This window comes from Sminthopsis crassicaudata, chromosome 2 (assembly GCF_048593235.1).
Source record: "Sminthopsis crassicaudata isolate SCR6 chromosome 2, ASM4859323v1, whole genome shotgun sequence".
Classification (NCBI taxonomy): domain Eukaryota; kingdom Metazoa; phylum Chordata; class Mammalia; order Dasyuromorphia; family Dasyuridae; genus Sminthopsis; species Sminthopsis crassicaudata.
The window spans coordinates 195,725,595-195,797,683 of NC_133618.1; the positions used below are offsets into that span (position 1 = coordinate 195,725,595).

General features: G+C 33.9%; 1 pseudogene; it reads right to left on the reverse strand.

The window, feature by feature from the left end:
• Positions 1-29,665: 29,665 nt before the first annotated feature.
• Positions 29,666-41,611, reverse strand: LOC141552703 (SUMO-conjugating enzyme UBC9-A pseudogene; annotated as a pseudogene).
• Between the last annotated feature and the right edge of the window lie 30,478 nt (positions 41,612-72,089).

Below are 72,089 nucleotides of genomic sequence, written 5' to 3' on the forward strand. Positions count from 1 at the left end.
CCTCACCATTAATTTTACCTCGATGACCTCCTAGAACCCAGAGATGAAGTAACTAATCCCCAGTGAGCTGGCTGGCTAAGGACCAACTTCCGTGGGGCTTCAGGGGAAGATCCCTGTAGCAGAGACATGCTTAAATTAGACGTCATTCAATTTGTATAATTTTTATAACTATATTTAGGGCTATTTCTAATCTGCTTTGCTAGAAAAGTGGAAGAGAAGGGGAGAGAGATCATGGCAGTTTCTTGGAGGAAAAGCCCAGCTTCCTCCTAATTAAGCTGGTAGGTGGTAGTATTTTGAGGCAGCATAAAAGGGCAGATATCATACTGGATTTGGAGTCAGAAGAACCAAGTATCCCTTCCATCTCTGTGACTTGCTATCTGTGTAATTATGGACAAATCACAATCTTTCTAAGATCATGTTAAAGAGAATTATGATCCACATTGAGGAGTTTCTGCACTAATAAAATTCCAGATTCTTGACATATTAATGTGTGGTAGGATTTTAAGGTACAAAAAAATATAATACCTTCCCCATCTGATCACTAGCATTCCAAAACCAGAATTTCATTACTATGACTTAGTGATCTTGTCAAAACACAAATAAAATATTGTTACCCTTAAGTTATTAAAGCTTATCAGTAATTTGCCCCTCCATGCAAATGATATCAGATATTTTCCTGAGAACAAATTTTAATAGGTTCAATGAAAAGGGAATACCAGAGTATTGAATGACTGATGGACATGCAAGGGAATTTTACCAAGTTGGAAGGGGGAGGGTATAAAAAATACAGATTTGATGAATTTCTTTTGTTCTAAAACAGCTCTGATTGGGGCAGCCAGATGGTACAGTGGAAAGAATGCTATCAAGAGGCAGGAAGATTCACTTTCTTGAGTTCAAATCTGGCCTCGGACACTCGTTAGCTGTGACTGACTGTTGGTAAGTTATTTAAGCCTGTTTGCTTCAGTTTTTTCATCTGTAACATGAACTAGGGAAAGAAATGGCAAACTGCTCCAGTATCTTTACCAAGAAAACTTCAAAGAGTCACAAAGAGTTGACCATATCTGAACAACAATAAAAGCCCCAGTTGCACAACTATTTTATCATAAATAACTTATATATCTAAAAAACTTTAAAAATTTGACTAGCTTTCAACATATATGTGTTCAGCAAAAATTATTTAAGGACCTAATGCTTGTAAAGGATTGTAGTTGGTACTAAGGAAGATTCAAATATAAACAAGATAAAGTCTTTGCCCTCCAGGAATTTACAATGTAAGAGAAGAAATAAGGCATGTACCCAAATAATTCTAATACAAAATAAAAAATAGAATTCATTTTAAGAAATTCCATAACAGGTCTATTAAAAGGACTATGAAATTTTAAAAGGGATTAAATTATTTCTGATACTCAGGGAAGAATGCATAGAGGACATGGCATTTCAGCTAAGTATTGAAAGTAGAGCAGAATTAGATAGGATGAGTTTGGAGAGGGCATTCACAGCATCTTGAACAATGTAAACAAAGGCCCAGGATCTGAATTTTATATGTAGTGGGCCATTTTGCCTAGTATGTCAGATGAAATATAGGAAAGAATTGGTAAAAGATAAAATTAAAAAAGGTAAGGTGAGACTATATTATAGAAGACCTTGTATGCCAGACTGAGATTAAGCTTTCTTTGATAGCCAACATATAATCTCTGAAGATGTTTAAGCAAATAACTTCATTAGGAATATTAATTTAATATTCATGCAAAAGATGAATCATACTACCTTATATGTCCAATTTGTCAAAGATTGATAAAAGTGATAGAATTCAATGTTTGCTCACTTATTAAGAAGTACATTTACTATTAAGTTTGCTGGACCCGTTAACTGGTACAATCTATAAATAATATCATAAAATAAGAACTACAGAAATGCTTGACCTACTGTTCCAATGACAAGAACTATATCCTGAAAATTTTATTAAGAACAAAAAAGATATAGTAGAAAATATTCATATTTTGCTATGATCACATAATTCATTTGAGGAATAATTGAACAAATTATGATATGTGAATGAAATGGAACATTATTGCTCCATAAGAAATTCCAAACATGAAGAACAAGAAAAAATATGGAAAGACCTATATGAAGTGATACAGAGGGAGACAAAATTAAAACAATATTACCAATAACTGTAACTATGTAAAGGACAATAGAACAACTGCCTGCTTCATGGGAAAATAAATATGTCCATAAAAAAGACTCAGCAAAAGATATGGAAACAAATAAAATATTATTTTGGTTATTATTCTGTTGAAGTTAATATGCATAATTTAACTAATTTTAAATATTTTGGATCTCATGGTTTTATGTAAGCTTCTTGAGGTCAGGGACCATTTCATTTTTTCTCTGTATCCCAGCAATTGTATAATGCATAGAACAACATAAGTATTTTTAAATGTTTATTGATTGATTTTTATCCTGCACTTATTTGAATGCTATGTAAATGGTTACTAAGTAAAGAATAAAAAATTGAAAATAAAAAACAAAACAATAACTTGGAAGAAGTAATACTAAAGGCAAGAAGATTGGTTAGAATAACATTTTAATAATCCAAACTGGTCACATCTATAAATCAAATCAATGAGCACTTACTCAAGCACTGTGCTTGGAACACATAGAAAAACAAAAATCAATCTTCCTCATCAAGGAACTTACAATTTAATGTAAATAAATAAGTAGATAAATGAGAGAGAGAGAGAGAGAGAGAGAGAGAGAGAGAGAGAGAGAGAGAGAGAGAGAGAGAAAGAGAGAGACAGACAGAGAGACAGACAGAGAGAGACAGAGAGAGAGAGAGAGAGAGAGAGAGAGAGAGAGAGAGAGAGAGAGAGAGAGAGAGAGAGAGAGAGAGAGAGAGAATAGATGAAGAATAGATGAAGAATAGATGAAGGTGGGTAATCAGAAAGAGGATAAATTAGCATCTGGCAGACCAGGAAAGAAGTTGGAATTTGACCTCTCCTGAGGGAAGACAGGGAAACTAAGAAGCAAAGAGAAAGCAGTTTTTCAGGCATGGAGGCAGCCAGTTCAAAAGCAAGAAGCCAGGTAATGCAGTTTGGTTTTGAAGAATTCAAAAAAGGCCAATCTAGCTGGATAATAAAGTATTTGGGGAAAAGTAAAATGTAAGAAAGCTAGAAAAAATAGGAAGGGACTAGGTAAAGAGCTTTAAGAATGAAAGGACAATTGAAAGAAATGTTCTCTGGTAGCACTGGCAGTATAGGGGACAGAGTCAAGGGAAAAAAACCTGAAATACTTAGTGTTGGAGATGGTATGAGAAGACAGACAGAAGTATGATGATGACAAAAGTATAATTCTTCCCCACCAGTTTGGAAAGTAAATTGGAATCTGTAAGAAGACAGGTGCTTAGTAGATGTTTACTGACTCGCCAACTATGACTGCGTTATATTCTGCTGCAGAGGTTTCATTGAGTGCACAACTATTTGTGAACAAAAAATCACACACCATCTCTCTCTCCATTTTAGTCTTGGCTTATAGCCTTTTCAAGTTAAATTATTTACCATCAATGTGGTATCTGATCTTGATGCTGTTTTCAATCTGTTTGAAAGATTTTGATAACACTGCTGAAAACATCGTGCTAAAAAGCATAGAAGCAATCCTACAGCCTTGCTTCACTCCATTGGTGACTGAGAAAGCATGAGAGTATCATCCATTATCAAAACTTGGATAAGCATGCCATTATGAAACCAATATACATTACTGATGAACTTCTCTGGACAAACAAATTTGACATAATTTTCCATAATCCCTCATAATTAACAATATCAAGGGTCTTGATTCAGACTGACAAATGTTCTATACAGACCTCCATTCTGTTCCTGGAATTTCTCCTAGAATTGTCAGAAAGCAAATATCATATCAACCATTCTTTAGTCCTTTCTGAAGCCATACCAGCTCTCAAAGTAGATCTTTCAGAAGAATCATCTTATTAAGAAAGACTGGCAAGAATTTTACTACTAATAACTAAAATAGAATTATCTCCTCCACCCCATGACTGTAACAAGAAAATCAATTTCCTATACCTTTATAAAGATGGACAGTGAAGGCATCTTTGACTTCCTGGGAGATAACCTGCTCTTGCCATATAGCCTGGAAAATTTCGGTTGGCTTTTTCATGAGCAGTGGACCTCCAGCTTCATAAATCTCAGCTAGAATATAGTCAGCACCAGGGGCTTTGTCACACAAGAGGAACCTAATGACTTTCAAAAGCTCTTCTTCAGTTGGAAATTCAGCTAAAGAGGCATTAACTTCAATATGAAGTATATGGTCAGTGACTTTAGCATTGATTGATGATGGTCTGTTGTGAATGAAAATTATGGAAGTTTTCAGCCTACCTCTCCAGAATCATGTCCTTATCACTAATCAGTATGACTCCATCAGCACTGAGTAGCTGAGATACATCACAGGTCTTTAGTCAATTCTTTGCTAAACAATTAACCTCAAGAAAATATAAATTCTCCATGAGCTAGCACCATACCATCCATATGTAGCACCATCAATTACAACAAATGGAGAATTTTTGCATACTGTGGATGAATTCATTTGGCAGTATGCTTTCTGGACATGTACACATGAATGAGGTTGGCACATTCATTACCAGAGCCAGCTAAATGTTTGGGAGGCTCCAAATGAAAGTTTGGGGGAAAAGTATTAGGCTTCCTGCCAAAGTGAAAGTCTCTAAAAGACTCTGTAGAACCTGTACTGACCTCATTGCTGTATGCTTGTGAAGCATACCGGGGTCATTCCAGAAAACTGAATCACTTTAATTTGAATAGTCTTTTGGAATCAGTTGATTCCAACATAGTGGTCCTCTGAAAACAATCATGAACCAACCAAACAATATTTTTTGCTTCTTCGCTTATTGAATTCCAGACCATCTTTCAAAACTTAATTGAAATTCTGCCTTTTTCATTAAGCTTTCTATTATCCCCCTGGGGATAGTGAATTTAAATTTCTTTTATTTTATTTTTATTAAAGCTTTTTATTTTTAAAACATATGCATAATTTTCAACATTCACCCTTGCAAAATCTTTTGTTTCAAATTTTTCCCTCCCTTCTTTCTACACCTTTCCCTAAATGACAAATAATCTAATCTATGTTAAAAATGTGTAATTGTTCTATACATAATTCCACAATTATCATGCTGCACAAGAAAAATCAGATCAAAAAGGAAAAAAATGAGAAAAAACAAAAATGCAAGCAAATAACAATAAAAAGAGCTATGTTGTGATCCTCATTCAGTCCCTGTAGTCCTCTCTTTGTGGTCAGATGGCTTTCTTCATCACAAGACCATTGGAATTGGCCTCAATCATCTCATTATTGAAAAGATCCATGTCCATTAGAATTGATCATGGCCATGAAGGCAACTGAAGCAAGCAATGTGGACCATTTAGAGTTTGGTTACATATTAAGGACACTGAGGTCATCTAGTAAATCCTGGGCTATCTCCAGTCATCTTTGACTTTTGTCCTGCCATGGGACATTAGTGACTGAAGATGACTGAAAGAGAGAATGAGTTTGATGACTTTGTACAACTCTGCCTCACTTAAATTCCATTCACACATAAGCCAAAACATTGCTCAAAAGTGATGTCTTCAAAAATGAAGGACCAACAACAGCAATAACTCATCTAAGCCTTAATTTCTCCCTCTGTGAAAGTATGGACTTGTAATAGATGACATCTAAAGTCCTTCTCTTTCTAAGTTTATTAATCTCTCGTATTGTTATTATTGCTTAAATCACATACTATTGCTTTCCCATTTAAGCAACCACAGAGACTTTATTCTTTTTATCTTGAATACCACAATTAGCCCAATTTTGTTTCTTCTTTCTACAAACTTTTCCCCTTTCCTGTCAGAGTCCTGCTCTGATATATTTATCTTCCATAAGTATTTTTCTTTTCCTATTAAATTAAAATATTTCCAAGGGATACCTGTTAACTATTAGACTCTAGACTTGTTATTTTTCCTTCTCTTTATTTGTTCAATGTTTACTAGTTTGGTGTTGCATAGTCAATGGAAGGCAGGTTTGGCTTATATTGCCACTTCAGAATTAAAGAGGATAGTTGCTTAACCATGGTAAAAGCCCCAGGCTTTCGTCTCCGCGCTGCCATTAATTAGTTTTGTGATATTAAGCTAGTCAAATCATCAGAGCCTAGCTGAAATCAGTAGAAATCAAAGAATTAAGCTACCTGGCAGCCATCACATTAATCAACAAAGGGAATCTAGGTCTAGTCCAGTTAGTATTCACTATGAGCCATTATTTTGAGTCACCTAATATAATTTCCAAAATTATGCTCTTCTTTATTAATATAAAATAATGTTCGTAAATCAATTAATATAACATAGTTTATCTGAAATCAAATTTGAGGATGATAAAAGGAGCTGATAGACTCCAAGCCATTTCTGACATTATCAAGTGAAAAGTCACCAAAGCAAGGAGATTCCCAAGGGGAAACTATAAATAAGTGGAACCAGTCAATATTAGGGAGAATTATTTTTTGTTTTTGTTTTTGTTTTTGTTTTTTTAATTTTATAATTATAAAATTTATATATGTATGAGTAATTTTTTATAACTTTATCCCTTGTAATCATTTTTCCAAATTTATCCCCTTCCTCCCTCTACTCCCTCCCCTAGATGACAGGCAATCCCATACATTTTACATGTGTTACAGTATACAATATATCTGTGTAAATCCAATTTTCTTGTTGCACATTAAGTATTGGATTCCGAAGGTATAAGTAACCTGGGTAGATAGACAGTAGTGCTAACATTTATATTCACTTCCCAGTGTTCCTTCTCTGGGTGTAGTTGTTTCTGTCCATCATTGATCAACTGGAAGTGAGTTGGATCTTCTTTATGTTGAAGATATCCACTTCCATCAGAATACATCTTCATACAGCATTGAAGTGTATAGCGATCTTCTGGTTCTATTCATTTCACTCAGCATCAGTTGATGTAAGTCTCTCCAGGCCTCTCTGTATTCCTCCTGCTGGTCATTTCTTACAGAGCAATAATATTCCGTAACCTTCATATACCATAATTTACCCAACTATTCTCCAACTGATGGACATCCATTCATCTTCCAGTTTCTAGCCACTACAAAAGGGGCTGCCACAAACATTTTGGCACATACAGGTCCCTTTCCCCTCTTTAGTATTTCTTTGGGATATAAGCCCAATAGCAGCATGCTGGATCAAAGGGTATGCACATTTTGATAACTTTTTGGGCATAGTTCCAAATTGCTCTCCAGAATGGTTGGATCCTTTCACAACTCCACCAACAATGTATTAGTGTAATATTAGGGAGAATTAAATAGGGATTTTACAGGTTGGACATTGAGGAGACAAATTGTCTAATAATAATGTGGAATTATTTGTATGTTTCTTTTAATAAGTTCACATGGAAGCTGTACCAATCTCAACACATTAAAGGAATCATAGCATAACAACCCAAGATACTGATATCAAAGCTTCAGGTCCTCACAACTCAAATGAGTTTATTAGATTCTTTTATCTCTAAATACTATTATCTATTATTTAAGTGCTCATCAAAAAGCAATATGTAGGATTATATAAACTTTCATGAGAATCCCTACTATATTATTGCAAGAACAGTGAATAAATCTCTAGGAAATATGTAACCAATCCTGCATGACACTACACAGAGGGGAAAATCAAAATCACCCTAAGAGTGGTATAGAACATGAGAAGGGGTCAACTTATAAGTTATAAAACTAAGAGAAATTGAACTAGGAATACAATTACAACTATTACTACTGTGATGACCATGACAACAACTATGACTACTACTAATATCACTGTCACCAACACTATTATTAATAATAATAATGGTTAATTGAAAAGGAGTTTGTCTGTGAATGTTCTGGACCTAATCATAGAAGATAAAAAGTTGATAAAGTATTGAATTAATTGTAAAATGTGGCCCCACCCAGCATTGATAAAGTCCCTTGAATAAATTAGAAAAAGAATGATACTTTTGACCAAGCAATGACCAGTCATTCCTGAGTGGTGTTTAAAGGCAGTCAATGAAGCTGAGTGTTTAAATCTATCCAAGCTCATAGTAGTTATGAGTATGTTATTCTTTATTTGTTTTAGTCATATTTGACTCTTTGTGACCCCATTTTGAGTTTTCTTTGCAAATATATGGAGCAGTTGTCATTTCCTTCTCCAAATCATTTTACAGATGAGAAATCAAGTCAAATAGAGTTAAGTAACTAACCCAAGGTCACACAGTTAACAAGTACCCAAGGACAAATTTGACTCAGAAAGATGAATCTTCCTAATTCCAGGCTTGACACTATGTACTTTATCAACTAGGCATCTTACTGAGTGTGACTCTTGAGCAAATAGGGCAGGAAGTTACCAATGGTAACTTTCTCTCCTTCCCCATCAACTACCATGGTATCTAATAGTGGAACTATTCAACTAAGAGGAAAAAATTCATATAGAAATTAGAGAGTCAATTCAAGAAATTTTCAAGAATACCAGGGAAGAAATGTACATCCTCTACACAGACACAGACACAGAGAGGTAGCCTTCATATTTTTTTCAAGAATTGAGACTTGAGGCAGGAAAGAAAAACAGCAGTAGACATAGGAATATAGTGCAGACTCTGAGAACCTGGCAAAGCAGCTTACCCAGCAAAGAGCCTGTGTCCTAGGAAGAGCTACATGAAAGGTCCATGATTAAAATTATTACATATAGGCTTTCCAGCTTCTGAGGTATAAATTGCTTTTTTTATATGTATTTCCTACTCGTGTACCTTATTACCATTGTACTTTAAATGGGGGATTATTCTTCTCTTGAATGGGAATATACACAAAACACTGGGAGAATGTTGTGTTAATAATACACTTTCTATGTTATCTTATAAATGCTATTACTTTAAGTTATTTAAGTCCACTTGCTGACTGTTAAAAAAAAAAAAGCACCAATGGGAGTTTATTAATTATATTTTTAAGAGTGTAGAACCACAAAGTACCTTGAGAAGATGGGAGTAACAAAAGTCTTCTGAGGATCCAATCTGCAAGTTCAATAGATAGATAAATAACCTTGAGTACAAGGATGTTATAGTAACATTGATCTAGTGTTTTAAGGCTTACAAAGCACTTTATGATACATCATCTCATTTGGTTCTCACAGAAGCTCTTTGAGGTGGCCTTCTTATTTCAAATAGAGAGTCCTTCCCACAATACCACACAAGTTTATTCTCAATTTTACTCATCTTTCAAAACCCAATTTAAACTCAATCTCCTCCATGAAGTTTGAACTATTCTAAAGACCCAATGATTTCCCTAAAATTCTATGACACTGTTATAAAGAGACTATAGTCAGTAGAAAATGAGAACTAGGTAAAGACCTAGAACTGAATCCAGAATCTGTTGTTTTTCACCTGTTATAACTTTGAGCAACTTCTTTTTTTCTGAGTTTCCCTTTTGTCATCTGTCAAATGTCAGGGAGCTGGGCTTGGGCAGGGAAGAGAAGATTTTAGACTAGAGATTAAGATTCCTTCTAATTCAGAAAGGGCATCATTCTCAGTCTTAAATTTCCAAGTTTATTTCACCTTTAACCTCATAATTTGTTGAAAAATTATTAAAACAAAAAATAATTTTAGATCATTTTAAAATTACAAGCCATTAAGCATTTTGAAATCAAGACAACCTATGTCTGATAACTTTTTATGAATAATGGTTAATTTACTGTACAATTTTAATAAAACAATTTATTTTTTTCCTTAGACAAGTTCTCACTATTTTACCCATACTAAATCATAAGGTACTCATAAGCCAGTCCCACTCTGATCAGCATGTGAATTTAGACCCATTTTTCCAACATGAATAACCTGTCAGAGAGGCTAAACTAGGTTCTCCACTATGACATATATTTGCTGTGTGATCCTGGGAAAATTACTTCAATACTCAGAGAATTCCCTAAGAAGTTAAGTTGCAACCTATCAACACTGATAGAATTTCCTCACTATGTCAATGAAATGGATTAAATGAATAGATGGAAAGAAAGATAGAGATATTGAGAGTGGAGAGGAAGTGATGACCACATATTTAAACAATCAACTGTAGACCTGATTAAGGCACAGAGCCAACATGTCAGATTAGAGGCAGCAACACAGCTTAAATCTCTTAACATTCCCTTTGAAATAACTTTAACATAACCCCTTAAATCAAATTATGAAGAGGCAGAGCCAACAAAAGATCAAGGTGAGACATTATTCCTGGCCAAGAAAACTTGGGAAGTCCATAAGGGAGATCTGTGGTAGATGTTTGTCCAAAGGAATTTTAATAGTTGCTGCAAGCAGTAGTAGCTTCTGGAGCTCTCAACCCAGAGACAGTAAAAGGATTGGACAGGAAGTTTGAAAGAAATTACAAGAGAAGCCTATAGGAGGATGATTCTAGGAAGATGGAAGAATAGATCAGTAAATTTCAAGCTCTTGATTTGTACCTTGGGGCTAACATACACTGGTAAAAAATCAAGATGACTTGGAGTAGCACAGATGTCCTCCTGGTACCAAGAGGATCCAAAGAGAGACCCTAGCTGAGGATTAACCATTGTGAAGCGTAAATAACTCAAGGCTAGCTCCACAGAAACATCCAGTGGGGAGCCCTGGAGCTGGCTGGGTTTGTCTAGAAACTCAGCAGAAACTACAGGAACTTTCACCTCCTAGACTGCTGCATGCCTAGTTGGGGATCTGAGTTTGGGAAGACTGAGGGAACCTTGATTGATTAGGAACACCTGATTCAGTTGGCTGCAGAGATGCTGCCTTGGATAAGAAGGAACCAGCATACTTCCAGCCAAGATGGCAGAAAGGACATACACACATCTATCTAAGCTCCATCTTGCTCTCAGAATACTTTATTTCATGACAAGTCCTCAGAACTAGTGCTTGACTGAAAAAAAACACAAATAATTACCAACAGAAGATATCCTTGAAATTCACCAGAAAAGGTCTATTTTGGCTCCGGGTGGGGATGGTTAGATCAGGCACAGACTAAAGGCAGGCAGGCATCTAGAGCAAGGCAGGCAGCTCACACTGAGCAAACCTGAGGGAGGTGGGGTGTGATCTCAGCCGTTTCTTTGGGGAGATCTTTATCACAGTGTGACTACTTTGTCCTGGCAGCAAGCCAGTAGATCAGCAAAGAAGCTATAAACACAGGAGGTAAAGACTATAACCACAAAAGGCTAGGGTCTTTTAGGACCTGACCACACCTACCTGGAGTGACTCAGCAAGCTCTCAGAATCTCAGGGAGTGGAGGATGTTTGTACAGGAAGCTTGGTAATACCATCTAGCCCCTCCCCCACAAAAAAGCAGGCTGCATTTGTTTTATTTTGTTTTTTTGTAACACTGAGGAGACTAAAAAGACTTTCCAGATGAATCCCCAAAGAGGGATATGATCCGGTTCCCACCACACAAGACTCTCATAGAAGAAATTAAAAAGTCTCTGCTAGAAGAAAAATGGGCAAAGGAAAGGGAAGTTTGGCAAGAGGGTCTAGATAAGTCATCCCACTCATTTAAAGATAGAGTGGATGAAGAAAACAAATCCTTGAAAAACAGAATTAGTGAATTGTAAAAGAAAATAGCTCTCTAAAAAATAAAATTGGCAAAATGGGAAAAAATTCCATAGAACAAAACAACTCACTTAAAAACTCAATTTGACAATTAGAAAAAGAAATTTTAAAATGAGTGAAAAAATAATTCATTAAAAATCAGAATTGAACAAATGGAATTGAATTACTCCAGGAAACACCAAGAATCAGTATACTATACACCAAGATAAGATCAAAATGGGTCTGTGATTTAGGAATAAAGAACAAGATCATAAATAAATTAGAGGAACATAGGATAGTTTACCTCTCAGACTTATGGAGGAGGAAGGAATTTGTGAGCAAAGAAGAACTAGAGATCATTATTGATCAAAAATAAAAAATTTTGATTATATCAAATTAAAAAGCTTTGTACAAACAAAACTAATGCAAACAAGATTAGAAGGGAAGCAATAAACTGGGAAAACATTTTTACAGTTAAAGGTTCCGATAAAGGCCTCATTTCCAAAATACATAGAGAATTGACTCTAATTTATAAGAAATCAAGCCATACTCCAATTGATAAAAGTCAAAGAATATGAGCAGACAATTTTCAGGTGATGAAATTGAAACTATTCCTACCCTTATGAAAGGATGTTCCAAATCACTATTGATCAGAGAAATGCAAACTAGGACAACTCTGAGATACCACTATACACCTGTCAGATTGGCTAAGATGACAGGAAAAAATAATGCTGAATGTTGGAAAGGATACGGGAAAACTGGAATATTGATGCATTGTTGGTGGAGTTGTGAATGAATCCAACCATTCTGGAGAGCAATTTGGAATTATGCCCCAAAAGTTATCAAACTGTGCATACCCTTTGTTCCAGCAGTGCTACTACTGGGTTTATATCCCAAAGAAATACTGAGGAGGGGCAAGGGACCTGTATGTGCCAAATATTTGTGGCAGCCCTTTTTGTAGTGGCTAGAAACTAGAAAATGAATGGATGCCCATCAATTGGAGAATGGTTGGGTAAATTATGGTATATGAATGTTATAGAATATTATTGTTCTGTAAGGATGAATACAGAGAGGCTTGGAGAGACTTACATCAACTGATGCTGAGTGAAATGAGCAGAACTAGGAGATCATTATATACTTCAACAATGATACTGTATGAGGATGTATTCTGATGGAAGTGGATATCATCCACATAGAGATCTAATTCAGTTCCAGTTGATCAATGATGGACATAATCAGCTATACCCAGATAAAGAACACTGGGAAATGAATGTGGACTACTTGCATTTTTGTTTTTCTTCCCAGGTTAGTTTTACCTTCTGAATCCAATTCTTCTTGTGCAACAAGAGAACTTTATGGTTCTGCACACATATATTGGTATCTAAGATATACTAAAACATATTTAACATGTATAAGACTGCCTGCCATCTAGGGGAGGAGGTAGAGGGAGGGAAGGGAAAAGTTGGAACAGAAGTGAGTATAAGGGATAATGTTGTTAAAAAAAAATACCCATGCATATGTTGTTAATAAAAAGTTATAATTATTTTAAAAAAAGGAAAAGAAGAAGAAGAAGAAGAAGAAGAAGAAGAAGAAGAAGAAGAAGAAGAAGAAGAAGAAGAAGAAGAAAGAAGAAAGAAGAAGAAGAAGAAGAAAGAAGAAAGAAGAAAGAAGAAAGAAGAAAGAAGAAGAAGAAGAAGAAGAAGAAGAAGAAGAAGAAGAAGAAGAAGAAGAAGAAGAAGAACCAGCACAACCAGTGAGTGCAGAAGAGTGGGGCAAGGGTGCTAAGAAATAATAAAACAGAATGCAAAGAATGAAAAAATAGAACAGAATGTAAAACATCTTATAAGAAAAATAACAGATCTGGAGAACAGATCAACAAGAGGAAGTATAAGAATAATTGGATTACCTGAAAGCTGTGACCAAAAGAAGAGCCTTCACACAATAATGCAAGAAATCACCCAAGAAACTTGTCCTGAAGTATCAGAACATAAGGGGAAAGTAGAAATAGAAAAAAAAATCCAGTGATCACTACCTCAAAGAGATTTTTCATGGAAAACTTATAAATATTATTGCCAAATTTTGAAAACCCCATATCAAAGAGAAAATTCTGCAAAAAAAAAAAAAAAACAAAAAAAAAAACAAAGCAAAACAAATGAAAAAAAAATACAAATATGCTGGAGTTATAATTAGAATTGTGCAGCAGCCACAGTAAAAGATCACAGGTCTTGGAATAATATATATTGGCAATCAAAAGAACTAAGCCTACAATCAAAAATATCATCCCACAAAATTATTCATAATATCTAATGAAAAAAATGGATATTCAATGAATTTGCAAATTTTCAGCACTTTAAATCAAACCTGAACTCAATAGAAAATTTAATATGTAAGAGGCAATAATAAAGATCAATTTCAAGGAACATAACATGGACAAATTGTGTTTTTTACATGGAAATGCATATCATCTGGAAAATGAATGGATGCCCATCAATTGGAGAATGGTTGGGTAAAATATGGTATATGAATGTTATAGAATATTATTGTTCTGTAAGGATGAATACAGAGAGGCTTGGAGAGACTTACATCAACTGATGCTGAGTGAAATGAGCAGAATCAGGAGATCATTATACACTTCAACAAAAATACTGTATGAGGCTGTATTCTGATGGAAGTGGATATCTTCGACAAAGAGAAGATCTAACTCAGATCCAATTGATCAATGATGGACAGAATCAGCTACAATCAGAGAAGGAACATTGGGAAATGAGTACAAACTGTTTGCATTTTTGTTTTTCTTCCCAGGTTATTTTTACCTTCTGAATCCATTTCTTCCTTAGCAACAATAACAACAAAATTCGGTTCTGCACACATATATTGTATCTAGGATATACTATAACACATTTAATATGTATGGGAATGCATGCCATCTAGGGGTGTAGGGTGGAGGGAAGGAGGGGAAAATTCAGAACATAAGGGAGTGCAAGAGATAATGTTGTAAAAAAAATTACCTATGCATATGTACTGTCAAAAATGTTATAATTATAAAATTAATTTTAAAAAATAAAAAAGAAAATGCATATCATATGTTTAATTGAAATCAGCAATTGAGTAGCTCAACAGAAAGATTGGGATACAGTTTAGTGTGATCTATCTTCAAAAAACCAAAACCATCTAGGACAATGTAAAAATAGTAATTATGTTATACAAATGAGGTAAAGAAGAATAGAAACAGAGGAATAATCTCTAAAAAAGGAATAAAAGGATAAGAAAAATGGATGTATTAGAAGAAGGGGAAAAGAATGGGGAAATTTTTCTGACATAAAAGAGGAGTGCAAGGAAGAGCTTTTACAACAAAGAGGAAAATGGGGTGGGGAGAATGTCAAGCAATGTTAGAACCTCAATCGCTCTGGAACTGATTCAAAGAGGGAAGAATACACACACACACACACACACACACACACACACACACACACACACACACACACAGAGTTGTATACCGAAATCTATTTTATCCAATACATAAAAGGAAGAGGAGATAAGAAAAGGTGGAGTAAGAAAGAGTGACAAAAGGGAGGGTAAATCAAGGGAGACAGTAGTTAAAAGCAAAATACTTTTGTGGAGAAACAGGATAAAAATAAAGAAAATAATAAATTATAGAAGGAAATATAGTTAAAAATCATAACTGGATGTTAATGGGATGACTTTACCCATAAAATGAGATTAGGCAACAAAGTGGATTAAAAACCAGAATTCAATGACAGTGTTGAGTGGCGGGCAAAATCTTAAATGACTGTAGAAGCAAAGATTTAATCTTCTGAGCCTATCAATTAATCAGAAAGTAATGCATACCAATTGCATAAAAAATAGGGACCAGACTTCCTAGCTTGAGTCTGGACCCTGAATATAGGGGGAGACAGATTTTTTTGCATTAAAAGAAACCAATCAGATGCAAAACAAGTCACCAAATTATATTATCTAATTACTAATTGGAGGAAGGATCCTATAATTCTGAGTTGGGAGGAAGAAGCAAACATGAAATTCCCCAAAAACAGAAAAACAAGTGTACTATTTCCTCTCTTCAAATGTCTGTATTCAATTAAATGAATAAAGATGATATCTGAGATGTATAATTGTGAGAAAATTCTTTTTATCAGTGTTGAAATCTGTCTGTCTTTCTGATCAGCAGAATCTAGGCCCTTAAATAAAGTCTCTAAGCAACAGGTAGAGGTGGTCCAGTTTCCCAGACAGATATTGGACTAGACTTGTAATTGAAAAGAAAAATAAATGAGCTAGTTCCAGAGCTAAGTCACAAGGAGTCAGTGTGAATCATTCTTCCACAGTTTACAAGAAACACATTTCAGGGAAGGTAGAGCCAAGATGATGGAGTAAAAGAAGAAACTCACCCAACATCTCCCCCAATCCATTACAAATTCCTTTAAATAATGACTTTAAACAAACTTTAGAGCATAAAATATCCAAAAGACAGAATAGAACATTTTCCAGCCAAAGCCAACTTAGGTCAACAGAAATGGTCTGTGGAACCAGGGTAGAAGCCCAATGCACAGTCCCAGTGCAGGAAGTGCCAACACAGTTCCAGCTCCAGCCCCAGCCGTGACCTTGATCCCAACTTAAGCAAAGCAGGACCTCTGAATCATCAGTAGTACTGATGGCTTCCAGACCTCTCAGCATAGAGATACCAAAGAGGACTAGGAAGTTCAGCAGAAAAGTTCTGTGACAATAGGGTAGGGGTCCAGCACAAATCGCAGCACAGGTTGCACAAGCATAGTCCCAGCCCCAACCCTGGTCCTCACCCAGGGCCAGCCAAGCATGACTCTGTTGCTTTGGCACATTAGATATTACAACTACAGTGAGTGAGTGACACTCTTATAATTACAGGGCAGAAAAAAGGATTTGTGGTCAGGTCCCTAGAAGGATCTTTGGAAACAGCTTGAGACAGTCCATCCTTCACACTAGAAACAGAACTCTACTCTGACAAAGAGTTAGAAGTCAAGTAATAAGCTACCCAAAAAAAAAAAAAAAAAAAAACTTTGATCGTAAAAAATTACTATGCTAACAAGAAAGATCAAAGCATATACTCAGAAGATGATGACAAAGTCGAAGCTCCTACATTCAAAGTCTCCAAGAAAAATAAGAATTGGTCTTAGACTATGGAAAAGCTTGTGGAAATCAAGTAAGAGAGATAAAAGAAAAATTAGGGAAAGAATTGAGAGTGGTACAAAAGGAAATACAAAAATCTAATGAGGAGAAAAGTGACTTAAAAAGCAAAATTAGTCAAATGGGAAAAGAGGTACAAAGGCTCACTGAAGAAAACAATTCCTTAAAAATTGAGCAAATGGAAATTAATGACATTATGAGAAATCAAGATATAATAAAGCAGATAAAAAATGAAAATGAAAAATGTGAACTGTCTCATAGGAAAAATAACTGATCTAGAAAACTGATCCAGGAGAGATAATTTAAAAATTATTGGTCTACTAAAAGCCATGATTCAAAAATAGAGCCTGGACATTGACTTTCAGGAAATTATCAAAAAAAAGTTGTCCTGATATTTTAGAACCAGAAGGTAAAATAGAAACTGAAAAAATCCACCAATCACTTGCAGATATTCCAAAATGAAAATTCCCATGAATATTACAGCCAAATTCCAGAACTCCCAAGTCAAGGAGAAAATATTGCAAGCATCCAGAAAGAAACAATTCAAGTATACAATCAGAATAACACATGATTTAGCAGTTTCTACATTAATGGGCCAGAGGGCTTGAAATATGATATTACAAAAAACAGTGGAACTAGGATCACAACCAATAATTGCATACCCAGCAAAACTGAGTATAATCCTTCAGAAGAAAATGTGAATATTTAATGAAATGGAGGGTTTTCAAACATATGTGATAAAAAGATCAGAGCTGACTGGAAAATTTGATTTTCAAAAATAGGACTCTAGAGAAACATAAAAAGATAATCAGGAAAGTGATATTATAAGGGACTGAATAAGATTCATCTGTTTACATTCCTACATGGGGGGATGATACGTGTAACTCATTAGAACTTCCTCATTATTATCTTGGTTAGAAGGAATATATAAAGACAGAAGGCACAGATGTAAGTTGAATATGAAGGGATAATATCTTAAAGATGATGAAATTAAGGGGTGAGAGAGGAATGTCCTGGGATAAAAGGAAAGGAAGAAGTGGAATGATATAAATTATCTGTCATAAAAAAGAAGCAAGAAAAAGCATTAACAGTAGTGAGTAAGAACAAGAAGAGGAAAGTGAGTGAACCTTACTGTCATCAGAATTGGCTCAAAGAGGAAATAACATACACACTTGACATAAGTATAGAAATCTATTTCACCCTACAGAAAAATAGGAAAATAATGGAATACTTGAAGGGAGAAGGTGATAAAAAAAAAAGAAGGAATATTGGGGGAGGTAGTCGTTAGTAACAAAACACTTTTGAGGGAAAGTGTTAAAGGAGAGACAATAAATAAGGGGAAATATAGTTAGCAATTGTAATTGTCAAAAAAATTTTTGAAGCAAGTGTCTCTGATAAGGCCTCATTTCTCAAATACAGAGGGAATATAGCTGAAAGGATTATAAATTCATGCATATCCTTTGTCCTAATATCACCACTACTAGGCATAAATACAAAAAGATTTTTTTAAGGAAAATGACCTATACAAAAAGTATTTATATCAATTCTCTTCTCAGGGTAAAAAATTGGAAATTGAGGGGATGCTCATCAATTGGGGGAATAGCTAAATAAATTGTGGTATATGTTTATTATGGCAAATTATTGTTCTATGGTAAATGATGACCAGAATGCTCTCAGGAAAAAAAAAAACTAAAATATTCTCCATAAACTCAAGAAAGTGAAATGTACTATATACAAAGTAATAACAATGTTCTAGGATAGGATGACCACATGTAAATGAACAACTCTGAAGGACTGGACTTGGAAGAAAAATCCTATCCATACCAGAGAAGAAACTAATTGTGTCTGAATACATATTGAAGCATTCTCAATCTCTCTCTCTCTCTCTCTCTCTCTCTCTCTCTCTCTCTCTCTCTCTCTCTCTCTCTCTCTCTCTCTCCTTCCTCTCTCACTCTCTCCTTCCACCACCACCTTGCCCTCCTTCCCTCCCTCCTTTCTTTCCTCCTCCTCCTCCTCTTCCTCCTCCTTACTGTTCTTTCTTTTTTTATTAAAGCTTTTTATTTACAAAACATATGTATGGGTACTTTTTCAACACTGACCCTTACAAAATCTTTTGTTCCAAATTTTCCCCTCCTTCCCCCCACCTCCTAGCTGACAGGTAGTCCAACACATGTTAAATATGTTCAAATATATGTTAAATCCAATATATTTATATATATGTATATATACAGTTTTCTTGCTATACAGGAAAAATCTGATCAAGAAAAAAGAAAAAGAAACTAAGAAAGAAAACAAAATGCAAGCAAACCACATCAGAGAGAATGAGAATGTCATGTTGTGGTCCACACTCAGTTCCCACAGATCTCTCTCTAGGTGTAGATAGATGGCTCTCTTCATCACTGAACAAGTGAAACTGGTTTGAATCATCTCATTGTTGAAGAGAGCCATATCCATCAGAATTGATCATTGATCGTTGTATAGCCTTGTTGTTGCCATGTATAATGATCTCCTGCTTCTGCTCATTTCACTTAACATCAGTTCATGTAAGTCTCTCCTGGCTTCTGAAATCATCCTGGTGGTTGTTTCTTACAAAACAATAATATTCCATAACATTCATATACCATAATTTATTCAGTCATTCTCCAATTGGTGGGCATCCACTCAATCTTCAGTTTCTTGTCACTGCAAAAAGGGCTTCCACAAACATTTTTGCAAATGTAGGTCTCTTTCCCTCCTTTTAGATCTCTTTGGGATATAATCCAGGAGAAACACTGCTGCACAATTTGATAACTTTTTGAGCATAGTTCCAAATTATTCTTCAGAATGGTTGGATCTGTTCACAGGGAACAATGTATGTGTCCCAGTTTTCCATATGCCCTCCAACATTGGTCATTATTGTTTCCTGTCTTCTTAGCCAGTCTGACAGGTGTGTAGTAGTATCTTAGAGTTGTCTAAATTTGCATTTCTCTAATCAATAGTGACTTAGAGCACCTTTTCATATAACTACAAATAGTTTCAATTTCTTCATCTGAAAATTGTTCATTTCCTTTGACCATTTATCAAATCCCCATTTCTCTTTGGTGCTTTTCATCTCCCTTCCTGAGATGTCAGGGAGGGCGTGATTATCTCCTTTTTAGTGCTTTCATCTCCCCTCCTGAGAAGTCAGGGGGGGCATGATCACCTCCTTTTTGGGGTTCTCATCTCCCTGAAAAGTCAGGGATGGCACAACCACCTGTGGTCTAAAACAAAAGAAAGCGGGAGATGTAAAGGGCTAGAACTGAGCAATGCACTTGAATAATGAAGCACGTGAGACTAATTGCCAATTGGATGGTTCCCTATTAACTTGTTTGAAGGTTGACCCTCCCCAGCTGTTCTGTGCTGACTTGATTGGTGGGACAAAGAGGGGGAAGTGACTGGTGTGGGAAGAGTAAGAGAAACTTGGGTGGTGGAACTCACACTCACTTGCACTCGTGACCTGGCGTTGGAGGCGACGGTAAAGATCTAGAATAAAGACATTTAGTGATCCTGACTCCTGCTGATTTCTGAGAAGATAGAGTTCCAGCATAAATTTGAGTCAATTCTCTCTATATTTTACAAATGAGGCCTTTATCAGAACTTTTGAATGGAAAAATATTTTTCTAGTTTACTGCTTCCCTTTTAATCTTGTTTACATTAGTTTTGTTTGTACAAAATCTTTTTAACTTAATGTAATGAAAATGGTTCCAGTTTATCCCCTTTACATATGATGTTTGCTGGTGGTTTTTACTAGGAATGGGTGCTGGATTTTTATCAAATGCTTTTCCTGTATCTATTAAGATAATTATAAGGTTTTTGTTAATTTGGTTATTGATATAGTCAATTATGCTAATAGTTTTTCTAATACTGAACCAGCCCTGCATTCCTGGTATAAATCCTATTTGGTCATGGTGTATTATCCTGGGAATGATTATCTGTAATCTCTTTGCTCATATTTTATTTAAGATTTTTGCATCAATATTCATTAAGGAAATTGTTCCATAATTTTCTTTCTCTCTTTTCATCCTACCTGGATTAAGTATAATCTGTGTCATAAAAAGAATTTGGTAGGAGTCCTTCATATCCTATTTTTTTCAAATAGTTTATATAGTATTGAAGTTAATTGTTTTTTAAATGTTTGGTAGAACACATTTACATGTGAAATCCATCTAGTCCTGGGGAATTTTTTTTTAGGGAATTGATTAATAACTTATTATTCTTTTTCTAAAATGGGGCTATTTATGTAATTTATTTCCTCTTGTGTTAATCTGGGCCATCTATATTTTTGTAGATATTCCTCCATTTCATTTAGGTTGTCAAATATATTGGCATAAAGTTGGACAAAGTAACTCCTAATTATTGCTCTAATTTCCTCTTCATTGGTGCAAAGTTCCCCCTTTTCATTTTTGAGACTAACAATTTGATTTTCCTCTTTCCTTTTTGTAATCAAATTAACTAAAGGTTTATCTATTTTGTTGTTTTTTTTTTTCAGAAAACAAACTCTTAGTTTTATTTACTAACTCAATAGTTTTTTTTAGTTTCAATTTTACTGATCTCTCCTTTTATTTTTAGAATTTCAAGTTTTGCTTTTGCCCGATCTGAGATAAAGATGGCTACCCCTGCTTTTTATAACTTCACCTGAAGCATAATAGATTCTGCTCCAGTCTTTTATCTTTTCTCTGTGTGTGTATATATATATATATATATATATATATATATATATATATATATATATATCTTTTCTCTGTGTGTATATATATATATATCATTCTGCCTTAAATGTGTTTCTTGTAAACAATATATTGTAGGATTCTGGCTTTTGATCCACTCTGCTATCCACTTATGCTTTATGGAAGAGTTCATCCCATTCACATTTATAATTAAAACTACTAATTCTGTATTTCCTGCCATCTTATTAACCCCAAATTATACTTTTATCTTTCCTTTTCCCATTTCCCTCCTCTTCAGTATTTTACTTATGAGCACTACTTGCCTCAAGCAGTCCTTCCCCTTTAGTGACTCTTCCCCTTTCTTATACTTTTCCCCTACTATTTCTCTTTTCCTTTCTATTTAGCCTACCCCTTCCCTTTTCCCCTTTTCCCTCCTGCTTTTCTATAATGTTATTTCTCAGTGAAACCACATATATCTAATATTCTTTCTTTGAGTCAAATCTGATGAGACTAAGATTCACACAATGTTCATCACTCTCCCTTCTTTCCGCCAATTATAATAGGTTTTCTTTGTCTCTTCCTGAGATATAATTGTCCTCAATTTACCTCTACTTTCCTCTTTTTTCTGGTACATTACCCTTTCCACCTCTAGTTTCTTTTTTATATTATAACAATAAAATCAGATGCACTATATATACAGAAATACAGTTCTCAAGAGTTCTTTTCTTTTTACCTTTTTATGCTTCTCTTGAGTTCTATATTTGGAAGTCAAATATGTTGTTTAGTTCTGGTCTTTACATCAGAAATAAATGGAATCTTGGGGAGGAGTGGGAGTGAAGGAGGGGAAAAATTGGAACAAAAGGTTTGGCAAGTGTCAATGCTGAAAAAATTACCCATGCATATATCTTGTAAATAAAAAAGCTATATTAAAAAGAAAAAAGAAAATAAAACAAAATTTTAAAGGAAAAAAAAAAGAAAGAAAGAAATGGAATTCACCTGTTTCATTGAATGTTCATCTTCTTCCCTGAAAAAAAAATGCTAAGTTTAGCAGGGTAATTTATTCTTAGCTGCATTCCAAGTTTCTTTGCCTTTTGGAATATCAGATTCCAGGCCCTTCAATCTTTTTAAAATGGAAGCTGCTAGGTCCTGGGCAATTTTTATTGTAGCTCCTAGGCATTTGAATTGTTTCTTTTTGGCTGCTTGTAATATTTTTTCCTTGTGCAGTAGTTCTGAAATTTAGCCATGGTATTCCTTGGGATTTTAATTTGGGGGTCTCTTTCAGGAGGTGTTCAGTGAATTCTTTCAGTGGTTATTTTACCTTCTGATTCTATGACATACAGGCAGTTGTCTTTGATGATTTCCTGAAAAATAATGTCTAGGATCTATTTTTCATTATAGTTTTCAGGGAATCTAATAATCCTTAGATTGTCCCTCCTAGATCTATTTTCCAGGTCAGTTGTTTTTCCAAGTAGGTATTTTACATTTTTTCTATTTTTTCATTTTTTTCTTTTTGGTTTTGCTTGACGGATTCTTGTTGTTTCATTAAGTCATTCATTTCCATTTGTTCAGTTCTGAATTTTAGTGAATTATTTTCTTCATTACTATTTTTACTTCTTTTTGCATTTGTCCAATTGAATTTTTAAATGAGTTGTTTTGTTCTATAGAATTTTTTTTTCCATTTCACAAATTCTATTTTTAAGGAATTATTTTCTTTTTTCCATTTCACAAATTCTGTTTTTTAAAAGAGTTTTCTTTTTCTGTTTCATAAATTCTGTTTTTCTGGCAGTTGTTTTCTTTTTCCATTTTATCAAATCTATTTTTAATGAATTTTATACCTTTTCCAAACCTTGTTGCAAAGTTTTCATTTCCTTTCCCCATTTTTCTTGTAGCTTTCTTTTAAGATCCTTTTTAATTTCTTCTAGGAAAGATTTGTGTGATGGGGACCAAGTTGTATCACCTTCTGGGCCTTCATCTGGAGACAATCTGCTTTTAATGTCTTCAGGGTTTGAAATCTATTCTCTTTTGCCATAAAAACTGTCTATTGTCAGAGTTCTCTTTGCTTTTTTACAAAGTAATTTTTTTTTAAATGTTAAGGTCTGCTTTTAAGACAGGGGAGATTTTCCAAGCTTCCTCTACAAGCAGCATCTTCCTCTATAAACTGTGTCATCCTCTATAAGCAGCTATAAGCAGCTGTGGCTGCTCTGGTTCAGTATTGATTCACTCCCAGTGCTAGGTGGGCATGGCCAGATCCTGTGAGATTATGGCTTTTCAGCTTTTCGGGTTCACTGTTTACCTTTTGTCTTTGTGTTGGATGTTTTATAACTTCTCTGCTGATCTACTGGCTTGCAACAAGGGCAGAGTAGCCAACACTGCTACTGTAGATTCCTCCCCATAGATTCTCCACCATGTGGAGTCTGCACAGCCCCTGGGAAGTCTACACCACCCTGGAATTCTGTGCTATCTGTGATGGCATCTGTGTTCAGCCTGCTTATGCTTAGCCTGCTTCTCTCCATTCCCAATTAAAACGGACCTTTTCTAGAGATATTAAAAATTACCTTCTGCTGGTAATTTGTTGCACTCCCAATATTCATGGATTCTGCTGGTCCAGAGCTAATCTGAGGCTGGATTTGTAATTGGTCTGAGGGTTGTCGGAGAAGGTCAGAAAGAAATGTGTGTCCTCTCTGCCATCTTGGTTCTGCCCCTGGATTCCCCTCATACTTTACTTTTCTTATTTTTTTTTCTATTAGGGAGATTTACAATGGGATTTTTACATCAATTGAAACATAGGAGATTATGCTCCAGATCTTTATCTTAACTCTATCTTTTTGTTTCAAGTATTCCCCTAATAGAAAACATTTCCATAAAAGTCATGTTATGAAAGCAAACAGAGATCTCCCTAATGGAATTAGGGAAATTACAATCATGATTTTAGAGAAAACAAAAGCAAAAATAAATCTAATTAGAAGAGATGATCAGGGAAACTATATTTTGCTAAAAGGTACCACAATGATATCAAAAAGTTTCATAGTAAGTTTCTTTAATAAAGGGCTCATTTATCAATATATATAGAACACTAAGTCAATTTTTTAAAGCCATTCTCAAATGGCAAATGGTAAAGCGATATGAACAGTTTTCAGAGGAAGTTATAAAAGTTCTTTATAGACATAAGAAAAAATACCCTAAATTTTTATTGATTAGAGAAATGCAAATTGAAGCAACCCTAGGTTATCACTTTACACCTATCAGAAATATAAAGTGCTAGAAAGGGTGATAAAAAGTAAGTACACTAATGAATTGTTGGTGAAGTAATGAACTGGTCCAACCAATTGGCTAACAAATTGGAATTATATCCAAAGGGCTATAAAATCGTGTATACCATTTGATCTAATAATACCACTACTGGATCTGTACCACAAAGAGATCAGAGAAAAAGGGGGGGATCTATATGTACAAAAAAATTACATTAGTTCTTTTTGTGGTGAAAAATAATTGAAAATTGAGGGGATGTTTATCAGTTAGGGAACATTTGCTTAAGTTTTGGAATATGATTGTTATAAAGTACTATTGTGCTTTAAAAAATCATGTAAAAAGTTACAATGATGTTGTAATGATGATCAACTGTGAAAAATGTGGCTATAAATGATCTGATCTATAAAATGATCCAAGGCAATTCTAAAGAATTCATGATGGACATAAAGGGGATCTGGTAAACTCTGACTGAAAATTAAAGTGTTATTTCTGTCACTTTTGTTTGCTTTTTATTTTGTTTTGGGGTTGGGTTTTTTTTTTTTTTTGCAATATGTCTAATATGGAAATATGTTTTGCATGATTTCACATATATAATTGATATCATATTGCTTGTCTTCTTAGTGGGTGGGGAAAGGGACTGGACAGAAGGAAAGAATTTGATCAATTTATTTTAATGATATAAATAAATAATTAATTAGAAAAAAATAAAGATCGATAGTGGAATTGGTGCCCTATAAAATTAAGTCAAATTGTAAGAAAAGATCCTTCAGAGTTATACAAAATTGAGTTTAACAACAAATTATTGGCATCTTTAGATAAAAGACATCTATGTGTCCTTATAAATGCATTCTCCTACAATTGCTGTCATTTATCTCTCTTTTATCATTGTCACAATAATATGACCTGGAAAGGTATTAAGCAATATTGAAAGGACATCCACAAATTGAAACACATAGAACATATAATCCTAAGGTATTAGAGGTCAACTTCATTTTAGACATCACATAGTACCCCTCGAATCTTTGCAATGAACAAACTGAGTCCCAGAAAGATCAAATGACTGTTCCAAAGATTCCATCATTACTTAGTGACAGCATTAGGACTTAAATTTAAATATCCTGACTTTCACCTTAAACCTTGTTTCTGCTAACTTACACTAAGGAAACAAAAGGAGTTTTCACTGCCACTTCCAAGTTCAATATTTCTTCATCCAGTATTCTCATGTTTCTCTTTTCACAGTCCCACTAACAGAAGTTGAAGCTACTTACTTCTACTATAAAAACTTGACAGAATACCTCCAAATAACCTTTAAAAGTATTTTATGAATCCTTCAAAGTATCATAATCCTATTATAGATATTGATAACAAATGTCAGTGAAAATGCCCACTTTAAAAAAAAAAAAAAAAAAGGAAAACCTAACTTGCTATCTGTAAACTATGCTGGAATATCATTTCTCTCTCAATACTGAAAGGAATTAGCCCAAACCCTTATTGGGGGGAATTGATAAAAGGGCAGGACAGAAGCAAAGAACAGTGAGGCCATTTCATCTGCAGATGTTAAAATGAAATGCCTTTCACTTGCCTCCATCTTATCAAATATTGTACCTTTGTCCTAATCTCTTATACAAGTAGTCCATCTCCTTGATAAGCCCTCTCCTGACAAGTGGCAAGTGGGTGCTCAAATATACACAACTAGATGGTGATGATATCTTCATTAAGTGATAGGGTCTACAGACAAGGTGAGAAGCAGACTTCAGACACTGAAAAAATAAACCCTGAGGTTCTCTGATGGGTATTAGGCACATTGTTTCTCTCTGCACACAACCATAAATTTTATGAGTTTGTTTTTTGTTTTGTTTGGAATTTGTTGTTGGTTTTTTTTATTATTATTATTTGTTTGCTTTAAATGTTTCCATGATTAGTTCTAACATCAATTTTTTTTTTTTTTTTAAGTGCTCAATGAGAAAAGGGAAGGAAAAGTCTATACTTTTGGGTTCAAAGGATTGAGGCCAGAAAGAAAATTTGGAAATAATTTAGAATAATCCTTTCAATTCATAGCCAGAGAGAGTTATTGTTGTTGTTTGTATTTCTGTCTTAAAAAGGACCATGACGTTAGGGAGGTGATGCCATGACATGTAAGTGAATTGGATTTAAATGGGGGGGGTGGACTGTGCAAAGGCACCTGCTTCACTTTCCCCTCCACACTATCTGTGTGCAGTGGCCAGATATAGATCAGGACTAGGGGAGATGATCCTTGATGCAATGGGAGACCTTAGCCATTTTAAGTTAAGGTCTTCAACAGTTTTCAGTTGGACTGAGACCTCACTCATTCAATGATTAAGGCTAGGTGGCAATTGAGGCAAAGAATCTCCCCTTTTACCTAGTCAAAATAAATAAATAAATAAATGTATAAACCTGAGAGGGGAATTCCCTCAACGTGGCTTTTTATATTCAGAGTCAATCAGAACTCAAAACAAAGACCAATTGAAGCTTGGCCTGGGATCTTTTGGTGACTAATCAATAAGAATCAGAGTGATTTTGGTTTTTTGATCTCTGGGGCTTACTGGCTTTCTTAAGGAGTGGCCAGAATAAATAGGCCTAGAAAGTCACACAGCTAGTAATTAGTAAAGTAAATGTTTACCTGACACCTCCTATCTCCTAAAAAACCCTTCTGGCCACTCTTCACTGCATGGGAAATAATAAACTCGTCATAAATAACACAGCACTTTAGCATTAAAAAATATTTTATATAGTTCTACCAAGCCTTGTTGTTGCTTTGGTCTCAACTCCTGAATATTGTGATATGATTTGATATTTTATCCTAAGGACTCCCGGACCTTGTCTTTTGCCCTGCTAATGTGCTATAATTAACAGACTTCCCATCAACTGACCCTTCTTCTATGAGGTCTCTCCTCCTTTTATAAGGTGAGGTCTTTGAAAGTGGAGACAGTCTATCAATTGACTGGAACATCTGTCATCATTGGTTGTAAAAGAAAAGACACTCTTTGTTGATCTTTTGAAAAGGCAACAGGGAACTGGGCCCAAGCAAATCTGGGTTCAATTTCTACCTCTAACATATATCATCTGTATGATCAAAAGCAAGGTCATCTACTTTCCTGGACTTCAATTTCTTCATTTATAAAATAAGCATAACAAAGCTTGTATCTATACTGCAGGGCTGTTTTAAGGTACAAATAAGAATATATACATATTCATACATATACATACATGCATATTTATATATAAAAATTTAGATGTAAAACTGGTAATTTTAAAGATCCAAATTAACATCAATTCACATTATTATCATTAGTGGTGGCAATAATTATTGTTAGTGTTTAGCCATTTTCAGTATATACAATTCTGTGACCTCTTTTTGAAGTTTTCTTGGCAAAGATAATGAAGTAATTTGGCAATTCCTTCTCCAGCTCATTTTTAGATGAAGAAATTTATTGAGATAAGTAGAATCAAAAGAATATTGTATAGAACAACAAAAAGATTAGGTGATGAACAACTGTGATGGACTTGGTTCTTTTCAACAATGAAATGATTCGGACTAATTCCAATAGACTTGTGATAGAGAGAGCCATCTGCATCCAGAGAGGAATATGGGGACTGAATTTGGATTACAACATAGTATTTTTGCCTTTTTGTTGTTGTTGTTTGTTTGTTTTTCTCTCTTTTTTCCCCTTTTTGATTTGATTTTTCTTGTGTAGCATAATAAATGTGGAAATATGGTTAGAAGAATTGCACATGTTTAATCTATATTGGATTTCTTGCTGTCTAGAGGACTGGGGAGATGGGAAGGAAGGGAGTAAAATATGGAACACAAGATTTTGCAAGGATGAATGTTGAAAATTATCCTTATATATATTTGGAAAAATAAAATGCTATTACTAAAAAAATAAAATTAAAAAAAGGGAAAACTTATGCAAACAGGGATAAATGACTTGCCCAGGATCAAAAAGCTAGTGAGTGTTTGAAGCCAGGTTTGAACTCAGATATTCTTGCTCAATCCTGATATCCTATCCACTGGCCACTGTGATTATCTGCTAACTATAGGGATGTCAAAATCAGGTCTTGCCTGTTTTATCTCAATAGCCTCCTAAACAGTCCTTCTTTATCCAGACAAATCTTTATAGTCAGAAGCAGATTACATATATATATATATATATATATATATATATATATATATATATATATATATATATATATATATATATATATATATATATATATGTATATATATATATGTATGTATGTATATGTATATATGTATGTATATATATGTATGTATATGTATATATGTATGTATGTATATATGTGTAAGTATATATGTATACATATATGTATGTATATGTCTATATGTATATGCATACATGCATATAGTTTATTTACTCTAAACAGCAACAGACAAAATGCCCTGTAAACACAAGGAAGTGATGTAGAAACAAGATGTTGGGCTGACTGGATCTCTGGGGCTAGGAAGCAATATAAGCTAGTTTCTGAAAGACAGACAAACAAATTAAGGATAGGGAAAGGGAGAAATTATAATTTCCTTTTTCATTCAGTCAGCTAGAGGCTAAATAAGGTTCTAAACATTTATAAGAATGTGTGCATCAGAGAGCAAATGAAGCTAGATACTAGGGAGTTTATAAAAGTTTATAATTTTACATTTGAAACACTGACACCAATATTAAAATAAAATAAAGTTTTACATAATAATAAAAAATTTAAAAGACTGAAGGAAGAAACCCTGTGTGGAAAAAACTATGGGCAAATTGGCAAATTCAAAACTGTATTGAAGTTGTACACACACAATCTTCTTTCCTAAGTGAATAGTCATTGTATATATCAACATTGTATTTTGCAAAAATTTTGTGAACAAATTCTTGATAAAATCAATCCTTTCTTTTTTTATGGTGCTATAAGATTGATAGTTATGAATGCATACTTCTTGGCTTGTACTCAAACTCTTTTCTCATATTCCACTCTGTTTTGGCAGTAAATTGTGTGAGCCTTTACCTGAGTTTGTAGGTCTTGAATGTTTGGTTCATTTACAAATTTCTGTATTCCTAACAAGATCTGTTTAATTGTGATTGCTGGCCTTCAATCCTTATCTTCCCCTAAAATGGACAAGCACACAGCCTAAAGAATACACATTTGAGTGAAATAACGGTGGTTCAAATTTACACTTTGGTGGTGAAGATGGAAATCCTGATTGAAAAATGTCCGTTATTTTGAAAAATTAACTTCCTTCCCATGATGTCCCTTTCTTTCCTGGAATAGTACATATCCAATTCATGAGATTTCATTGTACCATCTGGATTTTTCATAGATACCGCAAGACAAAAGGATAGTCTTTCCTCTGAGCTTTTCACTCCTGGGCAAGTCTACTGAGAATTATTATACATATACTCAAACTCTCTCTCAGCGCAGCTGCAGCCGCTTGCAAATGTACGGAATCAGAACGGAAGGTGCCCGGATGATTAGTGGATGCGGTGGAATTTTCTTTTGTCTTGGGACCGTTCCCTTCGGGTCAGGGGCACCACTGGACCCTAGACCTAAGTGCCTGGCTGGAACTACTAGGGCTACGTAGGGCAGTGGGAGGGGGAGGAACAGATTAACTTTTCTAATGCGCATATCTTTCCCTTCCCACAATCAAATAAAACCCTTAGGCTCTCTCCATTACCTAAGAAAGAATATTCAACTCCTTGTTTGGGAATTAGGATCCCACTCAAACTAGCTGTAACCTATTTTTCCAGTTGCTAAACCCTCCAGGAATTCAGCTCTAGCCAATCTGAATTATTCCCCTTTTCTCTTATCTTTTCTTACTCTATGCGCTTTATTATATGTAAAAACTGAAGCAATATTCATTTGTAAATATGCATGAGTGAAAGTAAATATGAACCAAAAATGAATGGATATAATTAACTCGACCTGCGCCAGGACAAGGAAAATTTCGTAGATTCTAAGTAACTGGCATTGTACTTCATACTTCAATGTTATAGATACCTTGAAATTTGTCATTGTGGCTACACCCTTTACTGATAAAGATTGCAACCTATCTGGGGGGAAAAAAGTCCTTCCTTTGTATCGATCGGATTGGCTTTCCGAATTGAATAAGGCTGTTCCTATGACGACAAATATGGGTCTTTCCAAATATAGAGAACTTATCAGAGGTTGAACTCCACTGGCATGACCTCTGAGAAACCATGGTGGCTTCTATGCTACAAAGAAGCACTATACTTTGGGGGAAAATGTGATGATAATAAACCGAGGCCAAATATCTTAGAAAAAAAATTTCTCAACACTTCTGAGGGGAGTTATTACCTGAATTGGGAATGCATTCTAGAAGCATTAGAAGTTAAAAAAAATCTGGGGGAAAAAATAGAATGTGATGTAATGTAAAGAACACTGAATCTAGAGTCAGAGGACCTAAACCTTCCTGTATGACAATGAGTAAGTCTCTTTACCTTTTTAGATCTTAGTTTTGTCATTAATTAAAAGAAGGGTTTAGAGCAATTGGTCTCTAAATTCCCTTTTAAGTTTTTTATAATATCACTATGTTAATGTGACCCCAATTGAGTACAAACATCTTGAGGACAGCGTTAAATCCAATGATATGAAATTCAATAGGAAGAAACCTAAAATAGTATTCTTGCTTCAAGATACCAACTTCAGAAATACCAGATAGGAGAAGCATGATTAGAGTAATTTGTCTGGATATTCTCCGGGGAATTTAGGAAACCTGAATTGAAAGGTTTTATTAGCATGTTGTGGCAGCAGCCAAAATGTTAATATGCTCTTGGATCTTATGGAGAATATATAACTCTCAGGAATAAGGAAGTGATAAACTCTCAGTACTCTCCCCTTGTTAAACCATACCTAGAACACCACATTCTAATTTGGGTGACAATTTAATAGTACTCCTCAGGTCTCAGACCTGTCAATTAGGAAGGAAGGAACTTGAGAATATCCAGAGAAAGATAACAAAGGTAATTAAAAACAAACAAACAAACCTTGGAATACATGCCATATTAGAACTGGTTGAAGAAATTAGGGATGTTAAGCCTGGAGAAGATTCTGAGAGGACATGATAGTCATCTTCCAAGGATCTGAAGAACAAAGCATTGGACATGGTTTATTTGTTCCCAGAGAGCAGAACCACAAGTAATGAGTAGAAATTGCAAAGAGGTAAATTTAAGCTGTTGGAAAATGTAATGGAGCTATATCTAGAAAGTCGGTGCTGAGCCATCTCTTTGGAGGTCTTCAAGCAGAAAATAGATGGCTAAAGTCACTTTCAGCCTTAAAAAATGCATTTCTGTGATTGTGTCATGTACTATCTTTATATTGCCCATGTCTAATACTCAGAATAGTTTCTTAAAGATGAATTGACTCAACATAGGAAAGAAGACTTTGGACAGCTAGAATATGCAGTACATAAAACATCAGGACTGAAGTCGGGAAGACTTATCTCACTGAGTTTAAATCCAGTGTCTGAAACACTTATCTATGTGACCCTGGACAAGTCATTTAACCCTATTTAGCTCCATTTTCTCATTTATATAATGAGATGGAGAAGAAAATGGCAAGCCACTATAATATATTTGCCAAGAACTCTAAATGGGGTCAGAAAGAATTAGACACAATTTAAAAGTGACTGAACAACAAGAAAGAAGACTAGAAGAAGACAGAAGGAAGAATTCTGCTATCCTTTATAATTGTGTGAGAGATTAGAGCAAAAGACCAAAGGATTTCTCATTTCTATCTATTTCTACTTTGTGAGGCAGGTAATTATTCAGCTTTACTCTTTCTATAGCTGAGAGTGAAAGTCACTTGCCAAGACAAGTCAGAGACAGAGTTGAAAACTGAACACAACATATCTGGCTCCAGGCTATTTGCAAACAACTAAACCCATGACAATTTTACATGAATTGTAGAAACTGATGTCCCATACCATTTTGCAGTGTGACTCTTATTAAGTATCCAACTAGACACTAAGAAGATGTTTTCTCCAGTGGAATTACTTATCTCAGCCAATGCTGACCATTCTTTACCTGAGAGGTAGAGACATATATCACTTACATAGCCATGGGTCATATTACCTTCAACTATGTGTTTTCAAATGCCTTATATAACAAGTTCCTATTTTCTTATCTAGAATCTGTCCCTTACTTTGACAGAAAATAAAACTGAAGTATCAGGATGGGCTAGCAATGTAGAAAGGTGAATAAAGAAAGAGCAAAGCCATTTTCAGAAATGTGTTACCATCTAATTTCATCTAATGATTAAGGGAGCAAATAGGAATTCAGAATAGGTTTAGCCGGATGAATATGGAAAAGAGGGGGCACTTACATGCCTAGAGTCTTGAAAGACCACAACGTCCCCCCAAAAGTATTTCTAGCTACCCATTCAATGTTTCTTAAAATTCTATAATAGTTTAATCCTTTACCTGGGTTACTTTAATGTCTCCTAATTCATCTCCCTCTATACAGTCTCTATTCTCTCCAATCCAACTTCTAGCTGCCAAAGTATAAATCTCACCATATCATTCCCTGCTCAAGAAACTTAAAATCTGGTGCCTCTGTGATTAAAGATCAAAGTCCTATCTTCAGAATTTAAAGTCCTTATGCCAAAAAGGCTATAAAACGGCATATTCTTTGATCCATCAGTGCTACTACTGGATCTGTATCCCAAAGAGATCATAAAAAAGAAAAGGATTCATATATACAAAAATCTTTGTGTGGTGACAAGGAATTGAAAACTGAGGGGATGTCCATCAATTGGGAATGGCTAAATAATTTCTGGTAAATGAATGTTATAGGATTCTATTGTGCTATAAGAAATGATGAGCAGATTGATTTCAGAAAAGCCTATAAAGACTTACACGTGAATTATTTCTGAGTGAAGTGAACAGCACCAGGAAAACATTGTACACACCAAATGCAAGACTATGTAATGATCAAGAGTAATTGATAGCTTTTCTCAGCAATCAGTGATCCAAGGAGATTCCAATAAACTTTGGATGAAAAATGCCATCTGCATCCAGAGAGAGAGAGAGAGAGATATGGAAGATGAATACAGACTAAAGCATACTTTTTTCATCTTTTGGTGTTTTTTTTTCTTTATCATGATTTTTCTCTCTTGTTCTGATCTTTCTTTCCCAACATAATGAAAATATGTTAAAGATGAATGTACATATATAACCCATATCAGATTGGTTGCTAGTGTGGGAAGGGGAGGTAAGAAAGGAAGGGGAAAAAAAGATTGGAACTCAAAATCTTACAAAATGAAAACTGAAAACCATCTTTTCTTGTAATTAGAAAAAGTAATAAATAATTTTAATAGAAAAAAAGGATTTAAAGTCTTTCACAGTTTGCCCCCAGCCTTTTATTGTGAGCTAATCATATATTACAACTCCCTCTCTTGTACTCTAGCTCCAGCCAAACAGGCTGACTATTCTCCACATACAGCATTTCATCTCCCCTTCAGTATGTTTTCACAGGCTAATCCCACTCCACCCCACTGTATGGTGCCTGGAAAGCTCCTTAGACCTCTTGAAATTCCTGATTTTTTTAAAGATGCCCCTCAGGTAACACCTCCAAATAGACTATTCTTAGTTGTTAGTACTTTAAAATCACTTGTATGTGTGTGCATCTGTGTGTCTGTGTGTGTGTGTGTGTGTGTGTGTGTAACAATAATAATAATAACAGTGATAATTGGCATTTACATGTACCTTAAGATTTGGAAAGTACTTTACATATTTTAGTTCATTTGGTCCCCAAAAAGACTTTTTTACAGAGGAAGAAAGTGAGGTACAAAGTTATGAAGTAACTTGCCTAGGATCATACCGCTAGTGAATGAATATCTGAGGCAGAATTTTAACACAGGACTTCTTGACTCTGGATCTATTTATTCATTATACTACCTAGCTGCCTATGTTTGTAAATATGTATGTATATATGTACATAAACACATTTGTGTCTATAAATAGTATGTGTACATTATATGTATTATAAATACAGGTACATTATTTAAGTTGTTTTTGAACATATTGTAAACTCCTGAAAGAATATAAGCTCTTCGAATTCAAGAACTGTTTGCTTCTGTAATTGTATCCCCATTACCTGATTTAGTATTACTGAATTAATGTTTGGTAAGTTCTTAACTGATTTCATTTCCTTCTGTAGGAGGTTTTTTCTGGTCTTCCCAATTGCTAGCCCTTTCTCCTCTAAAGTTACATTGTATCAACTTTGTTTGTATCTTGGTTATCTTTACATATATATGTGTAAAGGAATGATAGTATGATTCTCCAGCACAATCTCAAACCCAGTTGATAAAATCACAGAATGTAGTCCCCCATGGTGAAGTTTTAATGTGTAAACAAAATGCATATTTGTCCTGTGATCTTTTTTATGAAATATAAACCATTTTGATTAGATCAAGAAGGGGAAAAAACTAGATACCTCTGGGACTTTAAATAACTAGGTGAAATTTCATTTGAAAGTTGAAGAGTACAGATTTGGGAATGTTTTGTGAGGAAAAAGTAGAGGATGTTGACTTTCCAATGCCTCATCAATGATATCATCAGAACTATTTTAAAAATAAGGAACAACACTTATGGCTTAATACAAGCCAGGATGAAATAGCTCATTCAGCCAGAAGCAGAGACATAAATCCAAAAACATACATGAAAACAGACACACTCAAGGGTGAAAGTAACTTCAAGGACATAACCTCTTGTCTCAGAGAAGAATTCCAGCTATGGACTCAAGAAAGGAGTATACCCCAGGAATCTTATTGAGCAGTGTTCCCAGAAGAAACATTATACTTAAAAATTGTTGAGCAAAGACTCCACAAGAGAAAAGATTTCCAGGCCATGAAATACCAAAAGATATGCACATACTACACATCTTCATACTAAAAGTTTGAGTATGCTGTAAATGTTTGCATGTTTTTATTGGACAGTACACCACCATATTGGAGAAGGAGATGCTTTATACCAACTGGTGTTACCTTATTATGTGCCATCTCGGTAAATATCTGCACTAAAAGATAAGTAGGTCTACTGACTAGGTGTTTATGAGAAACACACCAATGGAATCTCAGGAGCTTATAGTGTTACGATAAGACTTACACAGTGTTACTTCTAAAATTCAATATAAAGACACTCTCTGAGGATTCAGTACTTTAGTAAAGAGCAAGTTGTAGAACAATTTACATGGGGTGTTAACATTTATGATGATATTCAGTCATTTTTCAGTCATATCCAATTCTTTGTGACCCCATGTGGGTTTTTTGAGCAGAAATACTGAAACAGTGTTTTTTTTTTTCTCTAGCTCATTTTGCAGATGAGAGAAACTGAGGCAAATTGTTTAAGTAACTTGCCCAGGATCTCATAGGTAGAAAGCGTCTGAGGGCAGATTTGAACTCAAGAAAGTAAGTTTTTCTGATTCTAGAGCCTCCATTCTACCCACTGCATCATCTAACTGCCTCATTTAATATATACACATCTTCCTATTTAAAAAGTAAGTTTCTTAGAGGCAGAGCCTGTTTTTCTTCATTATTTGTCCCCCCAATTCTTAGCACAGAGTCTGACACATAGTATGTAATAAATAAGTATTGATCAAATGATTTAGTAGTAAGCTGATAAAATTAGATTAATTTTTACCATAGTGTGAGAATAAATTTGAATGCAAGTTTTACTAAATCAAAAAAAGAATAAGATGGAAACCTCATTATGGTATGAGAGAAAGTTAAAGGATGGTAAAGTGGAGAGAACTGGAGAAAATAAATGAAGAACATAATTCTCCCTTCTTCTCAGTTTTGCTTATGATCAGCCATAAGTATTATTTCTTATTTTTAAACTAAAATTTCATTGATGTTTTTAGGTTTGTATCATCTAAATTTCTCTTCTTGTATCCCTTTACTTTCCCTTTCAAAGAATCAACCTATATTACAAAAAGCTTTTAAAACCAAAAAGGAAAAAAATTATAAAATCTATTCATATATCAAAAATCTAACTGATATAAATTTATACATATATATGTATATATAATATTCCACATTCATAAATTCTCCCAACTTTGTGAAGGCATAAGTAGAGGAAGCTATCTTTCTTATTTCTCTTCTTTGGGGACAAGTTTATTTTTTGTAATTTTACAATATATTTTCCATTTATTTGTAGTTGTACATTCTATTTGTATTGTTGCATTTTTCCATTGTTATAGTCATTTTGCACATCATTTTCTTGATTCTACTTTGCATCAGTTGTCTTTCTTTCCTTCTCTGTATTCATCATGTTCATCATATCTTTCAGTACAGAATTATCCAATTATATTTATGTGTCATAATTGATTTAGCTATTTCCTAATTAACAAATATCTATCTTGTTTCTAGTTTCTTTCCCTATACAAAAAGTAATACTATAAATGTTTTGGTCTATACAATGTCTTTTCATCAATGTCTTTTTAAGGTATATGCTGAGGGGTAATAGGGTCCCTGGTTCAAAGATTTTTAGTGTAGTTTCTTGTTTAACCTTATTTTTTTATTTCCAAAAGGATGTACTTAACTTTATGGCTATATCTTACTGAAATACTTATAGGATGAAAATAAATGTATTTGTGTGGAAGAGGTAAGGTAGTACAATTATCCCTTCTACATCACAACTTTTCCCATTGCATTTTAATATATCATAGAAAAATGTAAGAATTTAGATGAGAATTTGGGGAAAGTTTTGCAGAAAGAAAAGGCCAATAGTTGACATAGAAAATGTTTAGAAACTCAGAAATGCATAAAATATGTATATATATATATATGTAGTATTATATATCAACATATTTTAACTCTTAATACATACTAATTCAGATTTCTTCTCTAGAATAAAAGGAGGGCCAAAAAGTTTTATATGGATTTTCCAGATTATAGGAGAAAAGTGTCTCTAACCCCTTCAAGGTAGAAGGGAATAACTGGATAGTGGTAAGAGTTCTGAGCCTGGAGCCAGAATAGATCTGTATTTTAATTCTGCTTCTAACACTTAATCTGCTGTGTGACTATGAATAAATCGTAATCACTTCTAAAATCTCAGTTTTCTCATCTTTAGGATGGGAATAATTATATGTGTATTATTTGAAAGGATTCTCATGAGATTCAAATGAGATAATATATATAAAGCATTTGAAAATTTTAAAGTGCTATATAAATATCGTGGAGTTATTATTTATTATTATTATTATTATTATTATTATTATTATTTTGTAGCTAATATTATTCTATAGGTAACGGCTACAGTCATTAGCAGATTCAAGAATTAGGATTTTGTTTTATTGCTATTGTAAAAAGAATATTATGTTAGCTTAAGTAAAACCTTGTTTTTATTACAACATGAGAAAATATTGATTAAATTTGTCCTTGCTAAAAACAGGTTAAAATCTAAATATACTTGTTTAGAGATTAGATAAAGCACATATTAAGCCCTTACTATATGCCAGGAACTATGTTAAATGTTTAGAATGAAAATGCAAGGAAAAATAAATATGTCCCTGCTGTTAAGGAGTTCATATCTTAATGCAGGAGGGTGGGAAGATGAATGGGATTTACATATAAGAAAATGATATATATGTGATATATGAGTTTGTATTTCCCATTCTCCCAAAACCAGATCAACCACCTCTACCAAGAGTTCTGAATACCCTGAAGGGTATCTTCTCAAATGTTATTTGTTCAAGCCATTGCCAGTTTTGTTCCTTTCATTGTTAGGTTCTACTGAATGATTAGGATCCCATTCCACTTAAACACAACATTGATTAGGTTTTACAAAATATTTACTTCAAAGATAAAACCCCCTCCCAATACCTCAAAAATACAATCTCCTCTTTCCCACTTCAGTTTTTTAAAAGAGTATAATGATCCTTAGCTTAGATCTTACATCATATTAGTCCCACCTTATTTATGTTCAGATGAACCAAAACTGTCAGATGAGTCTTCTTCTCAGCTAGTTCTGAACTGCGCCCTAAAGATCACTCTTGAGGGTCACTCCTTGATCTTCTGGACTTCAATGCTAAGTAGTCTATAAATCTCAGATACTCACTCTATTGACCTTTCAAAACTCAACAAAATTTAAACTTTCATCCTTTTATCTAAAACAAAAAAGAACTTGAGAGGCCAAGAAATGAATTTATTGGAGAGAAGATTCCTCAAAGCTTCTCCCTTTATAGCACCATCTCTCATTATACACTTCCAGGAAGCAATCAAATCAGCAAAGCAAATGCTAATAGAATAAGGTAAAGATCCCAGGAAAGATTCTTTTGAAGGCATTCTTAGTATAAGCTATGCAGTAAATAGAAAAAAGTGAGCATGCAGAATGGACCTGTGCTGCACAGCCTCTCCAAGACATTGCTATTATACACTATCCAGACTCTGCCTATCCACTTCCATCTGGGGTATTTGCATCAGCTAAGCATATTTTTACAGCACATGTACTAATCCTCCTTACATAATACAGAAAAGATAAAAATTCATCTCAGGGGAAGAAAGGAATATAATAGAAGCAGGGTATGGAAGAGTGGGACCAGAAAATGTCCATAGAATGTAGCATTGGGTGTGATCCTTTAAGGAAACTAGGCAGAGAAACCAGAAGACAATGCATTCCAGGTATGGAGAACAGCCTGATGTCAAAGAAACAGAGAGGGAGCATAGGATAGAGTGTTTTGTACAGATAGGCCATCGTAGCTTGACTATAAAGTACATGCAGGATAGCAAAATATAAAAACTGAAATATAAAAAGGCTATTTTGCAAAGATCTTTAAATTTCAGAGAACTTTATAATTGACCATGGAAGTGATAGAACTATATACTTTAGTAAAATCACTTCAGTATCTTAGTGGAAAATGGATTGGAAATCATGAAGGAAATAATATGGATATGGTGATGGGATAGTGGAGAGGAGGCAACAGTAAGGATTTGGTGACAGGAAGACTTGAGTTCACATCCTTGCTCAGATACTACCAGTGTAAAATTCATATAACTTTTCTTAGTTTCAGTTCCTTATTATAAAATGGAGATAATAACACTACCTACTTCACAGAGATTTTGAGCATCAAATGAGATAGTATGTATAAAGAGCTTTGTGATACTATAAAATGCTTGGTGCTGTTACTGTTGTTGCTCTTTTCCTTTTCCTCCTCTTTATCTTACTGATCCTAGCACTACTACTTCTATAATATTCCTTTCTTTTTCCATTATAAGAAAAATACTTTAACAGATTGATGATCTGTTTGAATCCACAATCTTTCTATGGTTCATCCTTCACGATTTTATCCATGCCTTTCCATAAATTCCCAATAGAGAATTTACCAAACTCACTGGAGGATTTCCTGTTGTGAAAAATATTTTTATCCCGTCTTCCAAAAAGGCTAAGGCAGTATCTGAGCAGCAGCAGGGCTGAAGCTGATCGGATATCCACAGTAAGTCTGGCACTCCCGGTGTGGAGAACCACCACACAGAAAAGAACAAAGGAGGGGTAAACCAAATCTGAAATGGAAAATAAGTTAAAGTTTCCATGTAGATCAGTAAAGAAATCAGTCTTGTGAGAGGTCACTGTGCATGTAACCTGAGTTGGGAAAAATGATCCAAGATTTATACTTGAAAGGAAATTGTATTAGTTTACATGTATTAAAGTTCATAGAAATTTTAGATCTCATCTAGATCATCTTTCTCATTTTATCAATGAGGAAATTGGTTCTCCAAGAAATTGTGACTAGCAAAAAAAACACATAGATATTAAATATCAGAAATGGGATTCAGATTCAAATCTTCTTGCTAGCAATTCAATGCATTTACCATTATACCAAGCTTACCTTTGGAGAAAGAAGTTGGATTTGAGCATCCTCCACTGAAACAGAAAAAATTAGAAACATTACTATCCCTACATGGCAGTCTCTTCAGTAATTCAAATAATTGCAATAAAAATAACAAGATACTAAACAATCAGCTGTTTTGTTTCAAATATGGGAAAATTGTTACTTATAATCAGATATAGATTCAGAGTATCTAGAATAGAAAATGCAAGTCACATTATTCATGGTCAAAACAAATAAGGAATGTCTCACCAACATTTAATGGAGATGCTTTCATTTTTTAGAGTGTGATAACTGGCAATGGTTTCCATATCTTGACATACAGTTTGAGAAATATGACAGACTTTGAAAAACTTAACAGTTTTAACAATTTAATATTGCAACTTGTGTAAAAAGTTTAAGGGAAAAATGAAAATTTCATTGTGAAGACTATGTACCTCCATACTTTCAACAAATACTTATTAAGTGTATCTGATGTAGAAATGTGTGTCCTAGTTGCTGCAGAACATAACAAGATTGATTAGACTAGGTCCTTCTTCAAGGAGATCATATGATTCTTATTAGAAAATTAATTTTATTTTTACAAGTTATAAAGCTGAAAGTCCTGAATCACTCATATGTTAATACTGCAGAAGATATTTGTTAAAAGAAACCATAGAGATTATTATTCAGTAATTGCAGACAATATTATGAATACTGCCTCAATAAGACTTCAATTGAGACATTAGCTAAGAGTATGCTTTACAAAAGCTTAATCTGCTGTCATGGAATAGACTCTATGAAGGGTCCAAATATAGGAGAGTTTCTCTGAAGAATATTGGAGTTCTCCAGATGCTCATTTTTTCCAGAAACTTGCTCCAAGAATCAGTATAAGTGCTGGGTCTTCCATGAAATTTTCACTTATCACCTGAACTAAAAATATTTTCTCCAACATCAAATTTTTTAGTATATTCTCTGGATCTCTATTTTTCCTTTAGCATACCTTACTCTGTTCTTTGTGCATGTTTAATCCCCCTCTACCCTGATAGAATGTAAATCTCTGAAGAGCACACACCATCCATTTTAAACAGCACCATGGACAGTGCCTTCCACAGAGCAATTGTCTTATCAAAATTTGTGGTTGAATTGGTGATTTGATCAAAGGTCCTGAATTCCTATCAACCTGTTTTAACTTAAGAATTTGAAATGTTTCATGGTGTTTCTTTGATGTTATCTAAGAGCTTGTCAAAAAGATGACTATTCCCCAAACTTGTTTCTTGTTTTCTTTTGTGTTTATTTCTATGATTCCCCAATTCTGGAACTAACTTCCAACTGCAACTCATTCTTACTTATTGAAATTCCTTGTGCATCAAGGCTAACTTCATATTCAGCATACTTTATGAGCCTTTCCCTGATTCTCTTACTCTGAAAGAGACCTCTCCCTCCTCAGATTTCTCCCCAAAAATATCTCATTGAGAGATGATTCAGGCTAATTCCAATAGCCTTTTGATGAAGAGAAGTATGTGCACCAAGAAAGATGACTATGGGGACTGAGTATGGATCACGACATAGCTTTTTCATTCTTTTTGTCGTTGTTTGCTTGCATTTTGTTTTTTTCTTTTTTTTTTCTTTTTGATCTGTTTTTTTCTTATGCATCATGATAATTGTAGAACTATGTATAAAATAATTGCACATGTTTAACATAATTTGAATTACTTGCCATCTAGGAGAAGAGGTGGGGAAATGGGAGTGAAAAAATTTGAAATACAAGATTTTGCAAAGGTGAGTATTGAAAATTACCTATGTGTATATTTTGAACATGTTTTGTATAGATCTTCATATAAAATTACCTATTTGCCTATAATAGGATAATGTCTCTGCTAAAATTAGGCGGGGTCGCTTTTGCCTTGCAAAATAATCAGAGTAACATTTAAAGAAAATTTAGTCTAATGAATAGTGGGTTAAACTTTCAATAAGAAAGAAAAGAAACCAAAAAAAAAAAGATAAACATTTGATTGATTTGGTTAGAAAAAAGAATGAAAAAACCAAATCAGCAGAATCAAAAATGCAAAGGTTAACAACACCAATGAAAAAGAAATTAAAGCAATAATTAGTAGCTATTTTGCTCAACTGTATAGCAGCAAATCTGATAATCTAACCAAAATGGATATATTTATAGACAAAAACATAAACTGCCCAGATTAACAGAATAGGAAATAAATTATTTAAATAGTCCCTTTTAAGAAAAAGAAATTGAAGAAGTCATTAACAAACTCCCTAAGAAAAAAATCTCCATGGCCAGATGGATTTACAAGTGAATTCTATCAAACATTTAAAGAAGAATTAATTCCAATATTATGGAAACTATTTGGGAAAAATGGTAAAGAAAGAGTACTGCCAAATTCCTTCAATGACACAAATAATGATTCTGATATCTAAATAAGGAAGAGTCAAAACAGAGAAAGAAAATTACAGACCAATCTCCCTAAAGAACAGTGATGCAGAAACTTTAAATAAAATATTAGCAAAGAGATTTCAGCAACTTATCAGCAGGATAATACATTATGACCAAGTGGGATTTATACCCAGAATATAGAGCTGGTTCAATATAAGGAAACTATGACCATAATTGACTGTATTGATAACAAAACCAACAGAAATCATGTAATGATCTCAATAGATACAGAAAAAGCTTTTGACAAAATATAGCATCCATTCCCATTAAAAACACTAGAGAGCACAGGGATAAAGGAAATGTTCCTTAAAATAATAAGTAGTATTTATTTAAAACCAACAGCATGCATTATTTATAATGGAAAGAAGCTGGACATACTACAAATAAGGTCAGAGGTGAAAGAAGGATGCCCATTATCACCACTATTATTCAACATTTTTACTAGAAATATTGGCTTTAGCAAAGAGAAAAGAAAAAGAAATTAAAGGAGTTAGAATAAGCAATGAGAAAATAAAACTATCACTCTGCAAATTATATGATAATATCCTTAGAGAATCTTAGAAAATCATTCAAAAATCTATTGGAAACAATTCATAGCTTTAGCAAAGTTGCAGGATATAAAATAAATCCACACAAGTCAACAGAATTTATATATTACTGACAAAGCCCATCAACAAGATATGTGAAAAGAAATTCCATTTTAAAATCATTGTAGACTGAATAAAATCCTTCTGAGAAGGCTCTCATTTCTAAAATATGTAAAGAATTGTATCAAATATATAAGGATAAAAGTCATTCAAAAATTTATAAATGGTCAAAAGATATGAACAGATAATTTTCAGATGATGAAATTAAAACCCTTTCTAATTATATGAAAAAATGCTCTAAATCACCATTGATTAGAAAAATACAAATTAAAACACACCTCTCAGATTGGCTAAGATGACAGGAAAGATAATGATACATGTTGGGGTATATGGGAAAACTGGGGTACTAATGCATTATTGGAGTTATAAAATGATTCAACCATTCTGGAGAGCAATTTGGAATTATATCTAAAGGGCATATAATTGTGTTTACCTTTTGCCATTACTGATTCTGTATCCCAAGGAAATCATAAAGTAGGGAAAAGAACCCACATATGAAAAAATGTCTGTAGTAGCTCTTTTTGTGGTAGCAAAGAATTGAAAAATGAGTAGATGCCTATCAATTGGGGAATGGCTGAATAAGTTATATTATATGAAAGTAATGGAATATTGTTGTTCTATAAAAATGATGAACAAGCTGATTTTACAAAGGCCTTGAAAGATTTACATGAACTGATGTTGAGCAAAACAAGCAGAACCAAGAATACAATTGTAAACAATAACAGCAAGAATATGTGATCATCAACCATGAAAGATTTAGTTCTTCTCAGTAGTTCAGTGATCGAAAGTAATCTCAACAGACTTTGGATAGAAAATGGCATCTGCATCCAGAAGAAGAATTAGGGAGATTTAATGTAAACCAACATATGCTATGTTCGCCTTTTTTGCTGGGGGAGGGGGTTTTCTTTCTCCCATAGTTTTTCCCTTTTGTTCTGATTTTTTTATCCTAAAATGATTCATACAGAGATGTGTACTAAAAATAAATTAATTAATGTTGTTTTTAAAAAAATAAAGTGAACTTCTAATAACCTTAAATAATTTTCTAAGATTAACAAATAAATTTTCAGTCTTCTTTCCTGGAGGAAATTGTCTCATACCAGTGAAATTATTGTATTGATCAAAAAAAAAATCAAAGCTGTTGGTTACCTGATATAACATCTGATTCAATCCTCTCATTTTATAGAAAACTAAACTGAGAACTGAAGAGATTAGAGCTCTTATTCAAGGACACATAGACAATAAGTAGAAAATCCAAGATTTAAATCCACCATCTCTGATGATAAGTCTAGCTTTCTTTTCCTAATCTACCATGCTATATACTAGAAAAACAAGTTTTCTCCTTCCTACAAAAAAAAAAAAAAACATGAACATGCATAACAAATCCTGACTAAGAAGATATACTAAATATATATCTTGGTACATTTGCAACAAAATATCCTATGTACATGTCCTCAATTCATTTCTTTAATTGCATGACATTGAGATGGGAAATAGGAAGAATGAAAAATTTATTCCACAAATCATCAGAAACTGTGCTAACACTCTTGTCTCCTTCCCTAACAGAAAATAAGGTGGTCTAGAACATTTCTTTCCAGAACAAGTCAATGATCATTTGGAAAGTACAATTTTCTGCAAATATGTGTGTGTGTGTGTGTGTGTGTCTATAGCCTCTAAACAAGCCACTTACTTATAACATTTATTAACTAAAATATTTAAATTGCCCCCCAAAATGAGAATACAGAAAGTATCAATTAAACCTACCTAGAACCAGCACTTTCCTCTTACAATAAACATTTTCTCCCTTAAAGAAATACTTACAAATGCAAGATTCAAAGGTAGGAAGGTATAGTGAGAAATAGGAAATAGCTAATATGAAATAATATTACAATTCATTCTCAAGAGTTTTTGTGTAGAAAAAGGAAAGAGTTCTAGAATTCAGGTAAAACAGATTCAAGAATAAATTCCATCTAGGGCTAACTTTTCCTAACTTCTTCCTTGTGGAGAGATGAACTACTTTATTTAAACCAGATTTTGTTTTTCATGGAGTCCATCCTGTTGCTTTTGTTTAAATGCATCAAATACTACTTGCCTGTAGCGAGCTGTCGTCTCTAGAAGCTGCCGGATATATCCTGACTCTGAATCCCCTCCAGCTCTTATCCTTCTCCAGGCCGATCTGCTCTCTGGGCCCAGTGCTGTCTCTTTTATCCTCCCAGAGAATGGGCGTGGGATAATGCAAGGGCTTCTGGGAAGAACCACCCCAGCCAATGAGCTTGCCCCCTCTATCAAGTCAACCTGAGTTCTCACCTTGTAATTGTCCAGAAAACCTGAATTCTCACCTTGTCATTGTCCAGACAACCTGAGTTCTCACTTAGTAATCCTAACACTTGCCTGCTACATCTCTGGTTACAGTGATGTAATGTTTTAGTCACAGGGAGAAAGAATAAATATAAAAAGCAATGTAATTGTGGGGAAAGGAGATTGTGAGATCCCAAAAAGGTGAGTTTTGATGAAGATAATATCAGGAGACAGGAAATGGAGAAAAATATGAAAGCCAAAAACATAGATTTTAAATTACTCTCCTGGATTAACCAAAATTAGAATTAGATATTGTTAGAGGCCAACTCATCCACTTATCTTTCCCAAACTTACAAAAGAGGATACTAAATCCAAGAGAGGAAAAGTTTTCAGCCAAGGTCAAATAGTAAATGAATCAGATCCAAGCAGATCCAAGAATAAGATCCTATTCTTTTTGTAATAAAACATGATTTTCCACCTTCCTATCTTTATTTAGATGAACTAAAAATAATTACATGCTCAAACAGGCAAGCAGGCAACCCAGAAGTATATACTAAGCATTTATTATACTTGTTACTGGGCTAGGAAAAAAAATAAAACAGCCTCTTCTCTCAAGGAGCTTACATTCTATTGGGAGAAAACAATAAACAAAAATGAGTCAAATAGTAGAAGGTAAGAGAAGAAAGGTACATACCTGGAGCATTGTGTTGAAGCCCTGAAAATCAGAAGTATAACCAGCAATAGAATAAAGGTTGACTTCCTGGATCCCTCACAAAAATAGAGGCATTGGTAAGAATGCATGCATGGGAGAAGGAGTCAAGAATGAGAAAACCAAAAAGGCAAATGAATGTTCCAAGGTGCAAAGGCCACAGGTGCTGAGGGATTTTCAGGGTCAAATTGAAGCAAGGACATGATCTTGAAGGAAGGAGGATCAGAAGCACAGACAAGAGGTAAAACACCTCATTATAGGAAAGATATTTTAAGAAAGAATAATAATAAAAACTAATAAAAAGAACTAAAGGAGAACTGCTAAATTTAGAAATTGGAGGTTTAAGAGGGGGAAAGTACCATTCATCAAAAGATCATAGATTGAAAAACAGAAGGGTTTTTTATAGGTTATCTCTTCCAACCACTTTTTTTTTGCAAGTGAGAAAACCGAGGCTCTGAGAAGATAAGTGATTGTGTTCTTTCTGTTATAGAATTCTGAGAAAAAAAAAAACTTCTAAATTATCTTTTTATTAAAATGTATGCTTTAAAAAGTATTTTACTTCCCCTAACTAATAATAATAATAATTCATAAACATGGCACTTTAAGATTTATAGAATATCTTACACATAGAAAATCCTTAATAAATATAAATGGAATGGAATATTCATTGAATAAAGATTTGGAACCGAAGTCACTTGAGTGCCAAAGCAAGTAATTCTACTTATTGCCTAACTGATCTTGGATCTCAGTTTCTTCCACTATAAAATGATAAAGTTAAAATAGATGACCTCTAAGATACTCTCTGCCTCTAAGTCTGTTGATCTTAAGGATTGACACTCAATTATTAATTTATTTAATTAAGTCCAGCAAACATTTGTAAAATTTCTAGTATTATCAGAACATTTGCTGATACAAAGACAAATGCAAATACAAAACACATACGTATTTTCATATTCATGCCATACATTAGCTTACATTCAACTTGAAGGAAACAACATATACGCAGATAAAATTTTATATATACATACAAAAATATTTATATATACACATACACACGTGTGTGTCCCTTTGTTTATATACATAAATGCATGCACACACGCATACAAATACATAAAATATAGGAGTGTTTGAAACAATGATAACTAGGGGAACCAGGAAAGGCCTCTTACAGGAAGCAGCATTTAAGCTGATCCTTGAAGGGAATAAGGGATTCCAAAAAGCAAAGGGAAGCAGGACTTGCCTATTAGGCATATAGAATATAGCCTATACAAACATATAGAGGTGGAAGCAGAATAATATGTATGAAGAACAGCTGGTTTGATTTCACACGTGATGCATGATGGGAGAGTAATGGGCAATTAGCATGGAAAGATAGGTTGAAACCAGATTGTGAAGGGTTTTAAATGCCAAACAGAAAAGCTGTATGTTATCCTAGAGGCAATAGAAAGCCATTGAAGTTTCTTGAGCAGGAGAGTAAAATAATGAGTCTTTTCCTTTAGGAATATCATTTTTATATCTGGTAGAAGATAGATTAGGAGACAGAATGGACACAGGCTTATGAATTAGAGTTACTGCAATCATCCAGGTGAGAAAGTAATAATGATGGTTTAAAGTAGGACAGTGATTATGTACATGTTGTGAAGGGAATAGATGAGATGTTAGAAAAAATAGGACCAACAGCACATGGAAACTGATTGGATACAAGGAGTATATCAGAGTGAAAAGTCAATGATGACTCAAAATTCAAAATTCAAAATTCAAAAAGCTGGGTGACTCAAAGAATCATGTTACTCACAAATGAAATTAGAGAGTTAAGCAGAAAGATAAATTTAGGAGAAAAAATAAGTTCTGACTAAAACATGTTTAATTTGAGATTCCTTTAGGATATTCAAGTGAAGATGTCCAGCATTCAGTGACATAGTATTTGAGCTCAGAAGAGAAAGATTAAATATTTAGAATTAGAAATCATCTTTATAGATGATTTGAATCTATGGGAGCTGATAAGATCATGAAGACTATAAAAATAATAAATTCTTTGCTACTTATTTTCTTTTCTATTTTTCTTTTCTATTGTCATTCTATAGCAAAAACATGAAGCAACAGTAGACAAACCATTTAAGTCAATGAGTCCTGCCCTTCAGGGAGTGCAAACTCCAAATATTGTTTGGACCTCCACCTCTTAGGGGAGAAAAAGGAGGGAGAGACGTGTAGTTCATACTTAGTTTTAATTCTCTGACTTCAAAACTCATGTTGAGAATTTTCCTGAAGACTTTTCTATCTTCTTTGAGATAAATTATAATACACTGGGGTGACACAAAGTCTGAAATGAGAATCCACTCCTAAATAAAACCAAGCCCACACTTCAATGGCTTTTTGATAATCTCATTAAAATATTCCGTTCTTCTGACTTTTTTTGCTTTGACTACACTTCATGTGCCAATTAATAGAAAAATCCTTCATAATATAGTCTCTCAAATGAGAGATCAGAGAATTGGAGACCTTGAGCAAGTAACTTCCTCTCTTGGCCTTATTTTTCTCATCTCTAAAAAAGGGGATTGAAATAAATGATTACTAATGTCCTTCATGGCTTTAATTTTGTGGTAAGAGCCTAGAAGACAACTTTCATTTTCAAACTAACTTGATAGCATATGTGAACATAAACAAAAAATCATATTTGATCTGTGGCTTATTATCTAGATGATCTTAAGTTTAACTTAACCTCCCTGATATCACCTCATGAACAAAATGAAGAGAATAGATTGTGAGTTCTCTCCCAACTCAAATTAGAATCATAGATCACAGCTGTGATTTGTGATTAGTTTGTAGAATCTTAAAATCTCAGAAGCAGAAGAGACCTCAAAGCATATAGTAACCCATAGCTAAACCATCTACACACACACACACACACACACACACACACAGACACACACACACACAAGCACACACACAATGCAATAAGTGGTTATTCAGTATTGTTTTGTTTTGTTTTCTCAGACGACATATAATAGGGGAGTGTCTACTGCTTGCCAAGGCAAACTATTCATTTTGGGTTGCTCTAGCTGATAGAAAAAATTTCCTTTCCTATATCTATTTAGAGTTTCCATCCATTGCTCCTGGTTTTGTTTACTATAGCAAGTCTAATCTCTTTTCCACATGGTAATTCTTCAAACACTTGAGGACAATTGTCAAGACCCTCCTCAGGCTTCTTTTCAACAGGCTAAAAATCCCTTTTACCTTATACGATATATATCAAATAATCTCAAGACCCTCCACTATTTGTTCACTATGCTCTAAAATCTCTCCAACTTCTTAATATCCTTTATAAAATATGAATCCTGGAACTTAATAAAATATTCCAGCATTTATTAAGTACCTGCTATGTACCAGGTACTGTATTAAGTGCTGGAGATGCAAAAAATGCAAAAACATCCCTGTCCACAAGTAACTTAAAATCTGAAATGATATGCAAATAACCATATGCAAACAAAATATATAATTTAATAAATATACACAATGGAAATAAGTACAAACAAGATATATACAGAATAAATTAAAGATGATCTCAGAAGGAAGCACTAAGATTAAGAAAGAATAAAGAAAGCCTTTTGAAGGCTATATTTTAGCTAAGACTTGAAGAAAATCAGAAGGCAGAGATAAAGAGAAAGAGTATTCCAGATGTGGAGAACAAACAGGAGAATGAATGGAGTTTGGAAACAGTGCCTAGTAAAAGAAACATTAGAGTCCAGAAATACTATATCATAGAATTCATGGAGAGGAGTAAGATAAAAGAACACTAAAAAGATCTAACCAGGATACAGCTTAAATATTCAATTCCTTCTCAGGCATTTTTCCCCCTGACTTTTCTGGTTCAAAAATAATTCTCCTTGACAATATAAAGGGAGAAAGAAGTTTAGCATCTTTGCCTTTTTTTCTGTCATCAGTTATCATTTTACCAACCAGCCTGAATGATGGACCTATATCTTCTTTGATTCTCTCTTTTCCCCATTATAATTTGAAAATACCCCTTAATTGCTCTTAACTTGCTTCAACATCATTTGATCATTATGTTCTGAAACTATTCTTGTGGGACAGTATCTTGGTTTTGTCTTTATGCTACATTATCTGCCATTATTCCGTATTCTATATTTTTATCTTCTTACAATCTAAATTGTGTAGTGAGTTCCCTGTGAGTCTACATAAACTTATATAAACTATTTTACCCTTTCCTACTCAGGGGGATTGCTGTTGAGTTTTCATGTCCAATAAAGATTTAAGCCAGGGGGAGTGATAATGATGGAGATCCTAGATAAGTAAAAAAGCAAAATTCTGGGACCAAGTATATACACCACTATAATGAAGTTCCTAGCCACAGTTCTTCTTCTGCTAAGCCTCTTTGATAGAAAGGGAGAAATTTAGGGAAGGATCATAGCACCAAATAGAATCTGAAAGAAGGAGCACAATGAAGAAGAGTAGACCTTTCAGTAGACCTTCCAATTATGTGGACTCTGAAGGTCTGAAGAAAGGGACTCAACTTATCATTGTTTTGTTTTCCCTCTAAAAGTAGTACTATCAGCTTAGAGTAGTGAGTAGGTCCCTAGAGTAGATATATGTTCACCAAAGAGAGTTATTTTCATTGTTCTTGGCTTTGAAAGCAAGTTATATGCATTTTTAAGTAAAATTAAGTAAGCAAAGTATTGTTAGCCTTGGTGCTTATATGGAAACTGAGGATCCTTTTATCTTTTCTAGAACCACCTACACAAAAATACATTCTTATGGTTCAAAATAAATCTTTGAATAGGGTCATAAAACCAAAAAGAATATTTTTGAGAAGCCTCATAATTTGAACCCAAGCTTGTGTTCACAAAGCCTGAGTCACAAATTATTTTAAGTAAATAGCTAATTTGGTATTCTTTTTTTAAAAACCTATTTTTATTTTTAAAAATAGCCTTATGGCTGTCTGGAAAAAATATTTGTAGCTTTCTAACTATATACCAATGTTATTTTCATAATATTATGTGACCCTTCTCTCTGATCTTAATGTTACAGAGTCTTCTGGAAGTGTGAGAATTCCAACTCATGTAAAATACAAGCTTACTTTCCCAATAATATATAGAAAAGCATTTCATTTGCAAGAAAAATTTAGAAAAAGGGATTGACACTGTTGTATACTTCTATTAGTTATACTCCATCTTTCCAATCTCTGAAAATATCTGAAATAAAAATCACAGGTAGAGACTGAATTTGGACACTGAGGCTGCAGAAGCATCATTAATTCACTTATATTAAAACGGCTTTCATCTAGCTCAGAATAGTCCCACAAACACCACCTCATGTAAGCTTCCAAAATAATATTGAGATATAAGAGCAAAACTCAAAAAAGTTCTTTCTTCAACACCCACTGCCCCAAATGCATGTCCAATACTTCCTCTACAATTAGGTTATCAATAAAATGCTATTAGAATTTATACTTTAATAGATCTGTGATATTACTTAGATAATTTTTCTATATGTAAATTAGTTTATCCATTCCTAACCATCTTTTGCAATTCTTGTCCATTAATTTATACAATATTTGAAAAGTATGAAGTAAATGTTTTTGAATCCTTTATAGAATTCATTGATGAAATGTTCAAAAGTCAATGTCATACTAGGAAGTTCTAAACAAAAAACATGTATCAGAATCAGAAATATATAACAAAATTTTATCAAAACTTTGCATTACTTCTTTTACCCTAAACATCTTTTCAGCATATAATATTTAACAAAGGGGTTTTTTTGTTTGTTTTTTTTTTTTAATAAAGAGGTAAGGAAGTATTTATGAACTTGGCCAGAATTAAGCCAAGAAAATAGTACCACATTTGTCTTTGGGAACTTAGGTATGTATGGCTTGGGAGTCACAGTGAAGTATGAATCAGAGATGAATAGAGAGATGAAGAATGAGACAATTAAGTTCAAAAATATTGAAGGTACAGCAAGGATCAAAAAAACAGGAATCAACAACTACATATATAAATAGGGAAGAAATTATTGGGGATACAGGAGAATATGAATATCTGGAAAAAATTCATAGCTGAAGAAATTGTCCAATTTTAGTTGTCTCTATTTCTTTTCTGCATAGGCAAAAACTAGTTTTTTATTCAGATTAACATGAAGGTTAATAGGAATAACAGCTGTGAACAACTGGCTAGGATGAGAATGGTGATAGAAGCAAACCTAATTCCAAATCATTATTTTCCATTATGAAAAATGAATATTGCTTCACTAAAGCTTGAGAAAATTTAAGAATCAAAGAAGGTTTAATGGAAGAGAAGCCCCATGAGTTGTTACTGAAGAGCAGGATTGAACAAGGTAATAAAGAGGAAGTATATTCTAGGCACAGTAAGAAAACAATGAAGGATTTCAAGCAGGAGAATGATATAGTCAAACATGTGAATTAGGAAGTTTATTTCAGCAAGTGTGTGAAGACTGGATTTTTTTAAATAGTGAGACTATAAGCAAGAAACCTAATTAGGAAGAAATGAAAATAAGCCAGTCAAAAAGCCTGAACTAAGAGGGTTGTACAAGGAATGGGAAAGAGAGAAGCAAATTAATGGGATTATAAAAGCAGAATCAGCAAGATTCATTTATTCATTATTTGACTGCTTGCTATATTTGATAGGATTCAATTTAACATTTATTAAGTGCCTACTATGTTTAATACTGTGAATAGAAAAGTGAATAGAAGCCCAAAGACTTAGGCTCAAATCTCTTGGCCCTATGACCCTGATCAAATCATGTAACCTCTCAGTATCTCCCACCAACCTACCATAGGACAGCTCTTTAGGCAGCTCTTTAGGACTATAAAAATAATTGCTAATTTAATGAAGAGTTTCATCATCAGAGACTTCATGATATCACTGGTCTGGACCAAGAAATAGTAATAATAACGTGCAGCACTATATTCTGGGAAAGGAAGTATGATTTAATAGGGAAAAAAGTGCTCAGAGTCAGAAGACAAAGATTTGATTGCATAGTCTGTTTTTTACAACCTTCATGACTAAGTTTTTTAAACTTTCTGGGCCTAAGTTTTCTCATATGTAAAATGAAAGGGTTCTATCTCTAAAATTTCTTCCAACTTCAATTCCCATGATCAAAGATTCTGAGGAGATAATTTTTTTTTTTTTTTTTTTTTTTTTTTTTTTTTTTTTGAGGCTGGGGTTAAGTGACTTGCCCAGAGTCACACAGCTAGGAAGTGTTAAGTGTCTGAGACCAGATTTGAACTTGGGTCCTCCTGAATTCAAGGCTGGTACTCTATCCACTGCCCCACCTAGCTGCCCCCGGAGATAAAAAATTATTTAGTAATCTAATAAGAACAATGGAATATGTAAAAATTTTCCAAAAAATCCTAGAATATCAGAGGTACAAAGTCTTATAAAAATTCATACATGCAAATTAATATGAAAGTGTTTTTAAAGTTAAAGAGCCTATTTCATTTACTTCTTTTTAAAATAAATAAAAGTGATTGAAGATATGTTACTAACAATGTTCTATCATTATTGCTTTCCAATCTTCAATGTCTCTTCCTGTATTTATGCAAGATTTTATATACCAAATTATAGATAGATTAATTAGAATCAAAAAGTCTCCCTAGAACCTCAACAAAAAAGCATTAATCACTGACTTATTCATAGCAAATTTTTATTCCTTAGCATTCCTGAATCCTTTCCTATAAGAGGATAGGAGGAAGAGACATAGACCTAGAGTAGCACTATAAATTGGAGAAATGCATTGGTCCCAGAAGGGCATAAAACCCTCTAGAAGGGAAAGTTGCCTTGGCTATTTATGTATAGACTTTGGTTAGAGTCCACTGTGTTTTATGTCAGATTAAATAAAACCTGTCCTATATTCAATGTTTTGTTAGCCCCAATGCTTTCATTGGAGCTGAAGGCACTTTTAGAGAAACATATGAGTCTAGTTATGATGTTCCCAGGGGAAATCCTGAGTGAAGGGATAAGCTGAAAGGATTTATGAGAAATGCCTCCAAGATAAACCTCAGGTCCATGTTGTCAGGGTTAAGGGCCCAAATGACAGATAGGTTAAATATAAATATTAATGCAGCAGATTCTGTATATGAATAGTCCTTTGCAGCAGTATTAACATTTCAGAAGGGAAGACCATTGATTAGAAAAGTGTGTGGCTCTCCATAGGAACTTCCTAAACAATTCTTACAATCTTTCCTACAGCTCCTCTGCTGAACAACCAGAGAAATCCCACAGGTTGGTAAATTAAAGCTCTGGTGTTTAATAAACACCAGAAAGGCTAGCATCATTCCTCAGAAAGTACAAAAAATTGTATTCACATTACATTCTAAAAAGCCACTGGAGGCTTTGAGCTACCTGCACTTTTTAAAAATAAGCAGTTCCTCCTTGAGTAATACAAACCCTTCCTCCATTAATTTGTTTCAGCCTTGGTGATTTTCTTTTGGGAGGAGAGTCTTCAAAATAATTCCAGAATCCCCCCAAAACCACAGTATACAAACTGAAATTTAAGCAGACACATGTCACTGCTTAGACCCCAACATCCCTTTGCAAATGAGATCTTTCACTTGGCAGAAATTTCCCCCATGGTAAAATATTAAATGAATCACCACATTCAAACCACTCTTGGGAAAGAAACAATTTAGGAAAAATCTTCAAGGAATTTGCTCTAAATTAAATGGAGCATCTCCAAAGACCACGTTTATTTGCGTGCCTTGACAGGTTCTGATAGTGCTACTGATAATGACTCATAAGGAATCAGGGTTCTGTCCATTATGGTTCAATTTACACTCAAGTGAATTCCCTTCGATACCAAAAACAAATAATAAATAGCATGCATTTCACTCCCTTTCAAACAATCACAAAAACAGTGTTTGTAGCAAATGCCATATTATTTGCCTTCTAGTATTTTCCTCCTAGGACTGAAAACTGAACCTCTAACTCCTGGGCCCCAGTTTCTGATTGATGAGTTTTCAATTTATCAGGCCATCATCATGCCATGCTACCTATGCTCTAGACTTCTTTGTTCAGAAATCCGAATTGAGTCCCTTAATATTTAATTAAACAGGTTTCACCATTTCTAGCCCATACTTAAGCTCACCATACCACTTCCTGGAATTATCTCCCTGCTATACCCCCATACTTTACCCTACTCCTTCCGATTTTAGCCCAAAGAAAAGTAACCAAAGAAAAACTACCATTTTGACATTCCTTCCTTATTACTGATACTCTATGTGTATTGTATGTATATTGTCTTCTCTTATCTAAATCTTATCCATTTGATGGCAGGGATGATCTTATTTGTATCTATGTGTACCACTATTGCTTAGCACAGTTCTCGGCATGTAGGAAGTACTAAAGAAAAGTTTTGATTCATTCATTCATTAAACAACAAGAAACAATAAACTGAACTGTCGGTACCCCCCCCCCCCAGACTGGAACTTCATGGTTAGTAAGAAGGGAATCAAGAAAATGTCTTATAAGAAAGTGTGTGTGTGTATATATATATATATATGTATATATATATATATATATACATATATATACATATACATATATATGTATATTTGTGGAATCAGGAAGACTCATATTCTAGAGTTCAAATCTGGCCTCATATGTTTACTAATTGTGTGAGCCTGGGCAAGTTTCAACTGTTTGCTTAGTTTCCCCATTTGCAAAGTAACCTAGAGGAGGAAATGGCAAGCCATTTCTTTGTCAAGAAAATCCCAAATGGGTCACAAAGATTTGGACATGATTGAAACAACTCAATAGCAAGATATACCACATATCATTTGTATTACCAATGGCTATGATGTGTCAAATAGGTACTGCAGTAGAAAAAGGACACCCTGGAATCAGTGGAACTTAAGTTCAAATCCAGCCTCAGGCACTTTACTCTTACTAATTGTGTGACCCTGAGCAAGTCATTTAACCCTGATTGCCTTGCAGAAAAAAAAAAAAAGAAAGAAAGAAAAACAAACAAAAATGATAGTGATTTGTGATTTCCCTAGTATAAATATCTTATTTGGAAGAAACTCCCTCTACTCATACACATTAGCAATATCTCTGTCACTTATAATTTTAGACAGTTACATGGAACCCCATGTAACTTAATAATAATAAAGTAGTTAAGTGAGTTATCTTAGATCATAGTTCATAGAATATATCAATATGTTCAGGATCTGAACCCAGGTCATCCTTATTTTGTGGCCTTCTTTAAATCCATGATGCTACTTTCTTTCTCCATTTCAGTCATTTCATTCATGTCTGACTCTGTGATCCCTTTTAAGGTTTTCTTAGCAAATATACTGAAATGGGTGGCCATTTCCTTCTCCAACCTCTTTATAAATATAACAGAATATCAATAACACACTAACAATAGTGATTGAGTATGGTACACAGGATAAAACATTGAATTTAGAGTCAAGAATATTTAGGTTCAAAACCCATCTCTGACATTTGCTAGCCATGTGACCATGGACAAGGGACCTTATCTTCTTATCTTCTAAGGTTAAAGGGAAAATCAAATGAAATATTTGTAAAGAACTTAGCACAGTGCCTGACACTTAGAAGATGCCACATAAATATTTGTTTCCCCTTCCCTATTGCAAACATACACCATTGCTTATTTTTCCAGTCTTCTTACAAATTATTCACTTCTGGGCACTCTACTATCCAGTCACACTGGCTTGCTTATTGTTCCTCACGCATTTCTATTCTCTTGGATCATTCTCAATATCTCCTCAACTCAGCCTCCTGTAATCCTTAATCTCCTTCATGATAGTTCAAGAGACAACTTTTACATAAAGCTTCTCTTGAGCTCCTTTTCATCCTCAATTCCATTTCATTCATTTTATATGTATACACATATATGTGTGGATAGATATAGTACATATTATCTGTCCCCATTAGATTGCAATCAGCTTGAAAACTGGGATTGTACACTTTTGTCTTTATCTGCAATGCTAAGCACAATGCCTGGGACAAAGTATATACCAAATAAATATTTGCTGATTGATTCAATATAGAGACATTAACTACTAATCCATACCTATGAATATAATAGACTCTATGCCATTAATTGCATTAGTTATATTAGTTATATTATTTGGAGAAAACTCCCTCTATCATGCAGATCAGCAATTGCATTAATACTTCCAGAAGGTAGACTAGTGAATAGAAATTTCTGTGCATATACATAAGAGTTCTCCAAATAATTATTATAGTTTTTTCAACAGCACTTCTGGAACCAGAATACTCACACCATGGATTGGTAAATGAAAGTGTTGGTGTTTAATATACATATATAGATATAGATATAGATATAGATATAGATATAGATATAGATATAGATATAGATATAGATATAGATATAGATATAGATATAGATATAGATATATCAAAATCTCTAAGGCCATGCCACATAAAATGCTAAATTATATTTATGTAACTTTTTTACATGGCTGTTCCATGTTAGGTCTATGTTATTATAAATGAGGTAAGGGAGGGAATTTATTTGTCACTAATTCATCACCCAGTTGATATAATCACAGAAAATAAGATGCAAATAACAGAGTAAATATTACATTAACATGCTAACAAGGTTCAAAGACATTTCTAAGACCTGTCATGATTTTATGAAGTGTGAAAAAGTTCTCTGTTGAATTGGTAGGACCATTGGTCATTTGCTAGGTTTTGCAGATTTACCATGCCCCTAGAGGCCTTTAAAAAGATAGGCCTTTCAAACTCTGGAGACAGAGAATTAATTGTTCAAGAATTTGGGATAGTCAACATAAATAGCATCTTTGCTGAAATCATTTCTAAGTCTCTCCCACAGGTAAGAAACTGACTATTGATCCAAAAGAAAACTAATTCTGGAAATCAAAAGTTAAACTGCAGAGAAGAGACTGAGGAATAACTCACTCAACAGAGGCTCAGGAGCCAAGAAGAATATTAGCATGATGATATCACAAGAAAAGAAAAGACATTGGTATCTTTTGGAATTGGAGATACAAGTTGCCATGGTCCCATGTGATTTCTATGTTTGTGCCTCACTTTCAGCATATTCTAAGCTTATATGCCCTTTTTCCTCAGAGGATGTATATTTGTGAGAAAATATACATTTGGAGGATGGAGCTGGAGAAGAATATTTTGTACCCTCTGTTCTTGCAATAGGATGTTAGTAAATATTTTTGTTTTAAGCCATTTGTGTCTAATGGCTAATATAGAAACACTCACTAGTGGAGAGGCTATGATTTTAGGAGTACAGACCCTCAAAATACACTTAGAATATGTGATAGAAATAAGAGGATCAAACCTATAAACATATGTACTACAGAGGTATCCTCAGAGATGATATTACTAATGATAATAAAAACTAAAAATGATTAATTCTTATAGTTATCAGCATGGGTGTGCTGGTAAATGTTTAATAATCAGGTCTCTGAAAAAGAATGTTTGTATAATATATTTTTATGTTTAATGTACATTATTAACATTTTCTTCATCACTTTCTGAAGCCTAGACAATCAATAAAACAATAAATCAAACCCTAATTTGTAGCTTGTGTTTATTTCCAAGGTATAAATGCTCACATTGAAACTTTTTAATTGGCTCTTGGAATCCACTAGCAACTTTTCAGATACTCATATACTTTACCAACTGATTTGATTTTCACCTATATTACATTTTTTCTTTCTTTTGATATCTCATGATCTTCATTACCAAAGGCAGCATCTCTCCCCATCCCTATTCCCCCACCTTGTAAAGATCACAATTCTTCCATAACTTCTCATCTGGTATAATTCTTATCCATAACCTTATGGACAAGATTGCCTATAGAAATTTTTCCCAAATCATTGGAGACCTTCCTTCTGATCTGTTAATATTTTGTGAATGCCTGTACAACATTGATAGTTTTCACTCGCCCCTCACCCATGGAATAGCCAAAACTTCCCTCTACTGCTCATGCATTGGATCACCGTATAACAAATTTACCTTTGGAAGGGATCTTAGAAGTCATTTTACCCACTGTACCACCATTTACAATATCAGATTATGTATTTTATGCTACTTTTATACAAATTCTTCACTAGTAATATGAGGTAAATATTTTAAGTGTAACTATTACCAATTTATAGGTGGGAAAACTGAGTGTCAGAAAATTTCAATGGCTTTCATGAAATCATGCAAGTAATAATCGGAAGAGATAGGACATGAACCCAAAGCCATGGCTACTTCTACTATAATATGCTATTTTTCCCTTCTAATGAAGAAAGAACACAGGCTCAAGCCACTACAGTCACCTTATCTCCCTAGTATGCATTATAGTTTGTTTAATTTAGAAAGCTGTTCCATAGAATGATGATCCCTCTCAGTTGATACTCAAGTGCTGAATCTTTAGACCAAGTGCCTGACAGATATTAACCTCAGCATTCATGCATGAAAACTCTACAGGGTACTAGTTAGTCCTGTCAAGATATATCTACTCAGGCAGTCCCTCTCCTGCCTACACTGATTCTTACGTAATAGTAACATTGCGAAGGAAAATCCTCAGTGGCAAGAACAAGAAGTTGATCTCCATGACCACCTCACTGAATATATGCTGGAAAGGAGAGATGATGGCTATGGCTACCACTCATTGCTTGGGAAGTCTATATCTATCTTGATCTGCTTGAGTTGGCATTAAACAATATACTCAAAATAATTTTCTTTTCTAAGTCTTTGCTTTATACTTACATCATGTCATCAAATAACCCTGGATTTTTTTAAATTGTCAGAGAATTGAAAGCTCAGACTAAGTCCTACCAAGAGGAAATTCTGTTGAGTCTGACTCAATGAGGAGTGTATCTTTCATCAAAGAACCTAACTTGACAGATTCAGAGCAATTCATCATCACCAAAAGTTAAGCCACTAAGTACTGTGTATTTTTTATCTAATACAGTAACTTACAGGACCATAGATTTAGAACTAATAGTGGCCCTAGAGTCACCAAGTACAATCCCTCCTTTAACTGATGAAGAATTGAGAACTTAAATGCCTTGCTAAATCTCACTGGTACTAAGGGAAAGATTCAAAACTTGATTCAGGAATAAGGTTTTGAAGTTAGTTCTTTAGTCAGTAAAATGTGACTATGATCCTATTTGAGGTTTTCATGGCAACAATACAGGAATGGCTTTCTATTTACTTCTCTAGCTCATTTTTCAGATGAGGAATTTGAGGCAAAAAGGATTTAGGTTCTTGACAGAGTCATACAGCTAGTATCTATCTGAGATCATGTTTGAATAAGAGTCTTCCTGATTCCATGCCCAGCACTCTATCCACTGTATCAAAAGCCCAGGGAAAATTCTTATCAATTCAGCAAACATTCCCTGAGCTACAGAGACTGCTAAACAGTGCCGTAGACAGAACAATAGCTCTAAAATCAGGAAAATCTGAATTCAAATCTGACCCCAAACATTTACTAACTGTGTAACCCTGAGCAAGTCAATTAACCAATATAAGGTCTACAATTCAAATTATACTTCAAATTATATATATATATATGCATGTATATATATATACATATATATATACAAAATATACAATTCAAAATATAACTTCTGGTTAGCTGAGGAAACTGCCTTTTTCTATTATTCCTTTATTATAAGGGTCTATTTTGCACAGTGGGTAAAGCACAGCACTAAAAGCCAGAAGACCTGAGTTCAAATCTCGCTTCATGCTTTTATTAGCCATGTGACTTTAGGCAAGTCACATAACTTTTTGTGCCTCAGTTTTCTCATCTATAAAATGAAGATAAAAAGAGTTTTCTACCTTACAACTAGATTGAGCTACACTGCCAATAGAGTACCACACCTAGAGCCAGGAAGACATCTTCCTAAATTTAAATCTGGCCTCAGACACTTACTAGTTGTGGGAACAGCCAGTCATAACCTTTTTTTGAAAATCAATTTGTTTTTGAAATATAAGAAATATGAGTGTTGGTAATATGTGCTGTTATTTACAGATGGTAGTCAAAATTCAAGTAAAATGAAATTTTAATCCTATCAGGAAGATTTCAAGCTGATATAATACCAGCACATAGCTTTTCTTTCTTACATGACAGCATATTGTACCACAAGGTTGGAAAGTAAAAAGGAAAATATTGATTAAACATCTTTTGATTAACTCTTAGACCACTAGATCTGGAGCATAGCAGCATGGCTGCCAAATTGATCCCTACTTTTAGGTGCTAAAGACACTAACAAAGGAAGAATTTTTATTATTATTTATTTCAGAGGCAGAGCTAATTTAACATGTGTTTTCTCTTAGGAATGTAAAAACATAATTAGAACAAAATTCAAAAAGACTTTAAAGAAAGATCTTTCCAAATTTGATATGTTTTCTTTTTCCAATGGTCTCATCTAATAAAGAAAGTTTAAAAGAAGAGAAAAATACTTTCCTAAGTTAATGTGCAGCAGAGAGAGCAAGTAATGGATACAAAAATGCAGAGAAGTAAAAACTATAATAATATCTTAAACTTTGTAAACAAGGAAACTATGAAATGTTTAATAACCTAGATACATGTATTTAATAACTTACATTGTTCAGTTCTCCAGTGTTTATAAAGTGCATTCCTCACAATAACCAGAAAGGAAAGGTAGTGTGATTACACCATTTTGCAGATAAAGAACATCAGAGAGGTTACATGAATTGTCCATAGTCACATAGCTAGTAAGAGGTAGAGTGGGGGTGTCAAATTCAGATCTTTTGCACCTCAGATTAGTACTATTCATATCGCATTAGTAATGTATGCTGCAGGGTTGTTATTAATATAGAAATGTCTTGCTAACTTTTTAATATAAATCTATTCATCCATTTAGTAAATTTATTTTATACTCATTGGGAAGCTAGGCAGTATAGTGAATCGAGCAGAACTGAAGCCAGGAAGACTCATCTTTCTGAGTTCAAATCTGGTTTCAAACACTTAATTAGCTATATGACCCTGAACAATCCAATTAATCCTGTTTGCTTCAGTTACTCATCTATAAAAATGAACTGCATAAGGAAATGAAAAACTGTCAAGAGCCCTACTAAACAGACTGAACAGAGAACTCATATTGTATATAGATTGATATAACTTTGTGACTACTATCAACTTTTTGATGATTCACATGAGCATAAAATTACACTGCCAAAAAAAAACACTTTGGAAAATACTGACAGCATGAAATTTGGGGGCAGAAATTGAAAATCTTGAAGGTAATAGGCAGGGTTCTTGTTACTTCTCCTAAATAAATTCAAGGATTTTCAGAAGAAAAAGATAGATGTAGGAAGTGATAGCTCATTAAGGAGATGCTATCTGAAGAGAGGTTTGATATTTCTAGACTATAGTTTAAAATGTTGAGGTTTCTGGTCCTTGGACAAAAACTGAGGTCAACAGGGATATTAAAAATGTGTTTATTTGGAATCTTACAAACCTAATCAAAAGAAAAAGAAGGAGGAGAAGGAAGAAGAAGAAAGAAGAGGAGGAGGAAAATGAGGAGGAGGAGGAGGAGAAAGCAAGCAAGAAAGTAAGAAAGAAAGGAAGAGGGAGAGGAGAGAGAAAGAGAGGGAGGGAGGAAGGAAGGAAGGAAGGAAGGAAGGAAGGAAGGAAGGAAGGAAGGAAGGAAGGAAGGAAGGAAGGAAGGAAGGAAGGAAGGAAGGAAGGAAGGAAGGAAGGAAGGAAGGAAGGGGGGAGGAAGGAGAGAGGGAGGGAGGAATGAAGGAAGGGAGAGAAAGAGAGAGAGGGAGGGAGGCAGGGAAGGAGGAAGAAAAGAAAGAAGGAAGGGAGGGAGGGAAGGAGGAAGAAAGAGAAAGAAAGAAGGAGGGAGGAGGAAGGGAGGAAAGGAGAAAGGAGGGAGAGAAGGAAGGGATAAGGGAGGAAAGGAATATGATTATTCCTAGATACCATAGAGAATAAGCACAATGAAGATAGAATAATATTAGAGAAGAACAAAAATTTACGAGGGAAAAAATATCAAGCAATAAAAATCCATGGGCTCAGATGTCTATATAAAAATCAGTTACATACTTCCAGTATCCAAGATGGCAAAGTAAGCAGTAAGTAGCCCTAAGTTTCATATTCACCTCCAAACAACTATAAAATAGTGCCTCCAAACAAATCCTGGAACAGCAGAACTAGCAAAAAGAGGATGTAAACCTTTTAACCCAAGAAAATTGGGGATATTGGCAAGAAAGCTCTCTCTCTCTCTCTTGGGTAAAAGATGAATACAATCCAGGATAGGAAGCATCCCAGCAAGCTCTATCTCAGCAAACCAGTGGAAAATATTGAACCCTCGTTTGGTGGAGGAAGCAAATACCAATACCAGGATGATCCATGTGCTTCAGCATAGCCAAGGGAACAGACAAAATCCAGCTTTAGAAACTACCCCATACTTCAGCATAACTGGAAAAACAGGCATCCTCCAATGGTCAGAGCACCATGTACTTCAGTGTAACCCCTGGGAAACACATAAACATGCCACCAGCCTTAGCATATTTCAGAAACCAGCTCTAATTCCCTGACTCAACACCAGGAAAGATACCAGATCCCCTAGGATCTCCAGAACTATCAACCTTCCCCACCCATATAGGCCTCTCCATCCTTCTTATGGAACAATAATATTTTAAAACATTAACATACCATAATTTATTCAACCATTCTCCAATAGATGGCATCCATTCAGTTTCCAGTTTCTTGCCACTACAAAAAGGGCTCCTTTACGATATAAGCCCAGTAGAAACACTGCTGGGTCAAAGGATATGCACAGTTTGATAACTTCAAAGCATAGTTTGAAATTGCTCAAGGAGAAAAGATTTCAAAGAACCCAGAGTAGAGTAAATAAGAATTAAAATGATATAAGATACATCAGCCACAGAAAAATTAAAAACAAAGGGTTAGGGTTTAAAGGGATTAAAGGGATTAAAAATGAAATTCTGAAAAAATAAAGAGAAAATTCTAAGAAGGGGAAAATAAAGAAGTCAGGTAATGTCAAGTAATGGAGTAGGTGAAATTCTGGACCTGAAATCAAGAAAATCTTAGTCCATATCCTATCTCAGACATTCATTAACTGTGTGAACTTGGCTTCTGTTTCCTCTTCAATATAATAGGTAAAATAACAGTCTCATTTACCTCACAGGGTTACTGTAAAGATTAAATAAAATAATATATATAAAGTGCTCTTCAAACCTTAAAGCACTATGTAAATGATAACTGCTAATATTATTATAATTAATCCTATGTGGATATAAAATGACAGAATCCCTTAACAACTTTTTAAAGCAAACATATTCAAAATAAAAAATAAGAAAAGATAATGGAGGATGATTTCATTGTATGTAGTACAATCCTAAAAGAATAGAATCAGGAGCAATAAAGTCCAAAGTAAGCTTGTGCTGGCTACACATTCTAAAAACAAAAAGAAAAAAAAGAAGCCATAAAAGGGAAAAGAATAAAGTGAAAAAAAGAGAAAAGATGATTACTTACTCAATGTAGATGGAACAATGATAACATACAATGAAATGAAAAGAGATATTCAACATTTAGTTTGCTTCTATTTTTTTTTACCAAGAAGAATGATCTTTGAATGACAAATTATATAGCAATTTGATTAATTGGAAGTTGAAAAACAAGGTAAGTCAGGAAATAGTGAAAGAATACCTAACTTCCTTTAGTGTATTAAAATCATCAAATCTAGGTAAACTATATCACAAGGTATCAGAAAAAGTACTATATCCAATTATTTAGCCACTATAAATGGTCTTTGAAATATCATTGTGAATTTTTTGCCACCATCCATTGGAAAGGATGAGGAGGTAGAAAAATTTTAGAAAGAATCTGAAAAGACCCTCCAAATGGAATTAAATTGTGTGGATGTCTGTCAGTTGGAGAATTGTTGAATAAGCTATGATATATTATTTAATGAAATATTACTGTTCTTTAAGAAATGACGAGCAGACTGATTTCAGAAAAACCTGGAAAGACTTGCATGAACTGATGCTAAGTTTCTGAGCAGAATCAAGAGAAATATTGTAGACAGCAAGAAACTTATGCATTTATCAACTGTGATGGACTTGATTCTTTTCAACAGTGAAATGATTCAAGGAAATTTTAATAGACTTGTGATGGAAAGTGCCATCCATATCCAGAGACTGAATATGCATCAAAGCATAGTATTTTCACTTTTTTGTTGTTGTTTTTGTTGTTTGGGTTTTTTTCTTTCTCTTTTAAAAAAAATATTCTCTTTTGATCTGATTTTTTTCACAGCAGGATGAATATGGAGATATGTTCAGAAAAATTGCACATGTTTAACCTATATCAGATTGCTTGTTGTCTTGGAGAGGGAGGAGGAAAGGGAGAAAAATTTAGAGCACAAGGCTTTTGCAAAGGTTGAATGTTGAAAACTATCGTCACATGCATTGGAAAAATAAAATACTATTTTAAAAACCTAAAAAAAAAGAAATATCATTGTGAGTGGGACAATTAAAGATCATATAATGACAAATACTATTCTGATTTTCAAAATGAGAAAAGAATAGTCTATATGTTGTAGACTAATAAGCTTGATTTTGATTCTTAGAAAAATTCTAGGCAATTATCAATAAAAGAGTGGTTAGGGAATGCATAGAAAGGAAACAGTGATCACAAAAAGCCAGCATGGCTTCATAAAGAACAGATCATATGAGATTAACATCTCCATTTTTGAAAAGTTTACTTAAATGGTTCAAATAGATAAGGTAATAAATATATTTTTCCTAGAGTTTAGCAGTGAATTTAACAAAATCTTTCATACTATTCTTATGGACAATATGGATAGATATGGATTATACAGTAGTACAGTTATTTAGATTTGAGACTTGTTAAATGACTGGACCCAAAGGTCTTTAGTACCTTTTAATGAGATCTCTTACAAAGTATCCCAATTATTTACCACAGAGCGATACATATTCATAGCCAAGATGAAGGCATACAGTAGTGTGCAATTAACCAGAATAAAGTAAAATAATTACATGTATAGATTACATAATAAATCTCAGTTTTTTATATCTTTAAAAAATTTTAATATGCAATATTTCTTTTTGATACCTTTACCTTTCTTAAATTATTTAACATTGCATGTCTAAGATTTTGACATATTTTCTTTACTTTTTTACCATGAACCCCCCATATAATATTAGATAATAAGTATACTTTTTGATAAATAGTTCATTTTTCCAAGACTACTTGATTATAGCCCAAATGTTTTCAATAGGGATTAAAATAAACAAATTTGTCTCCGTATCTTCGAAAAAAAATTTTAACCCTACATGCTATGTAGCATGGTTCAAATTTATGTCAAAGTATGCCATGAACATTTTTTAATTTTTGCTTCTCAGAATATCAATATGTCCTTTGGAGTTCTTCATTCTTTCAATTAAGATGATACTTCTAGTCCCACTGGAAGCAAAAGGCTTCCTAATTGTGTTGTAGGTAGATGTTCTATCATGCGATGAAAATGTCCAGATTTCTTCTGGACTTCTATGCCAATGACTTTGGTATAACATTAAAAGAAAAAAACCTACTTTCAACAGGAAATTTTTCAATCTTTAGTAACCCAATATTTATATATTTTGCCCACAAGTGTTTTTTTTCCTTCATAGCAGTGATTTACACTCTTTTTACAAAACTTTACAATTCTTCCAAAAGTCTTGAAAATTGCTTTACACTATACAGAAATCAATAACAAACTCTGCAGCTGCTGGGCCCATTTGAAGATCATCATTTTCTAAGAGTTAATTAAGGTGTTTATCAGAAATAGTTTGTAAAGATTTGTCACTGTTTTTCATTTTCAAATACAATTTCCTTTCTGTTTTTTCTGTGATTGATCTTATTTCATTTGGAGTTTAAATGATCTATGAAATGACTGACACCCACAATAACAGTTGCAATAATAACTTTAACAGTCATTGCAGTATACTCTTTAAGAGCTATAACTTTTGCCCATTTCCTCATAGTAACATTCATTTTAAAATTAAAAACATAACAAAAGAGAACAATTAAATATGTGAATTATACAACATCCAATACTGACCTGACAGAGATGCGCACGTTGGTAGGGAAACCAGCTCAATCCATAGTCAAGATTAGACATTCTCAGTTAGTCTATCATTGATAGAAGTACACGTTTTACTATTTCTTTCACAAAATAAAACAATATCAAAATTTTTATTTATTCAAAGTGATTCTTTCATCACCATAATGGTGCTTTTATCAGATTATTGGATGTCACAAAGCTAAGAATAACAGGTAACAAATCAAGTGACAAAGTAAGGCTCTGACAGTATTTCCACATGCTAGAATGTTGTGCCAAACTAATAAAATCAAATTTAACAGGGACAAATGTAAAATTGTACAGTTATACAATCAATATCAACTTTATAAATAGAGGATGATAATCACATGATTAGATAGCAGTTTAAAAAAGGTTTGGGTACATTAGTACATTAGTACTACATCAGTCTACATTAGTAGACTGAAAGCTCAATTCAAGCAAAGAGAATATGACATAGCTATCTAAAGATTTAATATGATTGCGAAATATGTAATTTTGATATGGATTCATTTTGTGACAATCATAATCATGGGTAGGTGTTTATCAGTAGATAACAGCTAGGAAGACAGAGAACAACAGTAATAGTGGAATTTTGTCGAATGGTAACAGAGGTAGCTTACAGAAGCTGAGGCAGTAGAGCAAAAGCCTTGACAAGAGGTAATATAAGATCCAATACCTTCTATACATACAAGCAATCTGTGTCCAAAGTAGAAAACCTTTTAGATTCAAACATTTAGCCCCATTCTCTCCTCCATGGATTGTTTAATATAGTTAAACTCTGTTTAAATGAGTTCAGTATTAGGTTGGTATTTTTGCATCAGTCTAAGAGAATATGGAGAGCACAAAGGGTGAGGAAGGAAAATGAATTGCTTCTGAGTTCTTTCAAAATCAGATCTTTACCTTGCATTATTGCCCTTGAAGTAAATTACCAAAAAATCAGACTCATTTATACCAAATACTAAATATATCAAATATATCAAATCCAAAAGAAATTGTCAAAGCACTTTAATCTTTTCTTTTAGGCATATTTTTCATTGTATTTCATAGTATACTCCTCCTTCTCAGCAGAGAACATTGCCTCCTTCTTTATTACAAAAATTAAGACAATCCATTATGAACTTCCTTTTATTCTAAAACTCAAAACCCTTATATTATATCCTATTCTCTGCTTTGCTCTAGTCTCTGACAAAGAGGTGTTGTTTTTTCTTTCCAAGTCCAATTCTTATACTTGAGCCTTTTGATTCCATCACTTACCATCTTAATATTGCTCTTCTCTTCTACCTTCAATTTTTTTATCTATTGGATGCTGTCAACATACGTGGCAAGGACTTGTCCATCCTTAAAGAATATTTATTTGACCTCCAAACTATCTCTCCTCTCTCTCCCTTCCAAACTCTTAGAAAAATACATGTATCCTTGTTGCTTCTCTTCACTTCCCACTCACTTCTCAGTCCTTTGCAATCTAGCACCCAGCCTGAACAGTTGATTAAAACTACTTTCTCCAAAGTTGTCAACTATAGTTGACATATCTGATGTCATATATATGTTGACATATCTGACTTAGTTACCATATCTGATCTTGTTTTTGAAGTTATCATTCTTATTGAACTCTTTGTGAAACTGTTGATCACCCATACTCTTGAATACTTTCTACTCTCCCAGTCTTTCATGATACTACTCTATATAGTTATGAAACATAAAAATTATTTTAAATAAGTTCATTTCTTGAATCCTTAGGTTCTAAAGACTCTAGGTTAAGTCCTTGCTTTCTGTAAATATTGCTAGTTCTCTTTAGAGTACTGCCATCCATTCAATTATCCTAGTCTGCATCCTCAGTCATTCTTGACTCTTTATATTCTTATTCAGTGGCCAAATTTGTTTGACTTTGCTACCACAGTATCTATCATGTACATCTTTTTCTTTCCACTGTGGAGATCCTGATCACCCTCAATGAAAATTATAATCGATTCCTAATTGATTCCTCTCCCTTGATGATCTCCCACATAATTCAAATAAAGCATAGATATGAGCAAGTCATGTTTCTGCTCAAGAATTTCAGATGTCTCCCTATTATCCTTGGGAAGAAATAGGAATTTTTCAAGTTATCAATTAAAGGCCTTCACAATCTGACTCCAAACTAATTTTCCAAATTCATTTCATAGTATGCCCTTTCTCTCATTACAATTTCAGCCAAAATTTACTTATTGATCTTTGCATAGCAAATTCTATCGCCTAAATCCATGACTTTTCACAAACTATTTCACAATAGTAATGATACAATGAAACAGCAAGATTATACAATGATTAATTCTGATGATTGTGGCTCTTTTCAACAATGAAATGATTCAGATTAGTTATAATGGTTTTGTGATGAAGAGAGAACTATTTGCACCCAGAGAGGGAACTGTTGGAATGAGAGTGGATCACAGCATAGTATTTTCACTCTTTTTGTTGTTATTTGCTTGTATTTTTTTCTTTCTATTTTTTCTCCTTTTTCATCTGATTTTTCTTGTGCAGCATGATAATTGTGGAAATATGTAGAGAAAAATTGCACATGTTTAACATATATTGGATTACTTGGCATCTAGGGGTGGGGAAAGGGGAAGAGAGGGAAAAATTTGGAATACAAGATTTTATAAGGTTGAATGTTGAAAATTATCCATACATATGTTTTGAAAATAAAAAGCTTTAATTAAAAAATAGTAATGGTACAATAGCCTTGTATCTTAAAAACAGGCAATAAAAAAGACTCCAAGTTTATAGTTAGTCTGCCCTTGAAAGTGTAGTGACAAACCTTATGAATGAACTATGAATATTTCCCCAATTAGAAAACTATTCTCTGAGATTGGGATTGAGGAGTTGGGATCCCAACCCTGTTTTAAGATATGTGCAATTTTGATGTGGGTTCGTTTTGTGACAACTATAAACATGGGTGTATGTTTCCCAGAGCTACAGGCCCCAAACAATGAGATACAAGGAAAATTCAAGGACAGGGTCAATTATAGCCATTTATGAGAAATATAATGGGGTCAATCAGGCATAAGGTTTAATTAAAAAAAAAAGTAGGACTAGGTGCCTCCCACTCACCTCTGAAGTAAAACAGGGGACTAGAGTAAGGCCCATTTAGCCCTAGAATATAATTTTCTCTCAATATTCCACCCACCACGGTAAGCACCTCCATTAAAAATCAAGCTATAGCTTCCATTTGTCCTCTTAGTTTTCACCTCTCATAGTTTTGTTTTGTTTGAGCATGTTCATGTATAGGAATTTAATTTTATAGATTGGTCAATGCCTAAACGATTGCTTAATCTCTTTGAGTCTCAGTTTACCATTTATAAAATGAGGGAGCTGTACTAAATGATCTCTAGGATCCTTCCATTTCTTACATCTTGTGAGTCATATTTGTACTCTTTATTTGACAAGGTTGCTTCAAGAAAAGAAGCCTATGAATTCTGAAATGCCAATTAAAATGTGAACTATTTTAGGAATCTTGTGAACTAAATAATAAAGAGTCAAATTGTCTTATTATAGCCTAAAAAATGATAAGTTTTATGCTTTTTTAAAAGAACAGAGAGAGGGAATTTTCCCCAGGTCTAATACAAAAGAGTTGGTCTGTTTTCTGTTACTTCCAATAAAGATACTCCATAAGGGGATTCTTATCCAGCCTGACTCCAATTCTAGGGAGTTTGTAAAAGGCCTGGGTAACAATAAATTTGAGGTTCTTTATGCATTACTTTCTAGTCATGCCAAAAAAGACAATGAAACCAAGTCATGGAAAAGGCAAGAAGGCAGATCATTTGTAACTTTCTCCAAACAAAACCCAGCTCTACCATCAGCTGACCCAGCAATTGCAGACTCCAAGAATCTATGGTGCATTCAAGAACAGTCAGGAGCAACAGCCAATGGCAGGTACAGAAAAGGCATTGCCACACCTGACCTGAAAGCCCTGCATGGGTGAGCTATTTTCTTCTGACTGTGTGTGTTTCTTTTTTAATCTCCTGTGCTTTTTAAGATCCTTTTAGCTATAGATGAAAATGCACCATTGAGGTCAACTTCAAAACAAATAACAAAAAAGATAGAGACAGAAACAGAAACAAAGACAGGAGACAGGGAGAGGAGAAAGAAAAGGAGAGACAGAGACAGAGGGGAGAGAGAGACAGACAGACAGAGAGGCAGATGGAGAGACAGAGGCAGACAGAGAGAGAAAGGAAACTGCCATTTCCTAAACAGGGTCTGAAAGAGATATAGCTCTGCAGTAAGAGTCCGCGG